General features: G+C 29.9%; 5 protein-coding genes and 1 long non-coding RNA gene across 12 annotated transcripts; 5 read left to right on the top strand and 1 right to left on the bottom strand.

The window, feature by feature from the left end:
• The first annotated feature begins 1080 nt into the window (after window positions 1-1080).
• Window positions 1081-1900, top strand: LOC119683252 (caltractin-like). The gene is made up of 2 exons (XM_038096891.1): window positions 1081-1171; window positions 1241-1900. The coding sequence occupies exon 2, from the start codon at window positions 1254-1256 to the stop codon at window positions 1869-1871; it is 618 nt and encodes a 205-aa protein (XP_037952819.1). The 5' UTR covers window positions 1081-1171; window positions 1241-1253; the 3' UTR covers window positions 1872-1900.
• Window positions 1901-4491: 2591 nt separating this feature from the next.
• On the top strand, window positions 4492-10796 carry LOC119681248 (solute carrier family 35 member F5). Of its 7 annotated transcripts, XM_038094381.1 has the most exons (11): window positions 4517-4562; window positions 4615-4694; window positions 5999-6389; window positions 6454-6594; window positions 6649-6702; window positions 9218-9451; window positions 9514-9696; window positions 9763-9913; window positions 9983-10142; window positions 10205-10456; window positions 10521-10796. In XM_038094381.1, exons 3-11 carry the CDS (start codon window positions 6300-6302, stop codon window positions 10567-10569), a joined length of 1314 nt encoding a protein of 437 aa, XP_037950309.1. In that variant the 5' UTR covers window positions 4517-4562; window positions 4615-4694; window positions 5999-6299; the 3' UTR covers window positions 10570-10796. The 7 variants fall into 7 exon arrangements, with proteins under 7 accessions (XP_037950308.1, XP_037950309.1, XP_037950310.1 ...); XM_038094380.1 differs by lacking the exon at window positions 4615-4694 and having other exon boundaries at window positions 4492-4562; XM_038094382.1 differs by lacking the exons at window positions 4517-4562; window positions 4615-4694 and adding an exon at window positions 4793-4955.
• A 1715-nt stretch (window positions 10797-12511) lies between these two features.
• On the top strand, window positions 12512-14144 carry LOC119682271 (peptidyl-prolyl cis-trans isomerase 5). The gene is made up of 3 exons (XM_038095667.1): window positions 12512-12686; window positions 12772-12896; window positions 13537-14144. Exons 1-3 carry the CDS (start codon window positions 12597-12599, stop codon window positions 13937-13939), a joined length of 618 nt encoding a protein of 205 aa, XP_037951595.1. The 5' UTR covers window positions 12512-12596; the 3' UTR covers window positions 13940-14144.
• A 12067-nt stretch (window positions 14145-26211) lies between these two features.
• On the bottom strand, window positions 26212-53713 carry LOC119675109 (sodium channel protein 60E-like). The gene is made up of 30 exons (XM_038086295.1): window positions 53705-53713; window positions 53273-53481; window positions 52863-53190; window positions 52697-52779; window positions 52417-52636; window positions 52207-52341; window positions 51928-52146; window positions 51374-51851; window positions 51227-51315; window positions 51047-51172; window positions 50743-50913; window positions 50465-50658; window positions 50283-50385; window positions 50086-50214; window positions 44541-44753; window positions 42168-44476; window positions 41670-41997; window positions 41495-41595; window positions 34896-35070; window positions 34419-34715; window positions 33958-34112; window positions 31088-31221; window positions 30338-31007; window positions 29920-30279; window positions 29740-29848; window positions 29248-29429; window positions 28985-29121; window positions 27061-27246; window positions 26817-26984; window positions 26212-26760 (listed from the first exon to the last, which is right to left on the bottom strand). Exons 1-30 carry the CDS (start codon window positions 53711-53713, stop codon window positions 26300-26302), a joined length of 8478 nt encoding a protein of 2825 aa, XP_037942223.1. The 3' UTR covers window positions 26212-26299.
• Window positions 53714-54380: 667 nt separating this feature from the next.
• On the top strand, window positions 54381-56813 carry LOC119678687 (protein ALP1-like). The gene is made up of 2 exons (XM_038090662.1): window positions 54381-55155; window positions 55900-56813. Exons 1-2 carry the CDS (start codon window positions 54748-54750, stop codon window positions 56716-56718), a joined length of 1227 nt encoding a protein of 408 aa, XP_037946590.1. The 5' UTR covers window positions 54381-54747; the 3' UTR covers window positions 56719-56813.
• Window positions 56814-58184: 1371 nt separating this feature from the next.
• Window positions 58185-59119, top strand: LOC119682134. The gene is made up of 4 exons (XR_005252564.1): window positions 58185-58199; window positions 58534-58684; window positions 58939-59024; window positions 59096-59119. It is a non-coding gene; the product is annotated as an uncharacterized LOC119682134 (long non-coding RNA).
• Window positions 59120-61702: the final 2583 nt, after the last annotated feature.

The raw sequence follows: 61702 nt of genomic DNA, 5'->3' as shown, positions 1-61702 counted from the left end.
TCTGCATAGTCCAAAGATTTAAGTCTGAATGTTGGGTTCAACGGATTCCAAGTGATTACTCGTGGTTTCTTGTGTGTTGCACGCCTAGCTATGGCATCAATGACAATAATAGAGATTAGTGGCAATATTAGACATCCTTGCCTTACACCAAAGACTGTAGCAAAAGTCACTGATATCTTACTTCCTTGTTTTCGTTCGATAATTCTCTATAATTTTTTTTAAAACTAATACCTAAAAAACTATCTTTGAAGTCAATACGGCTAAGGTATATATTATGACTGATAATTAAGGAGCTTACCTGCCGTAAAAATTTAATACCACGCTGCTCTTATTATATAGATCGGTATAATGCTCCTATCAACAACCTTTTTAAACAAATTTAATTTGTATCCATGGAATCACAACATATAAATATAAGTTACTCTTGGAAAACGAGCGCGACCGAATTCAAGTTCTTTCCGTTTTGTGAAAATCCATCTCCACATTGAATTACTACTTGACGTCTGAAGACTTAAACCAATATTCTTTCAGTGTGAAATATGAATATTGTGGCTACCCGGATGCTGTCGTCACAGACTTACTCCTCTGGTAGAGTGCCACAAGTATCACCCACTTACTAGTAATATGTTCCAATTCAGTTCAGTCTAATGAAAACTTCACCCAAACTTATGCCTAGCTTTTTTTTGCACTTTTAACTTCATATTAACAAAATTTTTGATCATTCTTTAAGAAATCATTGGAGCTGATAAACTGTATTTAGATGATCTCTGAAAATAGTTATAACTTGAATTTACATATTCTATATTTACACATGCTTACATATATATATATACAGAAAAAACTGTTGCATTTATTACTAATGACTAAACTTATGATTTTGTTACTAATACTAAAAAGGTCTTCCGTACTAGTTAATTCATAGAGTTTAGAATATCATGTATATTCAATGTTTATTACATTAATTTAAAAATATTAATTTTTTTAATTTATTAAATTTATTAAATTATTAAATTAAAGTAAACAGTTCTAAAAATTTCATTGTTTTGGTTCAGTAATTTTTTAAAAATTAAATATATTTTAATTTATAGACATTATGTTTTGATATTTCGGGATGGTCCTCTCGTTTTAGTTTATCTCAAATGTGTATATATTTTATAGCAATTTCGAAACTGTATGTCTTTAAACTTAAACAATTTGATTTTTTTATACTCATTTAATTAATTAAATTATGTATTTTCAGTTAAATTTCAGAGATGGCAATGCGCAGACGTCAAACCATACTAAACAGAGCTATTACTCCGGATAAAATTCTACAAAAATTATTAGCAGAACGCGGTGCATCTCCTGAAGAAGATGATGATAATGATGACGTTAGTTTTGTTGATAATAAGCCAAAAGTGTTTATACCAAGACTACGTTTCACCGATGATCAATTAAGGGATATGAAGTATACATTTGAGTTGCTTGACGAAGAATGCAAAGGATTACTTCGCGAAAATCATCTTCGAGTTGCACTACGTGCTTTGGGATTTGAGCCGAAGAAGGATGATATAAAACAAATGATTGCTGTAATAAATGAAGATGGTACTGAACGCATATCATTTAACGATTTTGTAAAATTAATGGAAATGAAAATGGGTGAAAAAGATACTGAAACGGAGTTGCGTAAATCTTTTCGTTTATTTTGTGGTAGTGGAGAAAGTACACTCACCCTTGACGATCTCAAGCGTGTTTCATTCCAATTGAAGGAGAACTTAAATGAAGAGCAGTTAACCGAAATGTTTGAGCATGCTGATGTTGATGGAAATGGCAAAATTAATGAGGACGATTTTGTAAAACTCGTACTGGGTACAGTCTTATATCCTGTATAATGTACGATATTTTATACTTTTATAAAATAAAAAATAATTTCAGAAAAAAGCTTATTTTTTCATTTATATATTAAAAGCATTCGTCACGCTAATTATTGTTAATTATAGTAATGTTACGAGTTTTAATATTGAGTAGCTGACAATATTCTTTTTACTACATTTATGTATAGATTCTAGCCTTTGTAAATAGAATGCTGAAAACCTAATCTCAATAATCAAAGCAAAAGTGAATGTGCTTAACATATATAAATTTTATTCGACATTCCAGTCAAATTGGACAAATTGGCCTAAGAATGAAATGGATCAAGATAGAAACTTTTATAAATCTTTGTTAAGTCATTTTATATTTAAATCAGAAAGCACAAAATATCGGAGGTCTTTTTTTTTTTAAAAAAATTTTTTTTAACAAAAACCATTTTTTTACTATATGTTACTACAAAAATAGTAGGTCATGTTAGATATAGACTCTGTGATCAGTAACTATGAAAACACGGTTGTAAAGTGCGGAAATCGAAGGAGCAGATTGAACCTCAGCGAAGAAAACATTTTTAAAAAATAATTGAGTAGGTTTTTGCCACATATCTAGGATTAAATCAAGAGGAATATTGCCTGTGGGTGGAATGGCAACAAATACTAGGTTGTTGAATACAAGGATGTGGGTTAATCAAAATTGATGCCAGATCGTGGCGATATCCCTGGCAACTAAAAACCTACTGAATTGCTCAGACGCGGCACATAGCTACCAACTAATAAATTTGCATTGTATTGGTCTTCACCTTAGCTACATATAAATTATCTATTTGCTTAGAATACTTTCAAAATATGAACCAAATTTCCACATGACGGACAGTATAGTTAACCAAAAATTAGATTCAAAATACGTAAAAGAATTACTGAATTAGTGTTGAATTACTTCTCACTGTGCAATATATCTGCTTTGTTGACGAATACAGTTTTAAAAGCAGGTCACCGATTGGATAGAGAATGCTTTTAATAAGTGTGGCCTTAACTATAGATCGAGATCAAGAAGAACCTAGAAGTGAAAATGAGAATTGTTAAGTGATTCTACAAAAAACCGATAACTTCGAATGAAATTATTAATTCATTCTATATAGCTTTTGAACTATATCCGAATAAAATACACTAAATTATTAGTAACAACCCAACACAAACAATTTTTCATTCAGAGATTAGAGTGACTGCTTTTTTAAAAGTTATAAGACCAAAACACACATCGTTCACAATTTTGAACATTAAATGTTCTACTGAACTAAATATAGCATATAATTAAAGGGTTAAACATTTCCTGTAGAATAAAAAACTTGCAGTGGCAATCATTTACTTTATAAGCTTGTAATTTTGCAATCTTAATTAAAATCTGTAATCACTCAATTCACACCAAAGACCCCCCAACTGAACGCTTATATAACACATAATAACACATACCTTTTAAGAACATATCGTGATCGTGATCCACATTTTATTTTATTTTTCTATAAATTTTCAACATCTCTTGAAAAACGCATTGTCCATAAAAGTCGCAAATGTAATCGTTACAGCTTGACTTTTTTGGTTTGTAGACTTTTTTAGTTTAGCCGCACATTTTTCTGTTGATAATTAATGCATTTTTTCTTAATTTGTTATTGTTTAAACGAATAATTCATTTTGTAATTATATTTATTCTTTAATACACGTATAATCGCTTGACGCCTTATTGCAAACTTCTTCACAATTTTGGGCAAATCGCAGAATAGCAGTGTAATGAAATTAAATTCTACTCTACACTCTACACAATTTTTATGCGATTTAGTTTGTGCGGTACTGTATTTGTTATATATAATTTTTAGATGCAGTTAGATGGAGTTGAAAGTAAAGTTATATACGTAGAAATTGTAAATGTAAAACAAAATTAAAGTACAAAACTTGGCACAGAAACCTTTTGCTCCCTTTAATTTCACTCAGCAGATTAGAAAAACACTCATTGTGGTTGATTTTGTCCGAGTTCTATAAAATAGTAGAGATTTATTTATCCAATATTCATAAATCGTACACATATAAAATGGACTCATCCCTTTGTCGGAACAAAAAGAGTCGAGTTAGAACTTCTGCAGTTTCACGTGCAGTTAGAAAATTTAATTAGCAGAAATATAAAGCCCATTGCTAGCCTATTATTAATATTTACAAATTTCATGTTAGTTAATGTGTTTATTGTTATTTTTGCCATTCAGAAAGTTATTTGTCCCTAATTCTAAAACAGATTAATTAATAAACAATCGTCTAACATACCTATTGCATTATTGGACACTGTCAGGTAAGTTTAACATCCACAAAGGATTAGACACTTTATATACAGATTACTATATAGTGTTGAACAGATGTGGAACGTACGATGTGGTTATTAGTTTCATTATATACAACTCCTGAGTTCCTAAGATAAATGTTTAGGTTTCTAATTTTAATCCATATAATATAATGTTAACAGATATCGATTTTAAATATGTTGGTCTTACTTTCTATAAACATCGCTCATCGCTTTTACTGCTACTTTATTTCAAATAATTTTAAAAATGTAATAAAAAAATTTGTGAAATAATATATAATATTTAGAATTAATATAATTAATTACAGAACGGTATACAGAAGTCATTAAAACACGCTGCGATGAATACGAATGAATGTGTCCAAACTCCTGTAAGTACCAAATTTAATTAATAGCGTATAAATCAAATTTTTTTCATTTAAGACAAGGTTGCAACATCATCTATAGATTATCAGTAAAATCCCTAGAAGATATGATATAACTACAGCACAATCAGCTAGAAAGTAATTCATTAATATAAAAATATATAATATATATACATATATTAAAATAAATATATATATAATAATATATAAAATACAAATCAATAAAATAAATACTAATGCCGCGGTGTATAGTGCGGGGACAATTATCACCATTCTACCCCTTATGACCTAGTGAAAAGTCTAGTTCCAAGGTGTATCGTACGAGGACAATTGAGACCGGCAATGACAACTCAATGTAAAATTCACCAGTTGAGCCCAAGTAAAGTGGATTATCAAGCGGTTAGTACTATACACCTGAGAACTAGTCGCAGGTGCTGTTGAGTACAGTTCAGTGCAAGAATATACACATGTACATATATCGCAAATAAAGTCTTATATTCTTTACTTGAAATGATATTGTACCAATATAAATATGTATATATTTTCTTCTTCGAAAGTCAATCGTACACTTAGAAAATTTACAATATCTATAATAAAGAAATATGTACTCAATAAATCTTTTCGAATTTCATATGAAGAGAAGAGAGATGCATTATTATTCATATAAAAATATCAACAAAACTTATGCAGCCGCTGTGTTTTTTTGCTGAGATTTGGTAGCACTAAACAGCTGATTGTCAATAAGCGAAAGATATATGTTCTGTCAGTGTAGTATTACATATTTGGAAAAAATAATATTTTTTATCAATTATTTACAGCAAAGTGTAAGCAAAAATTTCTGTTTATTTAAATGTCATAAACCTTTTAACCATTCGCGTAAAAGTTTTTTGATTAAGCATAGAACACAAAACAAGCTTTATTTGTTCTGTCTGCAGAATTTTACGTCGAACGGTTTTCCAAATAATTATATTATTAATGAGGTTTTTGGCAAAAATAAATCATTATCCACTTACAAAAAAATATTTTTTTTTAATTGAGTGTTTTACTGAAATAATTTTTTGAATAATAATGAAAAAAAAATTTTTTGGTACTGTGGATTACACCCACTGTTTATGAAAATATGGAAAACAGTTTTTAATATATAATTTCGATTAATATTTGATTAAAAATATTAATATTGTTTACAGTACATGTATGTAGTCATGTAAAGATATCACAAACCTATATTAATCAAATAAGTTACTTTTAAATTCCGTATTTTTGGAAAATATTTCATTTTCAAATCAAATCATTTTCATATGGTGACGATATCAAAATTTGTGTTAGTGTTTTCGCCATAGTTTTGTGAAATAATTTAAAATAAATAAATCTTCATATCATTAAATCAACTGAATTTATATATTTACTAACCTAATCTCTAAGTAAAGTAAACATTTTTGCAGATACTTACAGGCGCATTCCAAGCAACCGAGTAAATCCGTAGAGAATGCTAATTCAGATTTCAAAACACAGCACATCAGAACATCAAAAGAGCATCAAAAATGATAAATAAACGCAGACAAATAACTATAAATAAAACCTACGCACAATTTATTAAATAAATAAGAGTATTAAAAACAGATTCATTCCTTTTACAACCGTAACCGCTACACACGTTTGTTTGAGTTCATATAAAATAATTTAGTTCTCAAAATAATCAAAGTATTAAGCACGACTGCCTGCTATTCAGTACAAAATCAAAATATGCTGAGCAAAACACAAAAACTTATCCTAGGCGTAACGATTTTAGTACTGGTTGATGTAATCTGGGTTTCGTCGAGCGAACTCACCAAGGTATGTCGATTATTTGTTTCAAAAATTCGCAATATTCCGTTTTAATGGTGAATCTTCTTCTTAGTTCCTCTATGATGACGAAAAGTATGACAAACCATTTTTCTGTACATATTTTAAGACGTCCATGTTTACTATTTATCTTATTATTATTGGGTTGATTGCACCTTGGAAGGAGTCTTGCGAAAAACAAAATGGAAATTACACAGTAAGTATCTTTCTTAACTTTGATATGCTTAAACGAAATATTTTCTTTATGTAGATAATGGATCAAACTCTAGATGATGAGAACTATTATACAAATCAAGCATCTTTGGTATGTAATAATTTAAAATTGCTATAATTCTTATGTCTCTCGATGTGAGAAATTTAATTATTTTTTAAAATATTTGTGCATAAATGATAAAAGAATATATTCTTAATTTGCATTTCACACACTTGCTTTTTCTTAAAAAAAGTGATAACATTTGACACGAATGTTTATTTTTTATTAATTTTTTTTATTATTTTACAATTGCTATTTTATTATTATTAGTTTATTATTGTTAGTATATTATCCTACAATTACTATTTTATTATTATTAGTTTATTATTGCTAGTATATTATTATTAGGTTATTATTATTATTTCATTATTATTATTTTTTTTTTATAAATCATTATTATTATTTTATGAATATTACTTTATTATTATTATTTTATGATAATTATTTTTTCATTTAGTAGTGATTGAATTCCATAACGGAACAAATGTAAATACGACTTGAAAGTTTTATTAATACCATATATAACACAAAAAGTTCATGTTTTAGAACACCAATATATGAAATGGCATATATAAAATTATTAAATCAAATCAATCTTATCAAATTAATAGCACAAACAAATTGCAAATGTTTAAAATTAACTTTTACTTACAGTGTGACAGTAATGCACATTAATCTTTAAGCTAGTTTAACAAAATGTTCAATTCATAGTAGGTAATAATGTATGTATGTATGTATATTTATTTTCATTTTAAATTTCATTTTTACAGTATGATGTATCTTAAATTAATATATAAATAAATATAAAAATCAATATAATTAAAATAGCGACTGTGACACAATGTCGTCCGTCGACTTATAGTGTAATAGTAGTATTAAAAATAGTAGGTAATAAGATTTAAATAATTTCTAATATCATCTAAGAATTTGTTTCAGTTGTATATATATTATTCAATATATCAAAGCTATTATTATATTAGCAACTAAGCCCGCACAATTAAGCGTTAACAATATCTATTTACAGTAGTTGATGAGCACTACTTTAGTTCAATTATATAAATTACAGATTCTATAGTTTTTTAACGTGCAGTTCGGGGTTAAAAGTGTTCTTAACACACGTATCAGTATAATTTGCGGAAAAACGCCCGCAATGGAATTTCAAGAAGTTTCGCCTGTACCAACTGAAGCTATACGTTCGATTATAGTTTCCTCCTTGAGAGGGAGCGAGAACTATCTATCAACTCTAGTGTTCTTTGTGGCACAGCGATTTTTTGAAAAATGTAATTTTACATCAAATGAAGTTCCGGTTTTAATCACAGTAACTACAATACTCATGTTAAAATATCTATCCTCTATTGGTCAAAACAGCCTAAGCTGTTGGCACTGATCCAGATAAACAACATTGACTACAACAGAAAATTAATTACTCTGTTTCATTTTTGACATTTCTAACTACTGTAGCTGGTTGCAATTGTTTAATCGTTTGCTGAACATAAGAACTACTTTAGCTGGCGCCAGTAGCTAAATATCACAAAATGAAGGTGAACAAAATCATTTCTGTGGTATTGTGCACTACAGCTGCTGGCTACTATTTTATATATAATTCGATTACAATGCGAACTTCGTCAACTGCAGTGAGCGATTGTGACTTTCGCGCTGATGCTATCAACAGTTTTCCTGTTTCTAAGAAGATAAACTTTAAATACAAGGCCCGGGAGGCCTCCTAAAACTAATTGCTATACACTTAAACTCCATTTTACTTACATAAATAATGTAATAGTCTCCAGTTAGGTAAAATCGTCATTTTACTACAACTTTGAATCTGTTTCTTTATCATTAAAGAAAAATTCAGTTCTAGAACAGAACTGATGAGAGTAATCTATTTGCATCCTTTGTAACACAAGAAAGACGATATCATTCACTAAATGAGAAATGTTTTATCCTATGTGAAATCAAATAGTCTCATGGTTAATGGTACATTAACACCAAGTAAATACTATGCTATACTGATTGGTGCAAACGTACATGAATACCGATAATAACTGGATCATTCCTTTATTCTTACTATTACTGAAAATTATCTATGTCATTATAGTTTAAACTATAGTATTCAGATATTCAATTAAATTTTTGTGGATGAATTATTAACAAATATGTACAGAATAAATTATATTGTTCGTAGAACATAAAGTTTGTTTCAAAGGTATTAATTCAAAAGTATTACGTCAAATAATTTGATTAAATATTAATGGTTCCTAAAGAACGGCCGGGTCTACGTCTCGCAGCTGGTCGTCGCCATTCGACGCTCAAGTGCCGTTCAGCACCTCCCAAAAATACTTCACAAGTAGGCCCCACATTTATAAACACTTTTTAGTTCTTGAACTATTTCTATCAAATTATTCAATTTTCTAATAATAAATGCATATCCATACATATAAGCTAAAATTGTTATTTATATGTATATATGTAAATTCAAACTTATGTAAGACGATTATAATTTTAAAAATAATCACAGTACTTCCTAACATTTGTTCAAATAATAGTACAAAATATTTTTTATTGACAGAGTGATCCAACATTCATTCCAATAAGAACAGGCGGAGTAGTGTCAGGAACAGAGAGTGATGACTCCAGCATACGTAGCGTTCGTTTCAGTAAAATGGCAGAAGTACGTGAAATGTCGGCGCATGAAGCAACAGAAGCACTAATGGCCCGATTATCTTATGCTGCAAGCATGCGAATCAAGCGTCAGAAGACTCATCACAAAACTGCGAAGACAGCATTACTATTTTGTGTTTTGGTAACGAAATAACAAAATAAAACCTAAAATATATCAACAATTCATATACTCTTTTGTTTTAGTGGTTCTTTGCAAATTACTTATTTCAAATTTCGTTAGAGTGGGGCGAAACAGCCATGGTAACACTTCTGAGTTCGTCATCATCGCTCTTCACATTAGTCTTGGCCGCATTCTTTCCATCTGCAACTGGAGATAAATTCACAATAACTAAGTTTATTGCAGTCGCAATGAATATTGGTGGAGTGGTAATTGATTCCACATATGGAAACAAAAAATTGTTATAATAAAGCGTAAAATTGTTGCATTTATAGGTAACTGTGACTATATCCGATATAGAGGATGCTAACTTTTCTCGAAGCGCACTTTTAGCTTTGTTTAGTGCTTTTTTCTATGCAGCTTATTTAGTATTTGTTAAGAGAAAAAGTGACACGGAGGAAAAAATTGATATACCCTTATTTTTTGGTAACTCTTGATAATATATTTGGTATAATATATAAAAAATAAAATTTATTAATATTTAATTATTTACAGGTTTTGTTGGTCTCTGGAATATGTTACTAATGTGGCCAATATTTTTTATATTAAATTTTCTGAAAATAGAAAAATTTGAATTGCCAAATCAAAATCAGTTTGCAGTTTTATTTTTAAATGGCTTAGTCGGCACTGTTATATCTGAAGCATTATGGCTGTGGTAAGTAGGCATATTAAAAAATTTTTGTATTTATGCATACTACAGTTTATATTACCATTTAGGGGTTGTTTCCTTACGTCATCATTAATAGGCACAATAGCAATGTCGCTACAAATTCCACTATCTATTGTTTTTGATCTCTTGTTAAAAAGGAAACCATATTCTCCAATGTTTTATATTGGATCTGTACCTATTTTTATCGCACTAATACTAGTCTCTTTGTTAATGCGAAACGATGACTCAGATCCTTTAATGCGCCTGTTTAAAATTATATACCGCAAGATATGCAGTTGCCATAAACCAAATATATTGAGGTATGTTTTTTTTTAATTAAAAAAAAATAATAATAAATTAATATTTTTTTTATTTACTTTTTAGAATCAATGACGAAGAACAGCAAGAGTCTCTAATTGGTAGTAATGACTGAAGTTTCTTCCAAGTTCCATTGTATTATATCTTCTTAATAACTTTATAAAAGATTTAACGTAAACGTTGCTCACCTTGCAATCCTTCATGGCTGTTTTCGAGTGAAATTCGAACTTTATTTAACTTTTTTTTAAGTACGAATGGAAGCAAAATTTCTATCCTTTATGTGTTCTCATTTTTATATTTTAATTCATGATTTTGAAAATCATATAACGTTTTTTTTAACAATTCCTCTTAATATATTTTTTGAACTATTGTGATACTACAAATATTTTGCAAATTTATATATCTTTATTATTTAATTTAATTATTTTTTTTTTGTAAACTATCATTTTAATTTAACTACAAAATAATTTTTATACTTTAGTCATAAAATTTTGTACAATATCTCAAAATTAGCATGTACATAAAATAAAAAATGGTAATACTTTATATAAAAATATATACTATGTATAATTATATATTATTATTTGTAATATAAAACAGAAATCAATGAGACGTTTAGTCAGAATGTCAATAATTGAAAATATTTATTAAGAAATATAATATAAATTTACTAAAACATGTATAATTATTCAATATTTCAATAAATTTGAACAAAATATAAAACTTTTACCTATTTCTTATCAATATTAAATATTAACATTCATAAAGTAGCAATCGGTATTTTCGTGGTGAGGGCACTCGTGGTGAGTATGCATTCTGATCAAAAGTACAATGGTAAGATCGTGATTAAATGTTGAAACTATAGGCAAAACATACCTTAAGCATATATTCTTTATGTAGCTATAAACGAATATTGGATCTTGAATAAACAGCTCACTCTAGAAATATGTTGTTTGAAGGTACACTAAAACAACTCGCAAGGTACTACAGATGCGCGATGGATTGGCAACTCAGCAACAGATAACTCTATACGTTTTACTTTTGCGTATAGATTTTTTGGTAGTGTTAATTTTAAAATTAAAAATAAAATAGAAGACATTGTTAAAAAATTTTGGAAAAAAAATATTATTGAAGACAATAAATTATAGTTATGTTTAGAAAAACGAATTGGTTAAAAATATTAATAAATGGTTGAACAATTTGAGTTGAAAGATTGATTTTTAAATTTTTTTGGGATGTACGCAGATATATGCGAGTGACTGTATGTATCTCCAATTGCGTTTCGTCATGATTTTAAATTAAGACTATAGAACTTCAAAAGACTAAATCATACAAATTTATTTACTTTTCATCAAATTACTTTTTTAGAAAGAAAAACAATGAAAATTTAAAGCATTAAAATAAATAGAAAATTTACAAAATATTGGAGAGTTTACGATTATTTATCTTTTGTTTGAGTGTTTTATTAATTCTGATGGCCTTATTCTCATACTTATACATAAATACATATCTATACAAAAGTAATTCATCCTAATTTCTAGAATATTTTGTGATTTAAGATATATTTCTTTACGAGGGCGGTATTACTTAACAGACTCTGACACAATACGAAAGAAAGTAAAACCATTATACGCGGTTTCATATAAACTTGTTTTTAAAATTATAATCAATCACAGTTTCATGCATTTAAAAAGGTTGCCCACCACGTCGGTTTTTTTTTGTTTGTGATTCTTAACTTATTCTCTTTTGTATTCTTTGATTACGTGTCACTTCTTAAACAATACAACACATTAGCCATATAAAATCACAGAAGTGTTATTATAGTGATAGATAGAACACTTATTTTTAGGTCAAGATAATAATATATACATTGCATTTTGATACACATATTCTTAACATATTATGTAAAATAAATATATTTTAAATAAATATATGATTTGTAATTTTAATAGTGAGAATAGTGATTCATTGAACTTAATTATATATTGAGGAGATAAAAGAATTAAGTGTTACATCTAGTAAAATTGTTATTATTGGGTGCCATTTATTTTTCATCTTGCAAGCAGCTCACTTGCTTGTGAACTCTCGTCAACGCAAGTACGGATTTGTTGGTGAAGTGGTTTTATTGGAGTAGAAGTAAAAATGAAGGTTCTAATTAGTTTATTCCTTGTTGCTTTGGCAGCCGGCATTGTTTGTGCTGACGATAGTAAAGGGCCAAAAGTCACAGATAAAGTAAGTAAAGATATTTGGTATTATATTCATAACCTGTAATATTTCTGCGTTTTATTTAACAATTAATGTCGTCATATTTGCGTAGGTATTCTTTGACATCACCATTGGTGGTAATCCCATTGGACGCATTGAAATAGGGCTCTTTGGTAAAACTGTTGAGAAAACTGCTAGAAACTTCAAAGAACTTGCTGAGAAACCACAAGGCGAAGGGTAAGTAACTGAAGTGGGAAAAAAATAAATGAAATCGTGTTCAGAATTATCATAAAAACTTCGATTCTTGAAATTAATATGTACATACACATTCTTATCAAACATCATAATTTACTGCTTTGATGGCGATTTATTCCAAAAAAAAATCAAATTTTATTACTAATTAAAATGTGTAAAGGCAAGCAAAAATATTAACAGTAAACAAAAATGAAGCCTGGATAGAGTTGACATGTTCAGCCATTTTTAAATTGTTTGGCTTGCATTTCTTTAACAGAAATGTATGCAAACAGTGCTTGGATTCTCGGTATATGCAAGCAATAAAATTTTTCTAGGGATTTATTATTAAACTTCTTGCAATAATAAGTCATTTCTATAAAAAATTTTAAACAAGTGTTCATAAACCTAAACATAATCTGTGTATGTATGTATATACATTTAAACTTATGTATACAGATTTATCTATACTTCAATTTAAAAATTGAGCGCACAGTTTGCGGATTATTTTCCCTTTGTGATTTAATTTATCTATTTAAGCCACAAAGGCTCACTTAAATAGTAAAATTGAAATGAAAATAGCGATTATTTTGTTTAGAAATTGGTTTTAATTCACAAATAAACAACTAATTGAATATCATTTTAGTTACAAAGGCAGCGTATTCCATCGTGTTATTAAGGACTTTATGATCCAAGGTGGCGATTTCACTAAAGGAGATGGCACTGGTGGACGCTCTATTTATGGTGAACGCTTCCCAGATGAAAACTTCAAACTTAAGCATTACGGCGCTGGTTGGTTGAGCATGGCTAATGCTGGCAAGGACACTAATGGCTCACAGTTCTTTATTACAACAAAACAAACTTCCTGGTTGGATGGTCGTCATGTAGTCTTTGGCAAGATTCTTTCTGGAATGGACGTTGTACGTGCTATTGAAAAAACCGAAACTGATGGTCGCGATCGCCCAGTTAAGGATGTTGTCATCGCAAACTCTGGTTCTATTCCTGTTAGTGAACCTTTTGCAGTTTCTAAGTCTGATGCCACTGAATAAATATTCAAATGTGGATAAGTTTTGTCTTAATTTAATTTAAAGTAATGTTTAAACGAATTAAATAAAATAAATACAATGTTTTTTAAATAAAGTTATAATAGTTCATATATCTAATAATTAAAGCTCTTAAAGCTGTTGCATTTATATCGTAAGATGATAAGCAATGAAACTATTTAAATTAAATTAAATATACATAAATTTAAAAGTATTCAAATAATTTTTATATTTGATAGGTTTGAGATTACATGGGTTTGATTTATAATATTTACATGGGTTGGTATTAATATTCTAAATTTTAAAATAATCAGCTGCAAATATTTCTTTTCACAGTTGACTAACAGCTGACATGAATCTTTATTGTTTAATTTGTTTTTTAAGATAAGCATACTAATTGTGGTCAGCCTATTATTTCGAACATTTTGTTTGTTTAAAAAATAATCTTATTCATGCTAATAATTTTGTTGTTGTTAATTTCAATTTAAATATCGAAAGCTGTCAATAAATTTAATTTGATTTTTTAGAGCTTATAATGGCTGACAAATTTCAGATGAAATTATATTTAATTTTGTGTAGGTTCTGTCTATACAATTAACTGCTACCAATAGTTATAATATATGTTATATAGTCTTATCAGAAGTAATATGACAATAAGGTTGATTAACCTTTAACTTGGGTTTATGTCAAGTTTGGCAACTGCTTAACAATTTACTTTACTTATAGGAAAAAGAAACAGGAACTAAACAACGGAATAAACAAATTTTGTTACTCCAAATCTGGGTCGTCCTAAAACATTCAAGTATTCATCATTAACTACTGAAAGAAACAGAAACAAGCTACAAATTCCTGTTTTTGTTGATATGAATAATATGATAATATGAAGTTTATAAAAATTTTTACTCCCAAAAATCAGCAACTTCGGAGCTATTATTTATTTTCTTGGGTTAGCTAGGCGGTCTTACCCATTGTCCGAATAACAATGGTAAAAATAAAACTAGATTGTTTTACAATTCTAATAATTAACTTCATAAAATTGTAATTAAAGTAATTTACAATAGCTTGATCGGCTAATATCAGCTAGCAGAGTTGATATGAATTCACAGCCATTTTTTATTATAGTACGTATTCATCTTTATTATATGATTGAGGACGGATATCAAAGACGTAGTCTTTTGTTTTTTGAATATATTACAATAAAATTAATTGTAATGAAAATTCGAGAATTAAGAATCAATTACTTTTCTACGGTTCATCTATCAAATCTATTCTGACCAGTTAACAAACACTACATACAATATATTCGCATATTAATGAAAAAAGATTTAGATGTCGGAAATGATTATTTATGTGGTCAAAATTAATATAGTGTGAAATAGTATTTGCTGATAAGAACCCCAGTTTTGATTTAATGGTCATTTAATGGTTTTAATGTTTATCGATTCACGTTTTGGAACATTTCTCACGAAATGTTATGGATGTACAAATAAAGTACTTTAAAAAGTATCTTATTCATCTAGTGATGTGTGCTTTCGTACAGGATTTCTATGTTTAACAGAGATAATTTAACTGAATTTCAATTATACATTAGACTAATAAACAATATACATATCTATACTTATTTATTTATAAAAAAAAATGTAAACTTTTATTAGTTTTTATATAGTAATATAGAAGTATTGAGAAATAGAAGCTAGCCCTAGAATGGAGGATAATGTCAAAATCCGAACATGTCAAAAATCGAGCAGTTCTTTGTATTTTGAGCAAATGCGGAATCTCACATTTAGACTTTCCTTTGTAGACACTTTTCCTAGACAATGCAACATGAAATGTAAAAACTTGCTGAAAAAGTGGCCATCAGTTTAGGTTTTAAGGTTTTTTCGCACTTTTAAGGTTCTCACTTAAACTCTTCTCACGAAAGTTGCAACCTATATATATTTCTTAACTATTGATAGTCATGGTGTCATTCAGACAAACTAAGATTATTCTATTTTGGTTTAAGGCAAAAAATAAAACAAGTAGTGGGATTTTCATATATATTCTAGTTAGTTGTCCATTCAAGTCTTAAGCGATGTCATTGACCACAAACAAGAAGCTCCAATCTATTTTGTTGATAGATAAATTGAACACATAGTTATGGGTCTCTAGTAGTCATTTATTTTTAAATTGGAAGGACATGTTCACATATATTATTTCTGTAGAAACATTTTTAAGATGTGGCGATTAAGCAAAGAATTATATTAAAAATCTGCATCGTGTTTGGAAGCACCCTAAAATGTTAGAGATTAGCGTTGGATACGTTTTGAGAATAGTAATGAAGATCATAAATTTGCTTGCTATAAAAACAATTAGTGGGTTGCTGTGAAACTTTTTCTTGTATTTTTTAACTATATGGTAATTTTTGACTGGTTTGACTGGATTGTATAAATCATTTTCTGATTTAAGATCGTTTTCTTTAAATTGAAGTTTTTTCAATGAAATGATGTTTAAAGGATTTTCAATTGTAACAAAATATGAATAATTTTAAGAGATATATATTTACCCCATAGGTGAATTAACATATATTTTATACTGAGCATTTTTTTCGATTTTCCGGCATCATCTCAGTCTATCACCCACGGTAGTTTATTTCTACGTACTGAACTTCTGCATTCCACCTTATTCTCCATTTTCGAGAACTTTTTGGCATAGTAGAAAGTAACCACGCTTTCTATCTGCTGTGTACCACAGGCCTGACGAGGTCTCACAAACCACCGTGCCCCACGAATAGTGACTACAATAGCATGTGTTAAAGATTTAAGCAAAGGTCAATTTTGTCAACTGTGCAAAATATTATTGTAAAGGCAAGTCTTATGAATATTTTGATATAATCTGGGTGCAGTCAGGAGAGGCATATGCGGCGTTACCGCTTTCTTTGCCTTGAAAAGAAAGCAAGTCAGTATTTTACAATGAAAAGAGAGTCTTTTAGGTGATAGCCATACCCGTCCACAACTTTTTACTTCACCCATTCCCCTAAACATGATGGATCGAAGAAAAAGGTAGAAGAAAAGAAAAAAAAACAGATTCTTGATTGAAATTCAATGATCTAAAATAATTGTTATTGTTATTGAACGAAACTTGTTCCGCTTTCCCTCGCTGCCCAGTTTCCTGACTTTGCTCATAATATTTAATTGATTAATAATTAATAATTTTTATGATATATGGAAAAATTATCAATCCAAACTTCCTGCAGGCGATGATTAATCGCTATAGCTGTAAGCTTTATATCTATTATTATATTAGTCTATAAATTTCTTTGTAATAAAACAAATTTAAAAATGAAATAATAAATAAAGATATAGTACTACTACACCTAATTGTTTAATACAGTATATGCATTTATGTAGAAATTTTAATTAAATTAAAAAAACATTTAATTTTTTTAATATATATTTTTTATTTTGTTAAGATGTCATATTTCTCGGACAGAAATAAATAATTAAAACATTTTAACTACATTTAAGTGATCGATTTTTTTTCATTTTTCAACAATAATTGTAGTCTTAAAATTTTTAATTGATATTTAAAAAAAACTATTTGATTATCATATAACTAAAATGATTTTCTTGTTGTTTTTGTAATGTCATTTAAATGGGATTTTAAGTTTAAAATAATAGATTTTCATTTTTTTTAGTTATAGAATGGGTTATGGAATTTTTTGAATTGATTAATTAAATAATTGAGCACCTGATAGTAAATTGATCCCAATAAACCAATTTCAGACAGATTCTACTTATTCAATAATTAATTATTGGTAATTAATTAGTGCCATCAATTGGTATAAAAGAGTCTTAGCTAGATAATCAAAAAGTTATGAAGTAGTTCGCCACTATGTCTGCAATATTCTTTCTGTGCTCCATGAAGAAGCCCTGTGCTCCATGAAGAAATTAAATTAATTCGTTTTCGGTTTAAATTTTAGATTGTAGGATAATTTGACTTTATATGAATATATGATTTAGTTATTTACGTATATCTGTTTGTTTTTATTTCGTGTGGCTTAAATTGGAATTTTAGTTTTAGTTTTATATAGTTTATAATCATCTTTTAACAGTATTAATACTTTATATTTATATATAATATTAAGAAATATTTTTTAACAACAATTAATATTTATAATTTTTATTATTTTTTCTATTATATTTCTATTTTAATAATACTATATATATATGAATCCTGTAGCAATCTCTTTTAACATATATTTATATTAATTTTATTTTTGGAGATATACGCAACAATTCAAAATTTTAATGGTTTGTACTTTAATATAATTTTATCTATTAAATATTTATTGAACTTTAAAAACATTAACTTTGGTTACTGATATGACTCCGATTCGAAATGATTATTTTCATGTATAAGTATCTAGTATCTAGTATCTATACAGTATGTATATTCTCAACTTTAAATATACTCGTATGTATAATGACTAGTTTTTATATGTTCTCCATATTTAATATTAATTTAATAACTAAAAAACTACTACTTATTTTAATGCTTAACCCATTGTTAAAATATTTTGTATAAGAAATAGAAAATGCTTGTAAAGCCCGTATTTACTTTTTATATACGTTTTGTTCACACATACATACATATTTATTAAAAGTCTATATAATTTCGTATTTATTTAATTTTTTCTTTATGGTATTACATATAGTTAATAGCTTAAGAGTTAAAAGAAATTCTTTCCGTTATTAAAATCTTGAAAATTCCCGATACATATTTTTAAAATATGTTTTATATTTAAGTTTAATTAGGTAAAAAGTGTTTTATTTTTCAAAAGAAAAAGCTTAGCAAAAGAAATATACAAAATTTCAAATATATAAATATAAAAAAAAATTGATCGTTAATTAAATAGCATTTATTCATTTTTATTATTTGGAAAAAATTAATTTTCAAGGAACCGCTCCTTAACTTATTAATTAATTATAATTATTAAATACTGCTGGAGTTGGAGATATATATTTAAAAGCTTATGTACTCATAGCGGAAATTAGGAAAATTCTATTTACAATTACTGCGCATAATCAAGATCGCAAGTAGCTGAATAGAGAGGGTAATATCGTATAAGTACGTTTGGTATATCCGAAGACTTTTGCGGACAAATATTTGCAGGTTAACTACTATTATTTTTTTTGACTTTATGACTTTATTTATATTAAAAATATATGTAAAGTTTATTTATTAAAAGCTATATTTTTAAAATTGTATATAAATTATAAAAAACAAGCGTATATTGCAATTCATAAAAAGTGTACTTATTGTCTTTATAATATATGGTTTTATATATATATATATATATATGTATTAAATATATGTTTTCTATGTAAAATTCATTTCAACTAGTAATAAAAATTATAACATTTTATCTTTGGAAAAGCTATATACATTTTTATTTTTCTTATATGCAAATGTTTCTTCAACTTATCAACTGCTTAAATTTATTTTACCTTCGAGGAAGATTCAAATTAACAACCAAATTGATAATAATTTAAATATATTTATATTATAATATTATCTATATACAAATTTAAAGATACGAATTATGTTATAATTTTTATATGTACAATTTCTACAATACTTTTTAATATTTCAAAAAAAAAAAAAATTAAGCAAGGAGAAAGCATTTTAATAATTGTTTTTATATGAAAATAATAATTAGGGATACTCACAAAACTGCTTAAATTACTATAATAATAATTATATAAATTAAATTAAAAAAGTTACAAGTAAAATTTTTTATTATTTCTCTTTTTAAGAAGGCTTCTGTAAATCTTCAAATGGATCTCAAATTTTGTTAAACTTAAAAAACTGGAAGAACCAGGTGACCAACGATTACGCGGCGCTCGGTACTATCAGCTGACGACAGCAAGCAACTAATCGGGCTGGCTGGCGGAGACTACTCGACGCGATCAAGGACGACTCACGTCTGTAATGGCTAACTAAGTAAGTAAGTAAGTAATAATTAAACGTTCTCACAAAACTGCTCTAATAGAAATAATTCAAATTTGCTAAAATCTTAATAAATTGAATTTAAATTAAATAAAAAAAAAAAAAAATCTTAATACAAAATTGTTTTGTTAACTCAATTCCCATTTTAATATAAATAACATACGTCGATGGCCCTAGCTGTCCAGTTTCTTATTCTTAGTTAACTTTAAAATTAATTTTAATGTTAACTTACAAGTAAATAATATAAATAAAAATTATACCAAATAAGGAAAAAATTTGAAAAAAAATTATTTATTGTATCAATTGATTAAATATTGTAATTAAAATAAATAAAACTCCGCATTTTTGTTTACAATTTTTTGCAAGTATTAATAAAAACCTGGCAGAGTTACCATGGTTTTGTCACAGACAAGTTATATATGGTATGTGACTTCAGAATCAAAATTTTTAAAAATTTTTGCTTAAATTTTTTTTATCAACATTAGACATTTATTTATTACTTGTCTATTATTTTAACATGGAAATTATATGTATATGCATACTAAGGTAGTAACGAATGTTGGTAAAACGCTTGTACTCCGTATTTGAGCAGGAAATTACAGGTAGGGTACGGATGTTGGTGAAATTGAAATAGTATAGGTATTCACAGTATATTATATAAAGCGACAAAGCTAAGAGTCTATAGTCAATAATTAACTCTAGAGAAAACTGTTTGGTCATAAAACTCACAGTCAGCTGTGATACAAATAGGATTTAAAAAGGAGTTAAAAAGGATTTAAGAGTTTTCGTGAGTATTCCTATTTTGAAAAAATAACTGGAATGTATATATATGAAAACAACAAGAAATTCAATTTATTAAAAGAGAACAAATAAATTTAAAATAAAACATTAATTTAGAATTATTTAAATATATCTGATTTTGGCATAATACGCTGTGTAACAGAATAATAATCAAATAATACAAATAAATAACGACTACATAAATTCAAGAACTAAGCTATTGATATTAAATAATACCATGAAGTTTCATATAAATATATAATAAAGAAAAAGGTACATGTAGAACATAGTTCTTACTTTCACAGAATTATTGATTTACAGAGTATTGCACTGTTATAATGTTACACATAACAGTATAACAATTAACGTTGCACTGTTTATTGTTACATATAACAGTATAACAATTAAAGTTGCAATGTTCTACTTTTACATATAACAGAATAACAATTAATGTTTTACTGTTCTACGGAGCGTATAACAGTATAACAATTCACGTTACAATGAATTGATGAATTGATAACAGTACAACAATTTACGTTGCAACGTTCTACTTTTACATATAACAGAATAACAATTAATGTTTTACTGTTCTACGGAGCGTATAACAGTATAAAAATTAACGTTGCACTGTTTATTGTTACATATAACAGTATAATAATTTAAGTTGCAACGTTCTACTTTTACATATAACAGAATAACAATTAATGTTTTACTGTTCTACGGAGCTTATAACAGTATAACAATTCACGTTATAATGAATTGATGTCACAGTTCGCTCCTATATTTTATGTTTTTGCCCAAGTGGACCATCAGAAGGTTCGCAACAACAATTTGCTTTAATCAATCACCACAATCCATATTTTCTTGATGCCATATATTTTGTTAAAGGCAAATCAACACATACTTTATATTATAAAATATAATAAATTATATAACTTTGTAAGGTGTTCGGAGAAAGGATTTATTTTGGTTAATTTCTAGAAAATAAGACAAGCTTTTCATCGCTTCTAAACAATTAATAAAACAAAATACTTTGTAAGTACAATTAGATAGTATTTTGAGCAGTATTTTTATATAACCTATTTATACAATAATTAAGTGTTTACACTACTTACTTACAATTGTTAAATGGAAAAATCATTGCAATATAATGTTAGAGGCATGTACTTAGTATGAGATGAAGATGAATATAAAGATGTAGATATCATATTGGGAAGTTAAAATAAATGCAAAATGTTTAATTAAACAGAAATGATTCTAATTACATTAAATTGCAGGATTTGGAGAAAATCATAAGGTTTGGTTTATATATAAAAAACAAAAATTCTACTCTATTACTCTACTAAGAAAATTTTCTTAATTAGTTATTTTCAATAAAAATTTTAATACTTTAAACTTATTAATTACATACATATATTTAACATTTATTAAAATTTTATATACAAATTGTTATAATTTTCAAAAAGACATGTTTCACTTTTATTTTCTCTCTTTGCTTGCTTAATTAAAATTTACTATTAATTAATATCACTTAATTGACGAGTGTATGGTTTGTTACTTAATTATTTATATACTATTATTTTTTCCAAGAGTGTTTACTTAACTTGAATTGAATTTATTAAAAAGTTATGGTTTCTTATTTCACAATAGAAAATGGGCCAATTTATTTCGTTTGGTTGTTAGTTTTATTTTGTTTATTTTTTTTATTTCGTTATGCGTTGTTGATTGTCATTGGATTGAACCTAATAGAGAGATTAACACACTTTTCTATATTTTTAGCTTATTTTTAGAGAAAAGATACAATTATGTACATTTGTATATAATTCTTAACCTTATACATATACGAAAATTAACCTTCATTGCTTAATGCAAAATCAGATGAAGAAAGCAGACGATGTTAAGAGAAATGAGATTTACTAGTCATTCATCTTGTTGGGTGAGATAGTACGCTTAAGGCTATTGGCATTCACTTTAAATAAATTTAAACTTTCTTTTTAACCTCAATTTAATGTTATTAGTTAAAAAGTAAAAAATAAAATGTAAAAATTAATTCAAATAAAAAAGAAAAGAAATAAAAATTCGTACACATTACTTAATCCTAACAATAAATTTATAGTTTGATATAATGTTTAATTATCTACTCTGGAAAAGGCATTAAACAAGTTATCATTTCACCTAACTAAATAATAAATTTTAACTTTTGAGTATTTACTTGTACAAACAATAAACGATTAATTTAAATGTAGGTAACTCTCTTCAACATATTCGAATCTTGAAAAAATGTAGTGTAAAATTGAACTTCAGATTATTATCTCATAATAAATATTTAACAATAAAAAATAAGGTATACTTCTTGATATAATAATGTGAATATAATAGTCATTAAGACTGACTCACTTCTGGGAATACGGTTAAGCGATATAATGCTAACCACAACACAAAAATGTAGAGCGCTATACAATAAGAACGTCAGTGAAGATTAGATTTTAGATAATAACAGATATCAGTGCAAGCCCGAAAAACGTCACTTAAACCCTGAAAGTGAGCCAATTGTGATAACAGTTTTGGGATACGCTAGCTGTTATAAATAACGTAAAGAACGTGGGTTAAGATGGCTTTATATAGGACCATGAAACCACTTTATCATTTCATGTAGTTGTATCGGATAGACACTTAAGAAAGGGACTTAGTAAATTGGATATATTTATTTTGGTAGGTGCCATACTAATTCACAGATACGATAATCAGAATTGATGGAGATTTTTAATGATCAGCAACTTTGCCCATAAGAAAGTGTGACATCAGCGTGCCGATTGCAGATTGCATTGGATAGAGAGAGACATGCAAAAAATCAGTTCATGCTTCTTTCTTCGATCATAGCCGGACCATGTGTTACGTGAAGTGCTAATTTTGACCTACCATTGCAAAGTATTTTGAGTTTTCTGTTAATTCTAGTCAGCGTGTCGGTACTTAAGCTGCCAGAAATGGTGGAAAGTAGCTATATATAGAAATGATACAAATACTCTATTTGGATTTCTTACACACAGATAATGTGAAAAGAGAATGTATTGAATATGAGAATAATATGTATTATATATTGTTTTCTAATTGTTCATTCATTAAGTAATGGAAAGAATTATTCCAATACTATTTGTGTGTCATTTAGATGAAAATTAGTCGATCATTTCTAAAACCAACTCAATTAAGTTGTGCAGATAATTTTTGTGAATGAAAATATTTTAAAAGATTGTGATCGAATCGATTGACAAACTCATATGGCACTTATATTTACTGAACAATTCAACATAAGCTTCATCACTGTTGGTTATAACTTTTTATGTCCACTAAAAACGATTAAACCACGAAAAAAATAAATTTAATAGTTATATTTATGATTACTTCATAAGATATACATTTTTTTTTAAATTTCTGTATATGGGTATAGGGGTCTGTATATGGATTATTTATTATTATTTTAAACGAATATTATAGAAGAATTATTATAGGAGAATTGAGTTTTTATTTATTTGTACGTACCGTCATTTGTTTATAACAATTAAAATTAAAAATTAGAATTAATAGGCTTATTTGAATCTAAAAAATCTACCATGCCACAACTCAAATACATGTACTTGATTCAATATTAGGTTAGGTTAAACCGGCGATTTTTAGTGGATACACTTAGGCCTATTGGCCTACTGTGTTACCGTATATGTAGGAAAACTCAGGGTTTAAAACCACCTAGAACCTTTGGCGTGAATCAACTTTAAGGACAAGACAAGATGTTTCTGGTTATATCGTTTATGTTAGTTACCTTTTGATTCCTGTTTAATGCTGTCAATAATTTTAAGATTAAAAAAAAATTATTAAAGTTCAAACATATTAAAAACAATTATAAATATAAATATAAAAATTTATAATTTCCGTTATTGTTAGAATAAAATTAACTTATATTAACTTATAATATTTAACAAATAAATAAATGAAAAAATAACGATTATATATTAACAGTTTTAATTCTTCAGAATTGATAAAAGTTGCGATACGGTAAAATGATTATAATTACATATTATTAGTTTAATTATTTTTTATATAAGACTCACTAACATTTTGGCGTTTTCTTTACAGTTTTCAGATTTGAGTATACATATAATCCTAAATATTATTATAATAATGGAATTTTTTAATCCTACAACACTTAAAGAAATAGGAGTAGTTTTATACATGAGATTCTCAAAATTTAACTAGTTTATATACAAATAAAGATAAGGTATAAATATTAAATTTAAATATAGGTATTTTTTATATATGAATTTTAATTAGTGTTTTAAAAATTCGGTATTAATTCTATAATGAAAATACATTTAATTAAAAATATTATCTATTTTGGCATTAACTTACAGTTTCTCCAAATGTTTAATTAGTTAATTATAAAACTCTAAAAAATTTTAACAAAATATTAATTATAAAAAAAGAATCAATCCAGTAATAATTTCACAACTTTCTCGAGATTTTAATTTAATATTTAAAGAAGTAATAAATAAAAAATAAATAGATAAAAAAAATTATTATTTACAATAAACAAAGCTAATCGATATAATCAACAATTTTTGTGTGTATTAGGATGGATAAAAAATTTTCATTTATATATTATATATCTCTATACAAAATTATATATATCATAAAAAAGTTTTTGTATATGTATAATGGAGTAAAATAAATAAATTAAATAAAATTGTTTTATTTGAATACATAATTCCTTTAGAAAATAAAAGGACTTAATATGGTATTTTATAATTAGAATTGTTTTGATTATTGAATAGGCTATTATTATTAATATAATAATATATAAATTATATATGTATGATATACATATACTGTTATATTATAATAACATTAAAAATAATGTAAATATTTTATTTTCAATATATGATCTCGTTGTCTGATTATAATTTTTAACAATATTTTGCTGTCAATTTTTAGAAAAAAAATAATCGACTTAAAAAAAATATTACAAAATTATAAGTTAAACTACCTTTGAGTAAAATGTTTATAAGAAAAACAATATAATAAAATCACTACTTTATGACTTTTTTAAATATATTAATTTGATTTAGTAAGTCTGTTTTACAATATGATTTAATATTACTAAATAAATTTTTTTACTTATGCACTAAATAATCATTCTTATGTTAATATTGTTTTAATTTCTTTTTATATATTTAGTTTATTATCTACAGTTAACTATCATTAGAATTTTAATATATGGAAATTTGTTTATAATTATTCACTTCATAATTATAATTATTTACTTCAAGAAAAAAGAATATAAAATATTTTGTGGCTTTTGGTATTAGATAGCTTAAGGATTAATGCCATCGATTTGTTTATGTTGGCAGAGAGAACAACCAATACTCATATTGATGAAAATTGTCAACTAGCTTCTTCATTTTTAGTTTCGTCATTTCCAGCTGGCTCTGTTGAAGCAGCAGCTGTCTCTGAACCAGATCCAGAACTATATGTCGATACTGGGCGCGAACTGCAGCAACTGGTGCTGGAGCTTGAGTTTTCAGACACCGGTGCTGTTTGCAATGATGGTCATCTAACCTTTTCGCTATCATCTGATGTAGAATGTTCAGGCGATTTATTTGCGGTATTAGAGGTTGTCAACGGTCGTGGTATATCAGGCAGTGCTGTTGTTGGTTGATCGTCCGATTTTGGTGATTCTTCTGTTAATGTTTCTAATACAATAATCTCGTTGGCATGTTCCGGATCGTAATCGTAAAACACCTGAGATGTGTCACCTTGAATGTTGACATCAATTGGCGTATCTACACCAACAATGATATCTTTTCTTTCTGCTGCAGTTTCACCTTCTGCTGAATGGTGTTTAGCACCATTACTATATGTAACTATAGGAATTTCAAAATCTTGTACAAAGTCACCACGAGGTGGTTCTTTTGGACTGTCAACCATTATTTGCACAACAGATGTACCGCTAACACAAATATCATCGGACCCGGTACTTATACGTATTTGCGGAGGCGGTTTTTGTTTTTCTAAATATACATTATAATTTGATATGTAATATAATAAAGTGGCATACTTTACTTACCCGTTGTTTGGGAAATATGTTCATTTTCTTCATCATCCTTGTACTCTTCACTTTCTCTATGCACCAACACATGCACCAAAGTTGAGTTGTCGGGCCTTAAGCCCATCGGTAAGGATTGTTGTTCGGGAGATGGTTTCGTCACAATTACTTCTGGCGCTGGACCATCAGCTGTAATAATTGAAACAAAAGATTTTTATTTAATTTACACTGGACAGACTTGGGGTAACACCATCGACACACATACAGACAAAAGCATTTTTGTTAACTCTTAAAGCGCTTTGTGCTGACAAACCTCTTTCTAGTGGTGGCTTTTTGCGTATGAAACTCGTAGCACGTTTCCGTGTGGGTGTGGGCGCTATTTGCTGGCTATGAGTATCGGAATCGGCGGTTATGGTTGCAGTGGAAATAGCTGTTGTTAGGGGTGATATGCCTGCATCAGCGTTTAGGAATTGTGAACAGATATAAATAATTTAATACGACATAAATGGTTAGGAGTTAAATACATAAAACGCTAATAATTATTGTAAAAAACTTAATAATTTAGTCAAGGGCGCATACAGTTCACTTGACGCCATTAACGCCTTTAGGATTAGTAATTATTTAATATATTTAATAAAACATATGCTAATAAGTGCATAAGTATTAATATGTGTTTAAAATGCATTCTAGGGATGATTTGTTTAGTATTAGTATTAGTATTAGTATTGATAGTGTAGGTAATTATTAGTAATATTAATTTAATTTTACAAAAAATACAAATATTAAAAAACAAATGAAATACATTAATATTGTAGTTATTATAAAAAAGTTTATGAAATTAAAACAAAACTGATATTTTAATAATTACTTTTTCTATGTACTGATGGTGATGTTAAACTATCATCGACTGCATCCTGATGACGTAAAAAGAAATTATAAAAACTTCGGCGACGACTAGCTCTAGGTGCTTCCACAAATATGCTACCGCTTTTTTATTTGTTGTTGTTTATTGTTGATATTTATAAATTTTATTTTTTAAAAAAATTTTTAAAATACAATAAGGAGATTTTCAACAAATTCAAAATTTAATGTTAAAAAAATATTCATATAAAATATTCATATTTGCAATTTTTTGACGAATTTTTGTTGACTAGTAAGTGCTCTTCCGAAAATCTGCACTCATTTCCATATATCATTTTAGATTCTAGTACATGCGACATTAAAGTGCAGAAAACTACATATTCCGTAGATTATAAAAATCAGAAAACAAATTATTCGTTATATACCACACCGGAAAGATAGTATATATATTTGGAATTATTTCTCCCATTTCGTAACCGAACAACCAACATTTAAAGAAAACTTCCTTTTAAGTTGGACCATGGTACTTATATTCCATTTTTGCTATTATGTTCAATCAGATGATATGTTTTAATATATGTTGTTATGTTCTTAAATTTTTATTTGAAAAATATTGTATATCTAACTTTAGACTCAATTATTAATTTTATTAAAACATAAGTAATTTTTTAAAAATAGTTTACGTTTTACATTAACATTTTAAAGGCCTTGGTTTATATATATTCTGGATTCAATTGATTCAACGATGACTGACACAACTACTTATGTTTACTGTGGACAATAAATTTTTGGCTTGAATTAAAGTTAAAGTTAAGAGTGTCTTAAAATGATTTGATGAAGTGAATAGAAGATGAAGAATACTGTTTAGTGCTACAAGCAGTTCTAGAACATGAAAGATACTATACTATACATAATATAATGCGAAATATGAAGTTTATTGATCAAAACAATCGTTTGCAAATCAAATCAGAAATTTAACTTTTTTTAATTTACATAAATTATTTACTAAGCACTAAAAGATATTATTTGCAATTAATTTCATAGTTTTAGTTAACTCGATAGTATGCACAAAACCGTACAATAATGCTAGTATATAAAATACTATATAGGTATATATGGTATATATATTGTGTATTCTAAGTACGAGTAACAACCAATTACTATAGAATGAATGAATAGAGTTTCTTACAGAAGAGTATAGAGTAAAATATTTGCTTAATATATGAACTAATTTGTATGTAACCTTGTAATAGAACCTACTTCAATTAAATATTATATTTAAAATATTACAAATTTATTAACATTGACCGCCCACTGCCCGCAATTACCTCTTGTGTATTCTTTAAAATTGTTCATTATATTTAAATCGCTTGTTTGTGAACCACTTCGTAAAACCGATGATACCATATCTGCGAGCAATGACTCGTAGGTAAGAGATAGACAAGAGGATATTCTAAAAATAGGACTAATGGAAAAGAATCTTCGTCAAAACAAAAGATTATAATTGAAATCGATTCGCCAAAAATTGCAATATATCGGATTTCAAAAAAAATCAAAAAAAATAAATTTAGGATTTTTAAAAAATGTATACCGCTTGCCAAGCTCTTCACTCTGTTGCTTGATATCTTTGACAACGTCATCAGCACCAGATACAAGCATTAAGGGTAGATTTAACCATGGACCAGCAAGTTCACTTATGTCAGAGGCATCAGATGCTCGAGACGATTTACGTGAGGAAGCCCGACTAGAACACTGAGTACCGCGACGACTGACCTGTAAAGATAATTAATTAATATCTTACATATAAAATACTCTTTTAGCCATAATAAACATTTCTAAACCGAATAAATAGAATGAAATAATATAATTTTACATAACGGAGCATGTTGACATGAACATTTTTTTCTTTGCAACTTAACACTATTTTGGAGGCTTTGAACAATCTTATCGATAATGATGTATGTAGCACTTAAAGTAGACTATATCGAAAAATAAATTTAAAAGGAACTAAAATTCAACTAGTTCCTTATTTTATCATTGACTAAGCCAACACCCTCGTGTTATTATTATTATTAATTCTTACCTGTAGATGAAAAAAGTTAAGTGCTGACAGTTTCGCTTGCCATCCACCCGGACTAGAAGTCTGTGTAACACTATCTCCAGAATTAGAACGCTCTTTCTCCTTTTTCCTTCTGAAGTATAGATAATTATTTTTATATTATTTTTTTAGAAATAAAATATTGAAATATTAAAACCTATATACCTTAAGTAATCTTTCCATGCGGTTTGTATAGTTTTGGCCGCTTTTTCTTGACGCTTCCAAATGCGTGTAGAAGACACTATCTCGAGTTCTTTACGTGTAGGAAATTGTTTCTTAAATTTAACATCCATTTGTTCCTGTAGTTGCTTGAAATTGTCAGTTTCTTCTACATGTCCTAACACATGCTTGACTAAGGCGTGTAATATATCAAGGCAGTGAATTCTATTACCCTTTGAAATGGCTAAATTGAATGATACCAATGCAACTGAGTTTGGTTTTGGTATACCAAGCGGTGGATCTAAAGATGCAATAAAATCAGAGAGCTGTCCAAAGTGTATAAATTGCGAAGCATGTGGATCATATCTGCAGTTAAAAATTATTTTTAATTTCTGACAATAAACCGAAATGTGGTTTAACATACTTAGACCATCTTATATAGAACATTTCTAAATCATCCTCAACTATTCCGATTTCTTCTTCTTGATGTGCCTGATTAAAGTTCTCCAAAATAATTGCGATGTACATATTAATAACAATCATATAACTAATTATGATGAAGCTGGTAAAATAAGTAATTGCCAGCAGTGGATGGCCGCAATCGCCATTAATCTGTCTATTGTAGAGAGGGTCGCAGTCTGGTGGTTGTATCATCAGGGATTCTAATACATCATTCCAACCAGCCGATGTCATTAGACGAAATAACAGTTGCATACTTCGCCCAAACGTTTGAAAATTAACCATATCATCAAGCGCGCCTTGGAGTTTAACATGCCCAAAGAGTGACATGCCCAGAATTGCATATATGAATGTAATAAGCCCCAATAGCGCACCGATGTTAAATAATGCTGGCAGTGATACTACTAACGCAAAGAGCAGTTTTCGAATACCCTTGGCTGCTTTTATCAACCGCAGTATTCGACCGATGCGAAACACACGGACTACGCGTAGCAAAGTGGGACTTATGGGTAAATCGATCATTATGTCTTCCATTAGTATGCCAAAGATTGAGGCCAAAACAAGCAAAAAGTCAAACACATTCCATGGCACAGTGAAATAATGATAACGTAGTCCAATTATTTTCACAATTGCCTCTGTTTAGATGCACATAAATTTTTTTTATTAATTATAAAGTCCCGAAACAATAATATTAGGTGGAGTGTAATGGACTTACCCAAACCAAAGACGGTGGTAAAAAATGCATTGCTTACTTCGAGTATAAAAAAAACCGCATGCGGCTGATTGTAGTGCTCGATACCCATGGTTAACATATTTAAAAAAATCAGTACAAATATAGCTATTTCGAATCTATATTTGTTTGAGTGGTGGTGGTTGTTGTTGTTGTAGTTGTAGATAGTATATTTGTTCATAAAATGTGTAGATATTTTGTTGTTGGATGGGGAATTACAAGTAAGAAATTCAAGAGATTACAACATTTGTAAAGACAAATATATTCAATTTAAATGGCATTAGCAAATACTTAACAGAAAATTTATTAAAGCTATAATTTAATTCTCGGCATTAAAATATAATTGAATAAATATAATACAATAACGAGAGCAGAAATAAAAAACTTTTAGTAATAAAAAAAAATTTGCAACATCAAACAGAACTCAGGTGTTTAAGTAATATCTATTACATCTCAGTAACGTATTTACAATATTTATTCAGTGATTTATATTTTTAAGATGTATTATCAAATGTTGAAGTTTACAAAAGAAGCCAAAAATACTTTAGGAAACCATATATATGATAACTTTCTTTTAGAGATTGTTCTTTTATAGCACTATATTACTGATATAAAACTGGATCTGTGGATAAATTCTTTATATTCTCGAAAATAACGATATCAGTATGATTAAATCGATAGAATATCCTTTATTCGGACTTTTTCAAAAATTAATTTGAGGAATTTTTTGTAAAACAATAAAACTCAATCATATTTCTAACATTAGTTCTGCAAAACGAAATTCCGAGAGAGATCTGTATAATGCTACTTTTTTCATGATTTATACCTAAACTATACATTAAATATCGTAGTCTACTTGCTCCATTTTCTTAATGCACTGGTTTGGTCGTATTAATATAGCAAGGTTTATATAAATATGTTAGGATCAATATCTCTATTTATTTGTTTCTACATCCTTCTTATCTTGTATTTTATTTATTTAACTCTATCTCAAACCCTACCAATATTATTCCAATTCCACATTAACTTTTTAGTTTTTTATATAATTTTTGCTTGCAGAATTCTTCTCTCCTTCGCAGAGTACTATAACCCAAGTCTCTGAACAATGAATAACTAATTAAGCATTTTAAGCGATCGCGTACCCGTACTGCTTAAACTTTTATCTTTCAAATGGACTTCATCTTAAAACGACAAAAAAAAAAGTTTAATCTTTGCGTCTATAGGGTCTAGAAATTACTTAAATTACACATAAACTGTAAACTTTTATCAATAGATGTAAAAGAATATCTGACATTGTAAGAATAAGACAAGATAATGACGGCCTAGTGGTACCACTAATGAGCACTAATGGCTTCATTGGCGGAAAATACTGTCAACGATATTTTATTAACGAAATCGTTGCCACTAGTAACACGAAAAAGATATCGAATGTAAATTACATGAGAAACTACAATTAGGAGAGAATGATAAAATCTTCTCGTTATTTTAAAGGTTTTGGGCGTAATAGAAGCATAATTGATCTTAAGTTGTAAATGTTTAAGAAGTCACTAATAATAATAATGATAACACAATACTACAATAGCATAATTAATTTCCAGTAGAACATTCTCTGGTAATTCGGAAATGCATATTATGCATTTACTGCTTTGTAGTTCTGATTGATCATTAATTCGCTAGTCCGGTCCACATGTTATGAACATGTTTCCTCCTATAGTATAGGAAACAAATCACATTTATTGGCTGTGTGCATACATGCGTCTATGTATTATTCGCCTATATGTTTTGCTTGCTATTTGTTTATATACTCTATAATATATATAATCTAATAATAAATTAATTAGCAGTGGATTTTTGTTCACTTTTTCCAATTCCCAAATATTTTTAATATGATTCCAACAATTTGAATGTCTCAGTAATTCGGATTGAACGCAATTTTTATGAATCGAGATTGGCGCAGTTCTATTGAATATGTATTATATTTGAATCATTGGTCATTGGTTGAATCATTTGAATCATTTGAGTAAACTACTGATATAGTCGCTATCATAAGTATTTGAAAATAAAATGATTTTATCGGACAATATTCTCATTGCTTTCTTTGGTTTTAATATACTCGGATTAACAGATCTGTATATATTAAAATATTGTTAGCTTCTTTTAATGAAAGTTATAGAGAGTAGAAGAGTTAGATTTGCTCCATGCATAGCAAAGAAGATATTTTTCTTAATGACTTGTACGAATATATAAAGAAATAGTTTTGAAAGATTATAGAATAGTGTAATCTGTTCTGGAATACCTATGTGAGTTTTAGTGATCGTTTCAAGTTTGTATTTATTGTTGGTGATAAAAACATCTATTTCAATTCTACTTAACATATATAATAAAAAAACTTTGGCTAGTACATTCCTTATAGGTCCTGTTTTTATACAGAGAAATCTATAAAGAAGTAAACACCTTGCCGATCTCGCAACGAGGAGAAGTAAAGTGTTTAAACAATTTTATCACCAAATCATTAACAATCGAACATGTTGCATGGCAAAAAGATAATCTTTTAAAGAAAAGTTCTTATCTATGCACTATAGCTTAATCTTATGAAGAAAACCACTTTGAAAGATTATGAGCGGTTTTTAAAATATTTCTGGGGTTAAACGTAATATATATATAATTTATTAATACATAGTATAGTTGAACCAAAAAACATAATTTAATTTTTTAAAATAAGCATTGGAAGCAATAATAAACTATAAACAATAAACATATGCATAGAATAAAAAAAAGATAGTTTTATAAGATTTAAAAAATAAAATAAAAATGAATAAATTAGGGCTCAAATCATATTTTTAGCGTTCGGTTACCTTCTCGAATTTGATAAATCATAAAACATAGCTAAAAAATGATTTATGGGTCGCTTAATGACTTTCTGTGGTTTTTTTCGTCCCAACTTTTTCATCGCTGTGTAATAGTGTTTTTGAGATTCGGTGAGAAACATTTCCAACACTCCTCCTTCATACTGTGTTTGAAATGATGAAGAGATAAATATATACATTTAGATAAACATGAATAATAATAACAAATTTTATATTAAAATGTGTGACTACTTTTGTACACTTAGAAAATTTTTAATCTTTGCATTTTTAATACATGAAATAAATTTTTCAAATTCATGAACAATTAATTTAATTAAAACATTGATTTAATTAATTAATTAAATAGATATTATGACCTTTTGTTAACGAATTTTCTTATTTTGTTATTTTCTGTTGAATATGTATTTAAAGCAAACCTGTTTTTTGTTCAGGACCCACGGACGACTTACCTTTTTCTTTAGCATATTAAAGTTATCAATGATAACTCCAATAAATAGATTCAATGTGAAGAATGAACCACACACTATAAAAATTACAAAGTAAATGTAGGCATATAAATTTGCCTCCCGTTGAGGCTGCAAATCAACACCCCGGGCATCCACAGCATCGGCCATTACCTCCATCCAGCCCTCGAAAGTCGCTACCTGCAACAAAGCCAAGTAACCCATGCCAACATGATCGAAAGTGATTTTCGAGTTGATCCACGAGTAATTCCGCTTAATGCAATCCCATTTATCATTAACTTCCTATATGTAGCAATATTTCAAAAGATCTATTAATATCAGTGACTTTAACAAATAAAATAAGATATTTAGTTATATACGTATGTTAATACACTTTATACAATACAAGTATAAAGGCAAAAATTCTTAAGCTTTAAATATTTGGTCACAATGTGACTATGGTACATTGGAGTCATTACTAACCGTTATGGGCAGCAGTTCACCATCAGTGTCGAGACATTTAAAAAATTTACCACCAAAAAATTGCACACCCATTATGGAAAATATTAACCAAAAAACTAAACAAACTAAAAGCACATTGAAAATTGACGGTATTGCATACATGAGAGCATTTACTACAATTCGCATTCCTTGCCACCTGGAATAGAAATAAAATAAAATATGCACATAGTCAGGGGATTTCGATACGCTATTGTTAGTACTATTAATTTGCAAGGATATTGTGGAGTTGAACAATTAAAAACTTTAATCAAATTACAGGGTAATGTATTATAGTTATATAGTTTAATAAGCAGTGTGTTAGAGAAGAAATAAAAAATATTGGGAATATTTTAGGGAATTAGCATGCAACATACAAAAACACAAGCTATAAAATAAGTTTAAATTTAAGTAATAATAATAAACATATAAATTTTACATATTTTAGTAAATAATTCTTTTATTTATAAGAAATTTACTATAAAATTCAATAATACAGAACCAGAAATACAATTTTCACACTTTCTATAATAAATAAACACATAGGGTTTATCTAAAACTTGATGACTAAGTACTTATACTTATGATGTATATTATAAACATCTATACAGAAGCTATAATATATGGTAATATCTGAGATAAAAATAAGACAAAACAGCCCAAATGAACATCAGTCCATAAATACATATAGTACATCCCCAAGGTTAAAGCTAATATTTATTATGATGCCTGGAACACAACTTGACAATATTAATCGAATTAGCTTTTAAAAACTACTCTTGCCTATGTTAATAACTGGGCTTAAGGTACACGTATAGGATTATCGAAGATTATAGTAAGTTTTAAGTTGGAACAGACGTATTTGTTTTTAGAAAAACTGCACAATTTGTTTACTAAGAAGAAACAACTAAAATAAATACACAACAAACTTTTTGTAGGCAGTAAAAATAATCTCTTCACCTGGCCTTTCTCCAAAAATGTTCAGCAATGCAAAACAGATTAACCCATAGATCAGAGCTGTGTGTATGTTGGGTTTGTAGCCATAAAGGCACAGTGGGAAATGAAATGGTTGACAATTTTGCTAAAATTGATGCGAGTGTTAAAACCAAATAGGGAACGACCTAATGCCTCTGAATGATATATACAACCAACTATACAAGTACATTCTGAAGAAAATAAAAAATAGGTGACATAAGTTAAGTACCTGATAATCTGAGATGGTGCTTGAGATAGATAACAGGATTTTCAGTCGTAATAATGATAAAATAACCTCATCCCCTAAATTAATCCTGGAGTTATACCGCTGAACTTTGACTGAATGTTTGTCCTTGTTTTCAAAATTGAGACTACCCATTCTCTGAAGCTTTTCTGTGAATCTATTATGGCAAGTAAGTTATTGATAAATCTCTTGAAAACATTATTGAAGCTTTTCTAGATATCTAGGAAGGCTACCAACGAATATTGTTTGTTGAGTATTAGTTTTTCAACAGTGCGAATGACCTCAGGTAGGTTAAGACATGGACACAAGAAATAGATTTGTAAAAAGCATAGTTAGTTAGTTAGTTAGTTGGCCATTACAGACGTGTGTCGTCCTTGGCCGCGTCGAGTAGCCTCCGCCAGTCAGCCCGATTAGTTGCCTTCTGACGCCAGTTGGTAGTACCGAGCGCCCCCAAATCGTTGGTCACCTGGTCCTTCCACCCAAGATGCGGACGTCCTCTACCGCGTTTTCCACCTGCGGGTACCGAATCAAATACCTTTCTAGTCGGAGCACTTTCTTCCATTCGCACAACATGACTAAGCCAGCGTAGCCGCTGAATTTTTATGCGCTTAACTATGTTAATATCGCGGTATAGCTCATACAGCTCATCGTTCCATTTTAATCGATACTCGTCGCCAACGCGTAAGGAACCATAGATCTTCCGAAGAATTTTTCTCTCGAATGCTCCTAACGCCTTCTCATCACTGTTGGTAATTGTCCAAGCTTCTGCACCATACAGCACGACAGGCATGATAAGGTATTTGTAGAGCCTGATTTTTGTTTGTCGAGAGAGGGCTTTATTTCTCAATTGCTTACTTAGCCCGAAGTAATATTTGTTGGCAAGAGTAATTCTTCGTTGAATCTCTAGCCTGACGTCATTTTTGGTGTTTAAGCTGGTTCCTAAATAAACGAAGTCTTTCACAACTTCGAACTTATAATTGTCAACAGTGACGTAGGTCCCAAGACGCTCAGGAGATTTGTTTGTTGACAGAAAGTACTTTATTTTGTCCTAATTTACCACAAGACCCATTTGTTTTGCTTGTTTTTCTAAGTTGGAAAATGCCGCACTGACGACGCGGGTGTTCAGACCAATGATATCAATATCGTCGGAATACGCAAGCAGCATTACACTTTTTTAGAATATTGTGCCAGTACGGTTTAAATCTGCTGCTCGAATTATCGTTTCCAACATTAGGTTAAAGTAGTCACACGACAAGGAGTCACCCTGTCTGAAACCTCGTTTGGTATCAAACGGCTCAGAGATGTTCTTTCCAATTCTAACGGAGCTGGTGGTGTTGCTCAACGTCATTTTACATAGCCGTATAAGTTTTGCTGGGATACCAAATTCAGACATAGCGGCATAGAGTGTGCTTCTAGTCGTAGTGTCAAAAGCAGCTTTGAAGTCGACAAATAGGTGGTGTGTTTCGATTTGTTTTTCTTGAGTCTTCTCCAGGATTTGACGCACTGTGAGTATTTGGTCTAGAGTGGATTTGCCAGGTCTGAAGCCACACTGATAAGGTGCAATCAGTTGGTTGACGATTGGCTTCAATCTTTCACATAGTACGTTTGATAGAACCTTATATGCGATATTTAAAAGACTGATCCCGCGGTAGTTGGCGCAGTTTGCAGGATCACCTTTTTTGTGGATTGAGCAAAGCACACTTAAATTCCAATAAAAAGCATACAACACAGAAATGTTGATTATTTATAATCAGTGGTAAGGTACAATCTTTGTATCATTTATGTCTTTTGAAATTCTGGGTGCTTCATACAGATTTAAGTACTTCATATCATTGTGAGTTATATTTCCGAGTACAAAGTATATGAGTATATCTCATATACTCTCATAAACATGTTTCATGCCGAGTGCAATAACACAGTTGCAGTTTTTTCGGTTACTATGTAGCGACATCATACACCTAATACTAAATTTTTTTTTAAAATCTATTACTTGATAAAATAATCCGATATTTCGAATTTTTTAGAACTAAAGGGCTTTCCATAAAGAAATATATTCGACACCTTGTATCTCAGTCAATATTGAAAATGAATTCTGTAGTGTATATACGAGTACAGTCGTTTGTTAAATAAACCACATCAATTCAGAGTATCTGGTGCGAAGAAAATTAAAACAAGTTTTCACAAAAATATATCGAATATCTTTAGTTATGATTGTATCAGTTTAATTAGCACTGTTTTAACAAATTTAAAATTTTATAAACTACAGTTGATTCAGTTGGAACACGACAAATTGAAAATTTTTCGGTTTTTACTGAGAGTTTAGTATTTGTTATGAAGTGACGTACGAGAGTATTTTTGTACAAGTTTGTAAAGATTACACTAGTTTACAAATAATTTTAGTTTCCATAGTGAAGTTTCAATTTAAATGAAAGCTTCGAATGTTATATTGAACTTTCTGCACAAAGAACATTTTCTACTTCATTATCCATATTTGAAACACAAAAATTAATAAAGCATAAATAATCTTTGCATAATCTAGATATCGCACATATTCGTTCTATCAATTAATTATAAAGCTCAACACCTAAAAAATGAATATCTAAAATGGGTGAATAAAAAAACAAGGGATTATGATAAAATTTCAACATATGGGGAACAACTTAGAAGTATTTTTTTTAAGTGTATCAACTGGTATCTGGAAAGTACTGAAGATTTTTACTCCACAACGGAAAGTAGAGCTTCACGTTACTTCACAGTAATCAACCGTGCAGGCTTCTGGTAAAGTTACAAGTTAGTAAAAATCAGATTTAACGTCAGGGATTTGGTTTTCTCCAACATGATTGAAATGTACACTGACGATGCCAACCTAAACATCTAAGGCGGCTGTTAAACCTGTTTTAATAAATTGGGTCTTAAGTTCAAAAAATAATTCCTAAATCGCTTTAATTAATCTTTGGTAGGCGTTAAAACCATTTGTTTAGTAGTTCGAGAATTCCGAGCTTTTCTCAACGAGTTGTCTAAAATTCTCACTCTCCAACTTATATGAATATCTCAGGACACAGAGTCATCTCCGGCATCTTGTGGGATAATGGTATCCCCTTTAAAACCCATTTACTGAAAATTAATCGTAAATACCTGGACGTGGCAATGAAAGCCTGAGCATATGGATATTCTTGTTAGATCACAAGACTTGCCTAGTCCAAAATTAACATCACTCATCTGCTTCAATTAAAGTGGAACCACCTCAGTACTACTATATCTGTGTTGACAGGCCATTGTGTATTAGGAAAGAATGCAATAAGACGGCATTTAATTTACATTATTTAATTTACCTAATTCACCTTATTTCTAAATGCCTATATTTGCCTTTGTCATACGGACGTTTTTACAGAATGATGAAGCAGCACTGGGAATGTTCGACAGAAAAGTTCTTTGTAAGAGCGAATTAATATCCTGCGGCTTAGCTGGCTTAGTCATGTCGTGAGAATGGATGAAGATGCTCCAGGGAAAAAGGTATTTGAAGCAGAAGTTTGAGAAAGATGGCGTAGAACTAGACTGTGTCTCCGGTGGAGTGATCAAGTTGAGGGAGCACTAACCGACCTTGGTGTACGAGACTGAAGAAAGCGCGCATGTAGTAGAGGAGCCTGGAAAGACATGCTGCGTCAGGCTGAAACCGGGTAACGGGTTGTAATGGCCACATAAGTAAGTAATATTTGCCTGTGAAAAGAATTAAATCTTTGGTCCCCTTATTTTTATTAACTTCACAGTCATTCTTCAAAACTAAGGTTAAGATTAAGTTTATAGATTTATCAGGTTCTCATTGACTTAAGTGGTGGAATCGCACATACTCAAAGTGACACATTCACACGTTAGATGCTTCAAACTTCCACCATTAGGATGGTATAGACAGTGTTGTATTACACCGGGCTTTTATTTCTGTTTAAATGAGCTTTGGTGCACTAGGCTGGCACTTAACCTAACTTAACCTTACCAAATCATATGGTGATACTGATATACTTTTGAATTGGTGCTAACGGCAACGAAAATTTATCTATGAGTGGCGTTTCACTGTGTAGTAATAATTTTTTATTTTTACTGCTTATTAACTGGTGCCCAACAAAGTCCAAACAGTTATGGAGTCTCTAATCGCAACAAGTAACCAGTCTTTAAACATTCGATGATCATTATTAGCACAAAAAGCTTAAGTAAAAATTCGTACTATCCTTAGTACACCATCGTTTTCAACATAGCTAAGCTATTAATTAGCTATATTACTGGAGTTACTTAAGTTAGTTTTGTTGAAATAAAGCTTATTGTTTACAATACATCATATAATAATCACTAAGAACTATAAATTATACTTTTCGTTTAAGAAGAGTTAAATTTCATTTCAAAATATGAGTGCGTAAATAGTTAATTTAAACTATTTAAATTTAAAACATGCAGTGTGAAATTTGTAAAAATTTTTCAAAAATATATACCAAACCATATATGTAATATATATGTACATATTGATTTATATAAAATATATACAATATAATAAAACTATATTAATTATGAAGTTCGGTCTAAAGCATCTAATATCTTCAGCTAGTTTGTATATATGGTGTATGTCATCGTCTAAAATTTTCTCATAATATTTCTTACTACTACTTATAATAGTTCGTGCATCTATGGAGGAATTCAATAGATAAATAAAATAATTCTAAAATGTTTTGGAAAGCAAAAAGTAACGAATTGCTCTGTGTTTGCAACCAAAAATTTAAACCAACGATCTTCCGCTGCAGAGCTTTACTTCACTTTGGCACTACTACTACAAAATCACTAATAGATAATACTGTCAATGTTCCAGATTTAAAAAGAAAACTCTTCTCTCACAATTTTTTTTCAATTATATTTCGTTCCATTCGCAACTCAAAAAATATTTTTTTCTTTTAATAATAAAATTTTTTTTAAAAATTCGTATATAACTTTTTAAAGGACATCTACAGGATGAAACGCCTCGCACGAAAGAAATTTCTTACGGAAATGTTCGATTATGAACAAATCCAAAGTGCTGTTATTTCTATTCGAAATTCTTAAAGAAGATGGAATTGTATTAAATACTTCCTAAATATTTTATATATGGTATATAATAAATACATTAATTAAAATACGTAAAGTAGGATTCTTTTCCAAGCGAGCAAAGAGAAGGTTCAGAGTAAATAGTAAATAGAAAATTGTCTGAAAAAATAATGCTTGCACAAGAAGATATTTCAAAAATTTATTTGTAAACATAAACAACACATTCCATGGAAAAAGTTACATCTTGTAAAAATACGACACAAGTTATGAGAGTATATAGTTGGTGTACGGATTGACTTACCTCGATATTGCTCTTAGAGGGCGCAAAGCTCTTAGGGTACGTAAAGATCGTAATACTTTGAGGTTTTCATTTTCTTCGATTAATAACGAAAGCACTGATACCTTAAAATGGAATAGAAGGAAAGCACGTTTAAAGCACGAAGAGAGTAAAAAGTAAAAAGTAGTTAGTTACTTACGAAAACTATGATAAAGTCCAGCAATGTCCAAAAACTTGTAAAATATTTCGAAAACCCCAGAGCTAACCATTTTAGCACCATTTCAATTACGAATATTAGACAAAAAGACAAATTTGTCCAGTAAAGTATGCGCTTCAGCGACTTGTTACTGTCTAAGTATATATCCTCAAAGCAGAGCGTTATGCTTGATGCGAAGATCAGTACCAAGACAAACCACTCAAAGGCTGGAGTATCGACAACCGTTAAGACAGCCGTCCTTACGCGTGTCCACCGCGCAGCAGTCTTAGTGCCCATACAAGATATGAACCATGGACAGCGAAAGTAAAAGCTAAAGGTTTTTAAACAATATTTAAATGATTTATATTTATTCATTCATTCTCGTATATTAAGAAAATCATAATTATTATTATTATTAAAAAATTAAATTATTGCAATACGTATACAAGTATTTACTTTTAAATGAAATGTTATTTTTTTTAATGAAAAATGTTTACTTACTGATCGTAGCACTTCTGAGGGAAACAATCTTCTGGCACTTTCGGCGGCTTAGTGTGACCAAAACTTGGATATTGCATTGGATCATTGTATGCTCCCTGCGAGTTACGTCTCCCACCTACAGTGAGATCGTCTACGTAGGAGACCAAACAATGCCATGGCTTTTCAGTCAGCCGTGAAAATGTTGATTTCTGCGACTTATTAGCCTCCGTTCCAGCACCATTTCTGTTGCTGGAGATATTGTGTGCCAGAGCCGAACTTGTGTCGGCCGCACCTGAGCTATGAGATTCGGTGCGAGTTGATTGAAAGGAAGCGGCTTTGTCTAGTTTCGATTGTGGATGCTCCGCGATTTTTTTAACATTTAAATTACCGCCTGCAGCCCTTGGGAGGATCGGTGTTGTGGTTTCAATTTTGGTAGCATGATAGTGTTGCTGATGTTCGGTAAGAGATGCAAGAGGGGGAGTCGCTTTAAGCGATGATATTTGTACTAAACTTGGTGGTTCTATTGTAGATTTTAATGAAACGGGTGGTGTCGGCGGTACATGCGTAGTTGATGGTAGTGATCCATTTTGCGATGCACGACTTAATTGCTTTTGTATGAGTAAATTTTCATAGGAGTTTGTGCTTTTCAATGAAAGACTATCTGTTTTTAGTGCATCAATGGTCAAGTATTTGCGTGGCAGTTTTTCAGATTCCATACGTAACGTTGATATTGGTTTATCTTCTTCAGGTACTTCTTCTACAGGTTCGATTAAGGAAAGACATTTAAAACGATCGAATTGAGCACTGAATAGTTCATTTTTTCGACGTTGAAACGGCGATTGTGTCCCAATTGCAGCAGTTGCTGTAGCAGCTACAGCCATTGCTTCCATTGTCACAAAAGGTGCATGCATTTGATCACAGATTTTACGTATCTCATTTGATATACTAAAATCATCATCAATTTTACGTTGCTTTTCAAGGCTACGTCGCTTTATTTTAATTGAGTTTCTATCAACACTGGACAGAATAGGATGAGGACGTCGAGGTACTGTCGATATATCGTAACTGTCATAAGGGTTTAATGAATTAACAACTTCATCTGCTGCTGTACGTTCGGAAGATCCAGTTATAATTGCGATGTGATCCAGTATGGCCTTATTCGCTTCATCAGCAATTGGGGAAGGTTCTGACAATGTCGAAAGACGTCGCTCTAAAGAAGTTGTGGACCTTTTGATCTCTTCTAGTTCCTTTTCAAAACTTTGAATTATATTGTCAAACTCAGAGTGCTCTACTAGTGGCACTTTTTCAGTTCGTTCATAACCATTACCATTGCCCGAATGAACACTACCATTACGACGAGATTCAAACTGTTGAATAAGAGAGTTGGATAAGTAACTTAAATTTGATTTAATGCTACTAGTTGACGGTTTTCTATCCTCCTTTTTACAATCAACAATAAGTGAATCTGTATCAGCTTCTAATATTGCTGAGCCATAACCAACAGTGTCACTAAAATAGTTATTACTATTGTCTATATCTTCCTGAAGGAACTGAAATAATTCTCTCTGTTCACAATTTAGCAGTTCATCGCGTAGGTTGCCCTGTTGGGATAAAAGTTCTTCGTGCTCTATAGAAATTGTATTTAACGACAAACCGCTCGAATGTCTATGTACATGCAAATGTAAATCATCATCAGACTTAAGACTACGCGAGGGTATTAGCGACCGTTGTGATTGATCACTTGATTGAGACAAACGGTCAAGAGACTTGCGATAACTTGGTGATCTAGTTAGTAAAGATTTTTGGTACTGCAGATAAGCTTCATCATGCTCTTCGCTATAATAGCGACGTGATGAACTATCTTGCAATGAATCTCCTCTGACAAAAGACCCACTGCGATGATCATTAGGGTAAGGATCTGTATCTGTTGAGTTATACTGTCCCATCAACCGTAACTCTATGGATTCTGTATATGTGGGATCATCGCGTGAATCATAATGTTGAGTGCCAAAACCGGAAGACACCTGATGTAATAATTTTCGTTCTGCTTGAGGATATAGTGTATTATAGTCATTATGACTGTTATTGTCTAATTGGCAGGAGCTTGAAATATTGCCCTCATAAGCTGGCACAATTATTTGTTGTTGCTGAAATTGGAATTGCTGCTCCAATTGTTGTTGCGGTGGCAAGTGTATTGGCTGTAAATGCTGTTGTAACTCTTGCTGAAAATCATTTTCATATTCAACGCCATCAGCGATTGTCTGTAAACCATCCTTTAATGGAATTTGGTAACCAAAGTCAGATCCCGATACTGGACGATTCATAGATTCCTTGGGTTAAGAATTATGGCTTACAATAACCAAAATTAGTTATTTTTTTATTAAATATTCTTACCTGATAACTTAGTCTATGGAACTTGGTTTCTGATATCAGGGTTGGCTTTTCGATGGCCAATGTCGAGGCTTGTTGTTGGGCTTCTATAACAATTTGCTGAAACTTTGATGCATATTTTCGCTCCTTGCGTTCCTTACGTTCAAGACGTTTTTTTCGTATTAAATCGCGTACACGTTCAATGCTACGTGCTAGTTTCGATTCTTCACCGACTTCCTAGATTTGAATATGTTTTGTAATGAGTTAATTCTCTTCTTGATATATAAGACTTGGAGAACTTTTGAAAAAAAAATTAATTAGGAAAAATATTACTAAGTGAAACCTTTTTAAAACATTTGGGTTCCACCAATTCCTTAAAAGTTTCATTTAATGTACTCGTATTTCATAAAAAGATTAAATAATAAAAAATAATTTAAATGTTTAAAAAGGTTTCATATATAATTAATTCAGTTATTTTCTATAGGTACCCAATTCTTGCAATTCTAAAACTAAAGGCTTCTAAGGACATTACACAAAATATTAAATCTAAGCAAACAATTTTTGCACCAATCGAAATTAAATTTTATTTAGCATGCAAATTTAATTTAATTAATTTTTATTTAATATGTTATAATTAATTATTTGAAAAAACTTGCTCTCAACATAAATTTCACACAAAATTTAGAACATTTAAGCAAAAACTACATAAAATCTAAAACAAACCAGAACTGAAGGTAAGCGACTTATTTAAAGGATTCAAGGATTTCGGGAGAAAAATTACCTTTTTTTTGAAAATCTGTTTAATATCGTTTTTGGCATATTTTTCAGATTTTCGTTTATATATTTAGTTATAGTTTGTGTGGTTGTAGACAGTTTCAAACGCATCGTGCACGAACAGTTCGAAATCATTTGTTTATATATATTTATATATACATATATATACGTACACGTGATGTAGAGTTTTCAATATAGATTAATTATATCGCGTAGTTATAAAATTTATAATTTTTTTTATTAAATCAAATTTTAACACAGAGCGCACATATAAGAACACGAAAATATATATATAAATATAAATATATATAATATTTATTTAGAAAGGAAATTTCACATTTAAATATTAATGTTAAGTTTTATTTTAATTGCAAACATGGAGTCATAGATTTTTAGCATTAACACAGGAAAAAAGACAATAAAAACATTAATTAACATTTAGATTTTAGAGTATAAGGCATACAGTTATATGAGTAAGTAGATGATTTTAAGAATATGCAATTCCGTTTCAATACTTTTTCATTAATATTATAATTAATTATAATTTTCTAGCCAAAAAGGGAGCAAAAACACCTTTCGTAGACCCGGAAACCTGCCTAGTAAGGGAAAAACAGAATTTCACTTCTAGAGAGCCCAAAAAGACATGTGACAGTCAAAAAGACTTATTATCCCTTAACATATAAAAACTGAAGCTGTTCTGAACTTAAGCAGAAGAGATATCAAACTCTACATGGAACTGCTAACAGATCACTGTAGACTACGATACCTTCTGAAACACATTGGTCTGGCACAAAACTAATTCTGCCGACTCTGACAGGAAACATCAGAACACGTTTTATGCATCTGCCCAGTCGTGGCAAAACGCAGACTTGATTATTAAGGCAGTGGATTTTTGAGCCCTGAACACCTAGCTAAAATACGGCTCACAATTGTGACAGAATTCTTTAAATGTTTGGAATTGAACTAGTTGGGCGAAAAGCTGCACAAAAGATCGCAGTGTATGCATATCTATAATAAAAAAAAAAATAAAATTATAATAAAGAACAAAAGAATTATTGTTCCCAAATTATCATATTTCTACAATCCATCCTTAAAAGCAGTATACCTAATACAAACCCAACCCACACTTCTAAATACAAGCAAATCATTAAGCCCGCTTTACTGTATGGTGACGTGGCAAATGACAAAGTGCATAAATCCATTATTAAACATAAGCTTCCCAGAAAATTCCGCTGAAAGATATCGTAAAACATACATGATAATAGTATATCGAAACGTTAGATATATACTACCTGTAGTAGCGTATATAATGGATTAGTTTTGTAGTTCAAACCTCACCCTAAAATTTTTTGTAACATTTTACACTAGATATACAGTAACACCCTGCTAAACGCTGCTTCGTTAAACGCTGTTCTGGTTTAGCACTCTTTTATTTCAACGACAACTGAGCGAATACGCTGTAGAAAACATAAATCTTTCTTGGATTGAGATAACAGAAAGATCTTTTAAGGGACTATGGAAGAACATTTGGCCAGATTTAAGTAAGAGCGAAGACATTGGACACTCTGTCGATATGTATGAAATAGTGGAAGAAATAGTGTAATTAGCGAAACAAACCGGTTTAGATGAGGTAAATGTGAAAGACGTCGAAGAAATAGTTCAAGAAACAGCAGCTAGTCTTTCTAATGATGAGCTCAAGGAATTAAATGTGCAAGAAGAAAACAAAAACATTAATGCTAGTGATTTCGAAGAAGAGCAAAAAGACCTTTCTTTTACAGACTCCGTTTGTAAAAAGGAGTTTGACCACTTCAATTGAAATTATGAACCAAATTGTTGAAAATGATCCAAATTTTGACAGGAAAATCAAAAATCAAGACGTCAAAATCAACACGGGGTGTTATAGATGCTTTATCCACTTATCAACAACTTCTAATAGAATGCATAAAGGAAACGTAAACTACATCAGATGTTTTCTTGACAAGAAGGCAGATAATTGGAAACACAGAATAAACAAAATGATCTGACTGACTTAGAATTTTATTTGCTTTTATATATATTCGTTTACATCGTTTTTGTTTTTGTAAGAAACAAATATTTGGTATTTAATTTAATACCTAAGCAATTTTCTATCAAACTTCCCCTAACCCCATTATTTATATGTTAAGATAGCCTCGTTTAGCACTGTCTCGCATTACGCTCTATTTTGATGGAATGTTTCCTACGCGTTTAGCGGGGTCTTATTGTAATAGAGTTTTTTCAATTAAATATTTTGATAAAAATAAGTTTTTTAACATTACTTTTTAAATGTGTCTCTATATACGCACATATCTATAAATAATCAACGTTATAAAATACATCCACGGTTGCCACTTATGGTACTTTAGTACTAAAATTGGTACTTTTTTTTCCGTTTGGTACTCATGTTCAAAAAATGGTACATTTTCGGCGACCCAACTTTATTGTGGATATTGTATTGTTTTATACTTTTTGTACATTTTATATAAATTGTATTTCCTTATAAAAAGACAATAGAAAAATTTTGGACCTTTTTTTACAGAAATGGTACCTTTTTAAACCAATTTTGGTACAGAAAAAAATTTTCAAATGGCAACCGTGAATACATCAAGAACAAAGTATAAAAACTGTTCGAACAAAACTGTAAACAAAGCAAGCTATTGTATTAAAATAGAGTCAACATTATTAAAATCTTGTAAGCATAACATTTATATGTACTACTCACAGTTTTACTGTCAACACTTAAAACAACGCTGTTATTAATATTGACCAAAACATTTAAAGTGAATGAGAATTATAATATGAAACAAGCTTACATATATGTTTAGCACCTATTTAAGTCACAAACATCAAAAACGATCATAATTGTGGATAATTTAATAAAAATTTACGTTTTATTCAACAATTCTCTGTAATTTTTTAGCACAATATATATTTTGTTTATGCAGAGAAATATGAGAACTAGAAAGGTAGACCATATGGAACAATAGAAGCTATTTGAGCATAGTTTGATGTTATTAACTAAACATTCGAATAATCATTTAGGAATAATGAAATGCTTTCGTTAAAAATTATGAATTATAAATTTATATTAATTAACAACGCAACGGCTGTTCTACTTCTGATTTAAATTCACAAGAGACCACTATAGCAGTAGTTAATTAATGAATTAATAGCTTGTTTTGAGAGACCCATTCCTTGAACCTTATGTCTGTACAGACCGTAGTTGTGCAGACTTCTTATGGAATTACTGAACAGTTACGAAGTACACTTTGGATAACAAAATAATATCGCACACAAAGACACATTCGTAGTGGCTCAAATTATACCTACTACATAAAATCATCTGATCATAAAAGATAACGAAAATCTTCATGGACCATACTAAGCTAAGGCGATTGAGTGTAAATATTGTGTCAGATTAAAAGAGTTTTTAGGACCAACGTTATTAACAAGGACTTACTAATATCTGTGGGAATGTGAAGCTATATTAAGCAGAATATTAGGATCGAATATAAGTATTCAAAGAGGAAATTCGTATTTGTATTTATGTGTCAGAAAATTAGAGTCAGAACATCTTCATTAGCAGTCAGTCGAAAAAAAAATTAAGTTCAAAAGTTGTAAAAAAGTTATGGTGTCTGAATTTATAACCAATACCATACATATATATAGAACAAAATACAAAATAGTATTAAAATTTAACAAGTAAAAAAATAAATATAATTAATTAATTCAGTTATTCTGATTATATCTGCTTTATGATTTCATTCTAATATAAACACAGCAAGCGAATTTGTTAATAAACTTTCACAGCAAATTAACAAAACTCCAGAAAAATGTGCGAACATAAGTTAAGTACGGCTATGGGTTAGTTGGTTAAGAAGCGCTGACTCTGAGCTTTAAAATTGGTAGGGCACGAGTTTGATTCCTGATACTTGCAGTCTCAAAAAATTATTTACGAATAATTAAATATAAGAATTATTTCCAAGCCCACTGAAGATGGGTTTCTGACAATACTCGAAATAGCTGTATGGTCAGCCAATTCAATTAATGAAAATAATATAAAATGAATTTTTGTTGTTGTAGGTCACTACTTTTCGAAGCCTCTTTATAAATTATAATTTCGAAATAAAATAATTTGCTAAATAATTTGAAAAAGTATTGAAACCGAGACTTTCACGTGAAGAAAAGATTGACGAATGAGAAAATATCATGAGTACATAGCAAATATATTTAATGTTCCTTGTGTCGTGAAAAAGCGAAATAAAGATATTTTATGTTAAAATTTAAAATAGCCTTTCAAGTGTGCTTAAAAAAAAGATATTTTTTAATTTTTTCCTTTAAGAATTAATACAAAAATCATATAAAATCTTTAGTGAATGAAAAGAAAAATAGTTGCATTAACTATTTTCTTATGAAATGATAAAACGAATGCGAAATGATTAACATTTTATTTAAAATTTTTAATTAAATTTGGTATGCATTTTAACATCTTGAATAAACACAATTCCTACTAACATCGATAATCACATCAAATAATTGCTTTATTTTTTTTTTTTAATTGTTGTTTAGTTTTGGATTTAATTCCGCAAGGAATTTTCAAATTGTCCTTTCATTTTAATTTTAATTTTAGTTATTTAAGTAATTTTTTAATTTTTTAGTATTTTTATTATAAAATTAATCAAGACACCCAAACACATATAAATAAAGTTCTCATCAATCTCTTATGCGCATTTTGAATTGAGATGCAGGTGGAGTGCACAGATCCTGCAATACTTACCTCCTTTTTGGACTTCAATTCCTCTGAATTGAAACTATTGAGCAACAAGGCCAAGAACAAGTTTAGCACCATAAAATTTCCCATAACGAGAGTTGGCAAAAATATCGCAAAGCAGGACGAAGCTCCTTGCTGCAATAAATATGAGAAATAATTTACTAACATGGATCGTTTTATTTATTTTTAAATAAGACACGAACCTCTTCTTCTGCTCGCATACAATCCCAAAGTGGCTCGATCCATTCACCACATAATATGCGAAATATCATCATGAAGGAATGAAAGAAGTCATTGAAGTTCCATCTATTAAAGTAAGAAATAAATCCAGTTGATTGCATTACTACATCTGCAGCCTTATGAATTCAATCTATTATAATCTTACCTTGGCACTGGGTCTGGATCGAATTTTTCAGGTGTATAGTCTTTTGAAAACAGTTGCATACCAATCACAGCGAAAATATATATAACTATAACTAAAATAAGGGTCAGATTACCCAAAGCACCTATTGTCGAAATAATAATGCTGAGCAGAACTTTCATCGTCGTCCAGGATTGTGCTAACTTTAAAACTCTTAGCTGAAAGACGCACATTTTTAACAAAATAAAATTAGTATGGTTAGAAAATTCTATTCCAATAACTGCATTAAATTAAATACTTACCAATCTCAAGCCCCTTAATACACTTAAACCATCTACCAACTCAAAAATTATATCTAACAGACTTGCTGTTACAATGATGAGATCGAAAATGTTCCATCCGCAAAGAAAAAAATCCTTTGATAAAGCCATTAACTTAATAATACATTCGAACGTGAAGATCGATGTGAAGACCTGCACAAAATAATAATTTAATTTTCTTATTACATATATACATATACATATATATGTATGCATATATACATATATAGATTTATATATATGTACTTTTGTATAAAAGTTATGGAATGGGTATGGGTAATCTTACTTTGTTTCCCACATCTAATGCATTGCGAAAGTTCTCGCTCATGCCGTGGTGCTCCATGGCGAGAAATGCCGTGTTCAGTACAATGCACAGCGTTATGGCTAGTTCAAAAAGTGGGTCTCTAACCACCTGAAATGATATGCATTTTTATTTTTCTTCATTAATTTTTCGGTCATAAATTACCTTATATAAGCAATTTTGTATTTGCAGCCAACCCTCGTAGTCAATGCAACATTGTACACATCTGTCACAATTACGATCTGGAAGATCATCTGTAAGATATTTAAATAATGTTAAACATTCATACATTGTTTTGCTGTTGTAAGTTACCGATAACAACGATTTCGGAAGAAAACTCTTGATGCAACGCATAAATGTTATGCTTTTTGATTCGGGCAATGTTTCCATTGCATTTTATTAGACGCACCTCGCGTGGCGATAGTGCCAACGTTACTGGTGTAAGCTCGTTTTGTAGTTCCACTGTTGAAACGTTGACCATTTCAGTGCCAGTGTCCTGTTCCTCGTGGTCGTCAACAACTCCCGAATCATCTTGCGAAGATTCTCGATTCATGCCGCTTGAGTTGGAACTTGCTTGTCGACTTGTGGGCAGTAATTGACCTTTGTAGTCTGAGGGGTAGAGCATGTTTGGATTTTTAGTGCTTTCGTCCTGAAAGCAGATACGGGTTTTTTGTTGCGCATCTTTCGCACAATGTGGTTGCTGCGCTTGTAATTCCAGTGCTTTTGGTCGCTCTGTGTTGCTGTGGCGTGGACTCGGACTCGGGCTCGGCGTAACAGATCTACTTTTACTCTACAAGTGTGTAAGGAACGTAAATGTGTAAATTAAGGAATTAAGAAAACAAAATATGTATCTTTTGTGAGCATACCTGGCCATTTCCGTTACTGTCGTTGTTATTGGCACCATCCTTCCCTGACTTAAGCTTTTTTCGCCGTGTCTTTTTCTTACTGTATGAGGCAAGTAGAACACCTTTTCGAGAATCAATTTTCTTCTTGTTGTTTTTGTTTAACTTTTTTACGTTTAGAACGGACGGGTCAAAGCTAAAAGTTGAATCATCTCGGTGATCTAGTAAGTCTTTTTTGCGTTCCTACGAATGAGTTTATTACAATTTACAGTTAAAATAAAAAAGTATGGAAGAATGACTTACTTCATTGGTGATTTCCGCTTCCTCCTCGTAACTTAACGCTACAACGGCTAACATTAGGTTTATTAAGTAAAATGAGCCAAAAAACACAACCACAGTAAAAAAAGATACACTCATTGGTCCTGATGTGGCCAAGACCTTAACAATTGTATAGAAGTTGTACTTTAGTTTCCATTTTCCAAACATTTTCCAAACATCAAGAATTCAACTTACCATGTTATAAACATTTTCCCAGTAGTCCAGCGTGATCAACTGAAATGTCGTCAGCATGGACCACATGAAGTTATCGAAGTTGGTGTATCCATGATTTGGGTTCTCGCCAACACACAAACACGTATAACCAAGTGGGCAGTGACGTGCGCCGGTCAAGTTACCACACAGCATTGGAAGCTCTTCTTCGTCATAGAGCCAGTTTTCCGTATCGTTAATCCAGCTACAAAAGAGAAATTAATTATTGCATTTTAATATATTTCCAAAAAAGTGTATTGCTTACATTTTCCACTCTATATCGGTCGCATTCAACCAATCATCTGGAAGATTTTTTACACACTTATTGCGCAGCTCCCCCATGTAAACCTGAAAAGATAAAGAATTCGCTTAATCATGCGCATTCACTGCTTTATACACATCTAAGGTGTATGCAGGAACGATTCACTTACTTGCAATGCAAACAGTGCAAAAACCATTAAACAAAATATCGTCAGCGTCATGACCTCAGCCAATTGGCGGAACGAGTGCAGTAGTGCGTTGATGATAGTTTTAAGTCCTGGCATAATTGAAACAGTCTTAAGTGCTCGCAGCACGCGAAATGTACGCAAGCCGGCCAGATTACCAACATCCATGCCGATGGTGGCGTAGCCGCTTGTGATGACAACGAAGTCCAGCCAATTCCACGGGTTGCGCAAGTATGTGTATTTGTTGAGCAAAAATCCTTTCGCAATGATTTTAATTACCATCTCAATGCTATAAATGGCAAGGAAGATGTACCTGCACACAATACAATACAATTAATTAATGAATTAATGAAGTAATTTTTTTTTTTTAATTAAACTAAATCATCAAAACTTACTCTGCTTCCTCCACTGTCTCAGTCATGGCTAAGAAAATGCAATTGAACAAAATTGTGGCCATGACGCAATAATCGAAGAATTGATTGGTAGCTATGTAGACACAGATCCTTCGTATCGTGCTCCACGGGTGAAACAGGAAGAGACTTTTGGTGCCAGTAAAGCGATGGATATAATTTTTACGAAATCGCTTCGAAACAACGCAGAAAGTCTGGAAATAAAATAAAATGTTTATGTTTATAAATTTCTTTTATATTATATGTAAGTCTCAAATAGTAAGTAAAATTTTCCAAATAAAATTAAAATTTTTGAATCTTAATTTTGCCATCTAGTGTTCATATTTTATTAACAAACGTGCCATCTGTTGTTTAAATTGTACTGAAATATTTTAATAACGTGTTAGCCATCTACCGTTCAAAAATGTTATTGCAAACTTTAAACATTTTGCGCCCTCTTGTGCTCAGTTATATTTTGTACATTATTGCAGTTTGTTTAAAATTTTTATCGTAAATTATAATAACGATTATGTTTTTATGTATATTAAAATCAATTAAGTTGTGTATAAATTATTTATATATAATATATGAAAAAATTAAATTTATTAATTAGAAAAAATATTGAGAGAATTTTATAATAACATTATTATTATTAAGTTTCACGCAGATATGTTGGACATTTTAGCTTATAAACACTAATGACCACAGTTTCATGATCATTTAGAAAAAATTTAAAATTAATAATTAATAATTAGTTGATAAGATATAGAGACATACATTTAATACGCAGATGCCGTTGTAAAATTTAACGCATGTCTGACTACGTATTAAAATCAAAACACTCCGCTTTCATTCAAAAAATTGCTTAGACATCAATATCGGTTATAAAAATACTTAAAATCGAGTTATTTTATTCACACAAAGTCTCGACAAAGTCTGACCACGTGTAAGTCACTAAAATCCAAAATTTTCTGCATATTCTGAAAGTAAACTTGATTTGAAAAGCGGAAACACGGACAGCTTATACTTTTAATAGATTTGTTGGTGTTTACTAAATTTAAGTATTTCTTAACCATTGGTTAAGAATCTCTGGTTATCTAAAGGTAAGTCCACACCTAAGCGAACGCTTGCGAACGAACGAACATTCGCAGGTAATGTGGACGGCAAAGCAAACGCGAACGATTCGATTTGTAGTGTTCGTTAGCATTCGGAAGGATTTGCGTTCGGCAAGAAATTTGAGTAGAGTTTGATCGTTCGTTCGCTCACATTTGCTATGTAATCTGGACGTCTACTAAACGCAATAGAACGTTCGTACAAATTTATTGTACATTTGTGCGTAGATGACATGCAAACGAATGTTCGTTCATTTGATGTTTTCTTTTATGCAACAATCGTGATTAGTCGTGTGTGTAATTATATTACATAATCTATTATATAATATATAAAGTATATAAAATATAAATATAATAATATATAAAGAAATGAGCAATAACGTGATTATAGCTAGTGCTGCTTTCATAGTTATATCTGAGGGCTCCAAAAAAAAGCGTAAATGTTGGATGTCAGAGTTTCTGAATAAAAGAAATTGTATATGCACACCGCTTTTTAAAGAACTGGATGTTAAACGCTTTCATAACTTCTGTCGGATGTCTGAAATGGACTTCGATAAGATTTTAAAATTGATATCTTCTAAAATATCGAAAGAAGATACAAAGTTTAGAAAAAGTATAACTCCAGCAGAAAGACTGGCAGTCACCCTCAGATTTTTGGCAACTGGGGATTCATTTACCAGCTTGGAGTATTTATTTAGAATATCGAAGCAATCTATATCCAAAATTGTACCTGAAGTTTGTTCGGCTTTGCTCGAAGCATTGAAAGAATATGTGAAGGTAAGATTTTAATTCAAATCAATAACTTTATTAATAATTAAAGCTATTATACAAGTATAATTATATTAAAAACTGTATGTCAAAAGCTAAACTTAAAGTAAACTGATAAAAAATTATAATTATTGATATAACTATATTAATATTATTATATAATATTTAATAATCTGCTCCACTATCGTAAAGTGGATCGGATGATGACAGCACTTGCTGACCACATAATTGAATATTTTCGACAACATCACTTTGTGTAAACAAAAACACTTGTGGTTCTGTAGCATCATTTGTTTGATTCAATGGTGACGGCAACGGGGAAGATGTATTTGGAAACATGTCAAACGCTCCCATATCAGCATCAAATATAATATTATTTATTTTGTGCTGTACGACGTTCATTGTCCTTTTCGAATATGTCCTTAATTTACGCGCAATATGATCTCCATATACTGCGCAGTCATCATTTTTCGCAACAGCTTCTTTCAATATCTTGTAAGCTTCTTCTATCTTCGGGTTTTCGTTGTGCTTACGTTTTGATGGCGCTTTTTTGGGTGACTTAAAAATTCGGTTCGCATTATCCTCCACGGAAATTTCGATATCATTCAGTGTTTGATCTTGGATTGGATTAGAATCACAAGTTGAAAGCTGTGAAATATTGTTAAAATTTTAATATATTTTTTATAGACTTTTACTTTTTATCTAATGATGTTTTCTAATACAGATATATTTCTTTTAAAATCAATTTTTCAGACGCCTATTTCTCCTGAAGAATGGTGCGCTGTTGCTAAAGTTTTTGAACAGAAATGGAACTTCAACAATTGTATCGGAGCTATAGATGGAAAGCACTGTGTTCTTCAAGCTCCATTTCATTCAGGAAGCGATTACTTCAACTACAAATCTTCTTTTAGTATTGTTCTTCTGGGTATTGTGGATGCAGAATATAAATTTTTATATGCTAACGTAGGTTGCCAAGGAAGAATATCAGATGGCGGCGTTTTTAATAACAGCGCTTTCTACAAACAACTTAAAAATGAAACTTTGGGACTACCAGAAGAAATGACGTTGCCTGGGAGCACAAACAAAGTACCATTTGTTTTTGTTGCTGATGATGCTTTTCCACTGAAACCAAATATTTTGAAGCCCTACAGCGGAAAACACGATAAAGGCTCAATAGAGCGTATTTTCAACTATAGACTTTCCAGAGCTCGTACAGTCGTTGAAAACACATTCGGAGTTTTGTCCAGCGTTTTTCGTGTTTTAAGAAAACCTATTCAATTACAGCCAGAAAAAGCATCTATTATAGTTTTAGCTTGTATACATCTTCACAATTTTTTACGGTCAAGCAGTTCTTCGAAACATTTGTATAACCCTCCGGGGACACTTGACAGTGAATGTGATGGCATTGTTACTCCAGGCACTTGGAGAACAGACACTAACGATTGCAATTCTTTTAAATCTTTACGAAAAGTGGCTAGAAAGCCTCCAGCTCAAGGTGAAGATATTAGAAAGCTGTATGGAGAATACTTTATGGATGCAGGAAAAATTCCTTGGCAGGATTATTATGCGTAGATTTTCTTTATTAAATAAATTACGTTATTAAGCTTATTTTTTAATACTATTAAAAAATTACTTGTAAATACTAAGTCAGGTTTAAGAATAAACAATAAAAATCCAAAAATTTACATAATGTTATTTCATTCGTTAAAAACTAATCAATTTTTATTGCAAAAAAACGATCTTACATAAATATTGGTAATATATAAATGAATACATACTTCTTGTAGACCAACGTCAGTAACGTTTTTTGGTTGGAATTTATCCAACAGAAATTCCATCGCTTTAAAGCCAAACCACGTGGACTTATATTGCTCATCAGCAGCACTTCCAGACTTCTTTTCTTTTTGCTTCTTCCGCTCGCGTCGAAAAGACGATAACAAAGAATTCATTTTTTTCTTAATGTCGTTGACATCTATTTCCATATCATGAGCAATATCTGTCCAGGCATCGTGTTTCATTTTAATATTTTTGTAATTAGGACTTGTACAGTCCCACAAACACTCTTTATTCCTGTACAGTTCAATTAATTGAAAAACGCGATTATCTCGCCATTCCATATTGATTTGTAAATATAAAAGTATTTTAAATAAGACACTAGACACTAATAATATAGAATATGTGAACACATTCGTTCATTGTTCCATCGCTAAGCGAACATTCACGAACGCAAACAAATATTTCTTTTCATACAAAATATTCGTCCACATCTAACAGCAAATACAATCGACCAAACGAACGAATTGGTACAAATTTTACAGCAAACGCAAATGCATCGGAACACTACCAAACTCTACAAATGCGTTCGCTCGCAATTGTTTCATCGTGTAGACCACCTTACAAATTTTTGTTCGTTCGCTTTGTTTCCTATAAAGTTTTTTACCCGTCCACACCTAAAATAATTCGCATGCATTTGTGCGAACGTTCGTTCGCAAGCGTTCGCTTAGGTGTGGACTTACCTTAACACGCTTAATAATAAGTTAACCGTTTATGATTAGCAGAAATTCTAGCAATTAAAGCAGTTTTTCTGTCAAAATAAAATATTTATCATCATATTGCATGGTTTATTTATTGGGTCTGAAGTTATATTAAAATAAGTACAATTTTTTTATCTTTTGTGTAATATTATATTTATATGTTTATTGTATTTAGAAATTTGAATTAAGATTTCAAGTAAGCATGTAATCACTTGTTAATTTTAATGAAGAACTTAGTTGCTTTTATTTGTTATATCAATTTTTTTATAAAGCAAGAAAATTTTCTACATTTATTTGTCGCTTGAATTTTTGATTTCCAAAATTTAAACAAAATTAAAAATTAGTATCATTAGAAAAAGATTTTAAGAGGTATTAAAAATATTTTCTGAACACTTCATCAAATCATCAGTTGATCGAAGAAAATCAGTCAGTTAACAAAAATTTCCGTTAAAAATTTAAATGATTGGATGTGATTTCTAGGTGCTTAAAATTAACCGGAGAAAGATAAGCATTTAATTAGTAAGTTAAAATATATAATATATATTGATATATTGACGCAAATTAGGTGTGTCTATAATTTTAAACACAGATATTAAATCTTGTAATAAGTTTTGAAAAAGAATTAAATGCCTTGCTTGGTAAATAATGTAAAAGTCAGGCAAGCGTATGCCTTAACAATATTTTTTCTCTGATGAAATTACAAAAATTACATTTAGAAACCTTTACAAAAATATGTAGTAAGAACATACATAAAATACATCAAATTATGCTTTAAAATTTAAATTGCATTTTTATGTGGAATAAAAATTTAGATCGTTGTTTGCGCCATCTACATTTCATTATTCTTTTTTAGTTAAATGTCAAAATTATCGATTTACTGAAGGCGATTGTCAGCACTGCTCCGCATCGCTGCGAAGCAAAGCTGTTCAGCCAAGCAATTTCCTGTTCATCGTTCTTTCGTTCTCGAGTCGCCTTTGTGTGAAGAAAGAAAAATGAGAGCTAAGGTACTTGTTTGCAAATTAATATAAAAAAATTTGGTGTTTGCATTTATTAACTTATAACAGTGTTTTATGTAAATTATTTAAGTAACTGAACATAGAAATATTGAAATTTAATTGAAAATATAAATGCTTTAATGTTTTGTAGTGTAATTTTGCGCAAGTCGCCATATTTGCTTGTGAATAAAAACACGTGTTTTTTTTTTTTGCATTTTCTGCTAGGAAAATAATTTAAAATCAATTTTTGTTTTTAATTTCAGTGGCGTAAGAAGCGTATGCGTAGGTTGAAGCGTAAACGCAGAAAGATGCGTGCAAGGTCCAAATAAACCCGTATTAAGTTGTTAAGGTAAGCGACGAGTCAGAAGCGCTCCCATGCATTGCGAGGGCTTACGCTAATTTGTGTTTTTTTCTTTGCAGGTCTTGTTTTATACATCTCCAAACGCAAAAATAAGGAACTTCCTGTTTAATTGGCACCAGTGCGCTTTAAGAATTTTCCTCATGGAACATGCGTAAAATTTTTAAAATAAAGAGAAATCTTTGGATTATTCAAGAAGTCGAAATAATTTGCATTTTTTTAATTGGAATTTGAGGGAACGACAGTTGCTGTAGTGGTTGATTGATTGTTTTTTCTAATTGGCAGTAAATATTCACTGAGAACAGGCATTTCCAGTAAGAATTTTCACGTAATGAAACCCTACTTAGTTTTGGATGAAATGGGCGTCTAATAAGAAATATTTAGGTATTTTTGGAAATAGTTGTGTGCAAAAATTAAAGATTATATTCAAAGAATTTTATTTGTTATGTGAAAATTGGTTAAGTGCAATTGTTTAAGTGCAGCGAGATCGTTAACTTTTGTTCAGAAACATCCAGATAAAAGAGTATATTGCAATCAATGAAAATTTGGCGCAGATGTTTGAGTCTAGAGTAGTTTTTATAATTTGGTGGATTTAAAAATTAATTAGTTTATGCATATAAGTAATGCATTTTTCTCAGATTCTAAATTTTTTAAGAAGATTGTTATAGGTTTTTCTTAGTTTTTGCGGAACTCTTAGTGAACCTAAATCTGTATTTTAGGTTCGTATCTTTCTATTCAGCGCTTTTAATTTGTATCGGAAGTGTTAGTAACACGGCGATTTGTTACGGAACTGATATTAACGATATACTTGTAGTAACTGAACTAGTAGTAATGTGGTGACTAACAGTAAGTAACTAGTAGTAGACTGGTTCTTGTGCAACTGGAAGTAAAGAGTAGTCTTAAGTATTGTCAGTTGTTGAATTTGTATTTGATTGAATAAATATCTCGGCAGTTTATAGAATATCTCTTCAATACGAAGGCCTGAAAACTGAACTGTCGTTTTGGAACAATTTTGGTTGTTTTGTGATCTAAAACGTACCACATGTTTATGCTGTTGTTCCAAAGGCAGAAGCATTTGTTAGACATTACGCAATGGATTTAGCAGAAGAATGGATTGCTTACTCGTTGGGTAGAGCGCCATAAAGTAATAAGATTTAAATTTGTGTGTGCGATTGTTTAAGAAAACAGATGGGTGATATTACAACAGTTGTACCGTTTATTATAACATGATTATATTGCTATGAGATCTCGGGTTTTGTGGACTACCTTTTCATTGCAGAAATCTATTTGAAGACAAAATAGTTTATTTCGTATATATGAATAGATTTATTCTTCAACTCGTTTATTGGCTATGAGAATGCTTGTTTTAGACTGTTACTTTCTTATTACAATAGGAACTCTACAGTTGGCTACAACATAGCAGAAGCCTTTTTGAGTTCATATTTCTGGGAAGTGTACATAATTGAATCATCAGGGGCTAACATTATTCATATTCCAAATGCCAGTGACTTAATGGAACTGTATAAATCATTGACATAAATCATTTGTGTAAATGTATATTTTAGTTGCTGTATTACCCTGGTTCTCGGTCGATTGCTCGACATGTTAAAATTCCCTGTTCTGTTAATTTTATTCACCTATTATACGACATGACTAGTATACATTATGTTAATCAAATATTAGCATTTCTCGATTTTGAAACACTATATCAGTCGCAACCAAAGGAGGAAGACTTGTTTAGTTCAAAAAGGGTTAGGAACTAGTCACCGCGTCACTGCATCCTCGAGGATTATTGTGACATTTATTGTGTATTTAGTTACTTTGTTATTTATGATGATAAGTGAGGAATGTCTGGAATTTTTGTTTCGTTCTGATATATTTAATAAGCAGATTTGCACAGGGGGCTCAATTCAAGTGTTCTATATATTTAATCCACTAATGTTTTTGCTTGTTGTAAATAACTTTAAAAATAGAAACATGATTTGTCGAATTGAAACCACATTTAAAACGATATCGGACCTACCGAGGTTGTAAAAATATAACCATATCAAATGAATTTCAACTTGACGAATCAATAACAATATAATCAAATTTTACGTTCTTATTTATAAAAAGTGTAAAACTTATGATCAAAATGAGTAATATTTTCAACAGTTTTGCGAACTGTATAGAGATATCGTTGTAATAATCAATTTCAGTAAAGAATCATAGACATGCGACAACAATATGACACATCGTAAAACCTGTTCCAGATATTTTATTTATATGTTATTTCTTTTCCATTGGTCTTGCTTAATGAAATACACTACAACAATTTAACACAACTTGAGAAGGATATACACAAAAATTATTAAGACTACAATAAAGCTTAGAAAGTAATAGAATGTCAAGAAAGTAAAATACATACATAGAACCTTAAATTAAGAATTTAGGAGAAGCTCATTTATATCTTAGAAGTGAATTAACTGAAGCTGCAAATTTTTAGATTTGAAATGTGGACCTTTCAAGTGCAGTATATATTGAATATGAGAAAAAATATTATATTGAAATAGCTATTTTAGTATTACTAACAATAAATTTGTCAATATATAACGCCAGATAATTATATTCTTCTGATATTTGAAAAAGTTAGTAACATGTACAGCAAAAGATTTTTAATGAAAATTTTT

Source organism: Teleopsis dalmanni, chromosome 2, assembly GCF_002237135.1.
Source record: "Teleopsis dalmanni isolate 2A chromosome 2, ASM223713v2, whole genome shotgun sequence".
NCBI classification, from domain to species: domain Eukaryota; kingdom Metazoa; phylum Arthropoda; class Insecta; order Diptera; family Diopsidae; genus Teleopsis; species Teleopsis dalmanni.
Note: the sequence above shows the minus strand (reverse complement) of the source record. Positions and strands in the feature narration are given on the sequence as shown.

What these genes read in the sequence shown, in the direction of transcription:
- LOC119675109 (XM_038086295.1), bottom strand. An exon ending in CCTCTAAGAGCAATATCGAG is followed by an intron (nt 35,071 to 41,494) that starts GTAAGTCAATCC and finishes TTTCTATTCCAG; the next exon opens with GTGGCAAGGAATGCGAATTG. An exon ending in AGTGAAGAGCTTGGCAAGCG is followed by an intron (nt 29,122 to 29,247) that starts GTATACATTTTT and finishes CTTTTCCATTAG; the next exon opens with TCCTATTTTTAGAATATCCT.
- LOC119683252 (XM_038096891.1), top strand. Translation starts at nt 1,254, where the DNA reads ATGGCAATGCGCAGACGTCAAACCATACTAAACAGAGCTATTACTCCG.
- LOC119678687 (XM_038090662.1), top strand. Translation starts at nt 54,748, where the DNA reads ATGAGCAATAACGTGATTATAGCTAGTGCTGCTTTCATAGTTATATCT. An exon ending in CATTGAAAGAATATGTGAAG is followed by an intron (nt 55,156 to 55,899) that starts GTAAGATTTTAA and finishes TCAATTTTTCAG; the next exon opens with ACGCCTATTTCTCCTGAAGA.
- LOC119681248 (XM_038094380.1), top strand. Translation starts at nt 6,300, where the DNA reads ATGCTGAGCAAAACACAAAAACTTATCCTAGGCGTAACGATTTTAGTA. An exon ending in AACAAAATGGAAATTACACA is followed by an intron (nt 6,595 to 6,648) that starts GTAAGTATCTTT and finishes TTCTTTATGTAG; the next exon opens with ATAATGGATCAAACTCTAGA. An exon ending in TCTGAAGCATTATGGCTGTG is followed by an intron (nt 10,143 to 10,204) that starts GTAAGTAGGCAT and finishes ATTACCATTTAG; the next exon opens with GGGTTGTTTCCTTACGTCAT.
- LOC119682271 (XM_038095667.1), top strand. Translation starts at nt 12,597, where the DNA reads ATGAAGGTTCTAATTAGTTTATTCCTTGTTGCTTTGGCAGCCGGCATT. An exon ending in GGCCAAAAGTCACAGATAAA is followed by an intron (nt 12,687 to 12,771) that starts GTAAGTAAAGAT and finishes ATATTTGCGTAG; the next exon opens with GTATTCTTTGACATCACCAT. An exon ending in GAGAAACCACAAGGCGAAGG is followed by an intron (nt 12,897 to 13,536) that starts GTAAGTAACTGA and finishes ATATCATTTTAG; the next exon opens with TTACAAAGGCAGCGTATTCC.